Here is a 72,089-nt window from a genome sequence, read left to right as displayed (position 1 = left end):
AGGTGCATTACATGCAAGCTTCAGGATAGCGGTCTTCTGGTTCCTTATACTAGAAATTTGTCCAGATCATAACACTTTCCCTGGATCTCAAATAACCCCTCCTTCCTAACAGAAGTGAGCTACCAACTCTGACACACATGAAGGATCCAATTTTCTTTGAATTGAGAAGAGGAAAAATACCGTTAGTGAGTTTTCATCATTAATTTGGCTTTTATAAAATATAAAACACTTGGTTATTGCAGTGCAAACACACATCAACCTTGCTGTGAGGGACTTAGGCTGTGGAATACAAATCATTCTGACCAAGTGTACAGAATAAAATTGCCCTATGTTCACATTTTGTGAATTTAGACTCCAATAAAAGAGAAGGAACTATTTATAATCATGGGATAGCAGAGCCCTGAGAAATAATCCTGCTTTCTCCCTCTTTTAAAGGTAAAGTTGCTGAGGCTCAGAGTGGGTAGTGACTCACCCAAGGTCACACATATCACCAAGGGCTGAGTCCTCAGAGTCTCAGCCCAGAGCGCTGCTCCACAAGTTCATGACGTGTGCTGAGATTCAGAGCCACTTCCTGCTTCGCCCAGCATAGGTCTCAGAGTTGAACCTCTCCTGGGGTCCAGGAGATCTGGCACCTTCCCTCACAACTCCTTCCAAAGCCCCACACATAGGACATAGGCCCCAGACTAGGCACTTTACGTGCAAAGACTCCTCTCACCTTGGCGATCACATTCATCTCAAGAAGCCAGGAAGTGGTGCAATGTCCCCAGAACCCCACGAGATAGATGCCATGATTATTTCACAGCTGAAGAACTGAGGCTCAGAGCAAAGAATTACTTGCAAAGGAGAGGGTGGTGGGGAGGTGGGGTCTGCATTCAATCTCAAGTTTGGGTCGAAGATCTTCTTTCTTTACCCAAAAGTTCATAGTCTCCACTCATAAATGCTAACAGCAATCGCCAGGCTTTGTGCTGAGGGCTATGCAGGTGTTCTATGATTTGATCCACGTAGCCACACCAGGAGGCGGGGATGGGTGCAGTGGTCAGTGGTAGGGGAGTGTGGGGCCAAGAGAGAGATACAAGCCTGATCTGGCCTTTTTGGCTGGGACCCACTCTGATGTTTGGTATCTTCATCCTGCTGGCCTCTGTGTGACTTTGGACAAAATACGGGGTTGATGATGCAGGCCGGGTAGCATGCTAGGGAGAGACTTCCTTTCTCTGCTCCCCTTCTCAGAATGACAAACAAAACCCAAACCCCTTGTATCAGTCAGCTCAGGCGGCCAGAACGAAATGCCTCAGACTGAGTGTCTTAAGTGGTAGACATTTATTTTCTCAGTTCTGGAGGCTAGCAGTCCATGATCAAGGTGCTGGTAAATGTGATTCTGGTGAGAGTCTCTTCCCAGCTTGTAGACAGCCGGCAACTCACTGTGTTGCCTCCCGGCCTTTCCTCTGGGCGTGGTCAAGGGACGGTGGGCAGGGTGAGCTCTTTGGTGTCTTTTCTTACAAGAACACTAATCCTATCTGATAAGGGCCCTACCATTAATTACCTCATTTAACCTTAAGTACTTTCTTAGAGGCCTCAGAGCCAAACACAGCTACCTACACTGGGGGTGTTAGGGCTTCAACATACGGTTTTTGGGGAGGACACAAACATTCTGTCCATAACAACCATCAAACTGTAAATGCCAACCTACAACATGCCCCACAGGGCTCCCTAAGGCCTCCTAATAGCCTGTTGGGCTTTGCCAAGTTAGAGAGCTTCCACATTGACCTAAATATATATATATAATAAAAGCCTGGCTTCTATTCCAAGTAACTTTCCAAACATGGTACATGGTTAGTCTTCCACCATAGTTGGTCTTCCACCAAGCCAGCCTGGCCCAGGTTGCTTGGCCTTGCTATGTGGTAGCAATGGTCAGGCTCAGGTCAAGAGTGCTTTTTCACAGCTGAGATCTGAGAGCATGCAATGCATTTGTCATCATCTTAATAATGAATATAGACAAACTTCCAGTGTCAGTAATGGTTTAGACTCCATCTAGCACTGGTGTCAGAGGTTACTGTTAGCATTAGCTCCTGAATATACCATAATATTACATAAAGCACTTAGAATAATGCCTTGAGGGGTACCTGGGTGGCTCAATCGGTTAAGCGCCTGCCTTCAGCTCAGGTCATGATCCCAGGGTCCTGGGATTGAGCCCCACATCCGGCTCCCAGTTCTGCTTCTCCCTCTCCCTCTGCCTGCCTCTCTGCCTACTCCAGACATTCTCTGAGGTAAGGCATGGAAGCCATTCCATGTCAATCAACTTCTCTGTCCCCAAATAATCTACTACATTTTTTGTTTATCAGCTTCTGTAGATCAAATTTAGATTCAGTTTGGGTCTGTATGTTGTGATATATAAATGAAACCAAGGATCAGTTTTCTGGACCGTTTAGTCATTAGTGAAGTCCAAATATCTAGATATTTCACTGACTTGAGAGTTTTTGCTCAGATATTTACCATCACGAAGACAGAACTGCCACTCATCATTTGGATGAACTGAGATCCTCTGCCTGCGCACATCATCATCTTTTTAGGGACCAGAGCAGATGATCCTTAAGAGATGGTTCATCACCCATATTGAACAGAAAACCTTTCTGTTTGGGTTTTGTACATCCTCACAGGCATTTAGGCTCTTTGGGAGTGAATAGGGGAGAGCTTTCTTCAAGAAAAGGAAGAGCCAAGAGGCACATCAAAAGAGCAATGGAAACATAAAGTTCTAAATGCCAGGCCTTAAATCATCCTGGCAAATTGTAAGTCTGCTTTTTTCCATTCTGGTCTCCAAAGCTTGATGATGGATTGCCATTAGCTGGAAATAGTTGGAGCTTATGATATTAACCTAGTTGTTAGAGTGATTAAGGGCATCTGTTCTCCACAAATAATGGGTCTCATTCTGAGAGTGTCGACTATAGCAAAGTCTTTCAAGTTTTGATGAAGGACTCCCGGGTTTAGAGGTCCTTCTATACACTCATGAATGGAATTGGCTGACTACTATAGAGAAGATGTTGCTTATTAATAATTGAGAAACCCACCCCAAAAATGGCATTTTTCACTTTGTGGTCAGGCATGTTCAACTGAGAAGCTTTCATAACCATCTTTGAAGTTTGTTGGATTTAGGCAAACCTATGACTTAATAATGTCGTTGATAAATTATACTCTGCATCACCATTCCTGAGATTAGTTTCCTTATGTTCTTAGTGGGTAGAAGAAATAGAGCACAGAGATATTTTCTACTTTTCCTAACTTTATTCAGTTATAAGTGGCAAGATGAGAATCTCAGTCTATCATGTCTGTCTCTTCTTTGAAGACATCCCAACAGATATGTAGGGTCCTAAGATGTCTTGTCTGTGGTCCTATCTGCAAAGCTTTGACATTTTGCCCCACTCCTAAAGAAGAAATATGTCACTTAACCTATTTTCAATTGATACAGAATGATACAAATTTTTCTCAGGATCCTTTTTTTTCCAAAGAAAAAATAAGAAAACATCCTGTAACTGCAGGAACTTGGAAAATTCCAGTAAAATGTTTTATAGCAGTGTTACCCAGAATCAGATTTTCATACGTTCTTCCTGTCATGCTACAGACTCCATATCTTTTAGAAAAATATAATTTTTCTCCCTCACTTCAATATTTTCTAGCTTTCCCTTTCCATTGGGGGTATTGGACCAATCTTATGGAAAAGGCCATTTCACTTAGAACTCCAAAAAGGGTGGCATTTTCCATAGAATTTTTACTTCCGCTCATTTCCCTGAGAATTCTACTTGTGGGGCCCCCCTTTCCACAGCGATTCTGCCGTCGCTGTCACCATGAATTTCATCTTAAATTGTCTGTCTAAGGAATTTATCATTTATTCATAAATGGCACCATTTTGTATATCAAATGAAGAAAACTAGGGGTATATTCTATTTTTTTTTTTTTAAAGATTTTATTTATTTATTTGAGAGCGAGAGAGCGAGAGAGTACCAGCAGGGGGAGTGACAGAGGGAGAGGGAGAAGCAGGCTTTCCGATGAGCAGGGAGCCCGATGCAGAACTCGATCCCAGGCCCCTGGGATCATGACCTGAGCTGAAGGCAGACGCTTAACCTACTGGGGGTTTTCAGCAATAAATCCTCGGTCTTGTGTTCTCTCAGGCACTTGAAGGTAGAATATAGAAGGGTCTATTTGTCTCAGAACAAATCAACCGGGGGTAAAGCCATTTGAAAAGCTATTGGAATGGTAACTTGAGCCTGGTGTTTGCTGTTTGGGACTTTCTGGATGCGACTCTGTGTTTCTTCAGCATACATCGAGCTCTATCTAGAATTGGCTATATTTGCTTTCGTTTTCTATTATTTTGGTCAATACATAGTGAATTAGAAATGAAATAATCTTTGTAGTGGAGGCTGAGCTTGAACTCATTTTTTTTTTTTAAGATTTATTTATTTATTCATTTATTTGACAGAGAGAGACACAGCGAGAGAGGGAACACAAGCAGGGGGAGTGGGAGAGGGAGAAGCAGGCTTCCCGCCAAGGAGGAAGCCGGATGCGGGACTCAATCCCAGGACCCTGGGACCATGACCTGAGCAGAAGGCAGACACTTAATGACTGAGCCACCCAGGTGCCTGAACTCAGTTTAAAACTGAGTTATACACTAGACCTTCAATCATAGGTCTCTAGATTAGGAATCACTCAGCTTATACATGGGGTTTTGGACCTTTTTGAACACTTGAGTGTCAGTCTACCCATCAAGAAAATGGGCTGCAAACACAGCAACCTCCTAGCATGCTAGATGCTTCCTCAGATCTAAGTCTTCCTCAGAAGGAGGCCAGTGAAAAACTGCATTGGTTTATTTACATTTCTGTTAAAAACAAATTTCCTTCGCTTCTTTTGCCATAGGGAAGGTTTCATCCATAGAGATGAACACCGAGAGATGATAAACCACATGCCGTGTGTAGCCTGAATGCACAGTCGTCACACCTGAGCCAGTGGAGACAAGGATTGCAAAGGACCTTGCTAATTGCAAGGACCTTGCTCACTGCACGCTAAGGTGGAGGTCTTCCTTCTGAGGATGGTTTTAGTGTAAGTCTGCAAGAAACAGCCCCTTTACCTCTTGTTAGGACTCAAGATGCACTCACACAAGGCAGTTTTCCTCTTAAAGATCCATAGAGTTCTCCTCTTACAGATCATAACACTGACTGCAGTTAGAAACACAGCTGGAAGCTTGGGAGGAAAAACAGGGAATTTAGAACATCTTCCTCTGTGTATAGATACACACAAAATACATTTGCACTCTTTAGAGCTACATGCGGCAGTGTGTTTATATTCATGGAGAAAAAAAACCCAGTGCATTTCTGAACGTCTGATTTTTTGTTGTTGTAGAAGCTGTTGTGATGTTTATAAATACCCACCCCCCCCCAAAAAGAATAGCTCAATGTGAAGTTTTCGTGAAGAGCAATTGTCCGAGAAAAAGCAAAAGGAAATATTCACAGCAGAGGCAGCTTTGCTTTCCTTGGAATGGGTGATTTGCTTAAAGAATGTATTTCAGGGGCGCCTGGGGGCTCAGTCGTGAAGCGTCTGCCTTCGGCTCAGGTCATAGTCCCAGGGTCCTGGGATCGAGCCCCGCATTGGGCTCCATACTCCATACTCCGCGGGGAGCCTGCTTCTCCCTCTCCCACTCCCCCTGCTTGTGTTCCCTCTCTCGCTGTGTCTCTCTCTGTCAAATAAATAAATAAAAAATCTTAAAAAGAAAAAAAAGAATGTATTTCAGAGATTGCAGAAACATGCTCACGCCTCTCAGCTTCGATCCCAAGGGCAGGTCAGGCTTCAGCTGTGTATTAATTTTTATGGGCGAGTTACAGACCTGGAGTTACAGACTTGGAGAGGCAGGGGGCTCTGGTAATGGAGGAGCAGAGTGACCCACACTCTGGAAGAGCAGAGAGAGGATTCTTTAACTACAAGCAATTGATTTTATTTTCAGCTTCAAGGCTTTCATCACTAACAAAAAGGGTATACAAATTAATGGAGCTTTCTCTGTCACTGGTGGATTAAGCCCCACAGACAACATCTGATGGCTACATAAAAACCCAGTTTGCTTATTATCAGCAGTAGAAGGATTTATAGTCCTGGGGTCGTTTGTTAATTCACATATGTCTCCCATATCACCCCGAGATCAAAGTGGAGAGAAATAGGATTAATAAACATTGGAAGAAGATGTGTATATTTTCTTTTTCTGGAGGACACCACTCATCACACTGTTCTCTCTTTATATAATATTTATATAATATCTAGCTCTGTTTCATGGTTAAGAACCAGTGCTTCTGTTGACAATGAACACTGCAATGGTGAAGTGTCATTTTAAGACAACTGAAGGGCGCCTGGGTGGCTCAGTCGGTGAAGCGTCTGCCTTTGGCTCAAGTCACGATCCCGGGGTGCTGGGATCGAGGCCCGCATCGGGCTCCCTGCTCAGTGGGGAGTCTGCTTCTCCCTCTGGCCCCTGCTATTGCTCTCTCTCTATCTCAAATAAATAAATAAAATTAAAAAAAAAAAAAAGACAACTGGAATCTTTGGAACACACGATTGCCCAAATCCTGGGCAAGAGGCAAGAAGGATACAGGAGTTGATGGTCAGACGGGGAGGAACATATGACAGGAATGCCTACCCATGGGTTGCAAAGTCAGTGCACCGTGTCTATGCTTGCTTTCTCTGCTCTGTCCATCTATGGCCCCCATCAGGGTGAAAGGCTCACATCTAGCCTGCTAAGGAACAGTGGGGATGTGGTAAACCGACTTGTACTATGTTTTACAGATGACACACTGCTTTCCTGGTTGCTGGCACATGTGATATTCACCAGGGAGTATTGGGTTCTGCATCTCACAGGAGAAGCAGAGCTCTGACAAACAAAATGATGTGCCTACAGTCATGCAAAGGGACTGTGGCAGTTCCCATGGAAGCCAAAGCTTTTGCTCCAATCCTGAATTCCTTCAAAGATACAAAGTTTCTCTGAACTATAGAAGAAAGGGGAAGGAGGGTTGGGTTTTCTGGCTTTTGTTGCATCTTCCATTATATTCAATTTCAGGAAATTAGGATTTATAAAATATTCCCAACTGACCCCCTGGGTCAAGTTATGCTGCCTCTCTGCAATATGCAAGTATGCTATGTCTGATAGGGTCAGGATTGAGTTCAATGCTTACAGCTCAGAGAATCAGACACATGATACCAAAATGTCTCTCAATCATGGGCTAAATACATCATGCACATTCTTAAAACGGTATCTTCACTGCTCATGGCCTTTTAGTAGTGAAAAGTTCCCATGATTAAAAACAAAAGATGCTTGAGTTTATGATCTACAGTGTGAACAGTGTCATACTTTCTTTTTTTTTTATTTCAATTACCTTCAATTTTTTTTTAATTTTTTATTGTTATGTTAATCCCCATACATTACATCATTAGTTTTAGATATAGTGTTCCATGATTCATTGTTTGTGCATAACACCCAGTGCTCCATGCAGAACGTGCCCTCCTCAATACGAATCACCAGGCTAACCCATCCTCCAACCTCCCTCCCCTCTAGAACCCTCAGTTTGTTTTTCAGAGTCCATCGTCTCTCATGGTTCTTCTCCCCCTCTGATTTCCCCCCCTTCATTCTTCCCCTCCTGCTACATTCTTCTTCTTCTTTTTTTCTTTCTTAACATATATTGCATTATTTGTTTCAGAGGTACAGATCTGAGATTCAACAGTCTTGCACAATTCACAGCGCTTACCAGAGCACATACCCTCCCCAGTGTCCATCACCCAGTCACCCCATCCCTCCCACCCCACCCCCCACTCCAGCAACACTCAGTTTCTTTCCTGAGATTAAGAATTCCTCATATCAGTGAGGTCATATGATACATGTCTTTCTCTGTTTGACTTATTTCGCTCAGCATAATACCCTCCAGTTCCATCCACGTCGTTGCAAATGGCAAGATCTCATTCCTTTTGATGGCTGCATAATATTCCATTGTATATATATACCACCTCTTCTTTATCCATTCATCTGTCAATGGACATCCTGGCTCTTTCCACAGTTTGGCTATTGTGGACATTGCTGCTATGAACCTCGGGGTGCACGTACCCTTTCGGATCCCTACTTTTGTATCTTTGGGGTAAATACCCAGTAGTGCAATTGCTGGATCATATGGTAGCTCTATTTTCAACTTTTTGAGGAACCTCCACACTGTTTTCCAGAGTGGCTGCACCAGCTTGCATTCCCACCAACAGTGTAGGAGGGTTCCCCTTTCTCTGCATCCCCGCCAACATCTGTCATTTCCTGACTTGTTAATTTTAGCCATTCTGACTGGTGTGAGGTGGTATCTCATTGAGGTTTTGATTTGGATTTCCCTGATGCCGAGCGATATTGAACACTTTTTCATGTGTCTGTTGGCCATTTGGATGTCTTCTTTGGAAAAATGTCTGTTCATGTCTTCTGCCCGTTTCTTGATTGGATTCTTTGTTCTTTTGGTGTTGAGTTTGATGAGTTCTTTATAGATTTTGGATACTAGCCCTTTATCTGATATGTCATTTGCAAATATCTTCTCCCATTCTGTCAGTTGTCTTTTGGTTCTGTTGACTGTTTCCTTTGCTTTGCAAAAGGTTTTTATCTTGATGAAGTCCCAATAGTTCATTTTTGCCCTTGCTTCCCTTGCCTTTGGCGATGTTTCTAGGAAGAAGTTGCTGCAGCTGAGGTCAAAGAGGTTGCTGCCTGTGTTCTCCTTTAGGATTTTGATGGACTCCTGTCTCACATTGAGGTCTTTCAACCATTTGGAGTCTATTTTTGTGTGTGGTGTAAGGAAATGGTCCAGTTTCATTCTTCTGCATGTGGCTGTCCAATTTTCCCAACACCATTTGTTGAAGAGACTGTCTTTTTTCCATTGGACATTCTTTCCTGCTTTGTCAAAGATTAGTTGACCATAGAGTTGAGGGTCCATTTCTGGGCTCTCTATTCTGTTCCATTGATCTATGTGCCTGTTTTTGTGCCAGTACCATACTGTCTTGATGATGACAGCTTTGTAGTAGAGCTGGAAGTCCGGGATTGTGATGCCGCCAGCTTTGCTTTTCTTTTTCAACATTCCTCTGGCTATGCGGGGTCTTTTCTGGTTCCATACAAATTTTAGGATTATTTGTTCCATTTCTTTGAAGAAAGTGGATGGTATTTTGATGGGGATTGCATTGAATGTGTAGATTGCTCTAGGTAGGATTGACATCTTCACAATATTTGTTCTTCCAATCCATGAGCATGGAACGTTTTTCCATTTCTTTGTGTCTTCCTCAATTTCTTTCATGAGTATTTTATAGTTTTCTGAGTACAGATCCTTTGCCTCTTTGGTTAGATTCCTAGGTTTATTCCTAGGTATCTTATGGTTTTGGGTGCAATTGTAAATGGGATCGACTCCTTAATTTCTCTTTCTTCTGACTTGTTGTTGGTGTATAGGAATGCCACTGACTTCTGTGCATTGATTTTATATCCTGCCACTTGACTGAATTCCTGTATGAGTTCTAGGAGTTTTGGGGTGGAGTCTTTGGGATTTTCCACATAAAGTATCATATCATCTGCAAAGAGTGAGAGTTTGACTTCTTCTTTGCCAATTTGGATGCCTTTGATTTCTTTTTGTTGTCTGATTGCTGTGGCTAGGACTTCCAATACTATGTTGAATAGCAGTGGCGATAGTGGACATCCCTGCCGCGTTCCTGACCTTAGGGGGAAAGCTCTCAGTTTTTCCCCATTGAGAATGATATTCGCTGTAGGTTTTTCATAGATGGCTTTTATGATATTGAGGTATGTACCCTCTATCCCTATACTCTGAAGAGTTTTGATCAAGAAACGATGCTGTACTTTGTCAAATGCTTTTTCTGCATCTATTGAGAGGATCATATGATTCTTGTTCTTTCTTTTGTTAATGTATTGTATCACGTTGATTGATTTGCGGATGTTGAACCAACCTTGCAGCCCAGGGATAAATCCCACTTGGTCGTGGTGAATAATCCTTTTAATGTACTGTTGGATCCTATTGGCTAGTATTTTGGTGAGAATTTTTGCATCCATGTTCATCAGGGATATTGGTCTGTAATTCTCCTTTTTGATGGGGTCTTTGTCTGGTTTGGGGATCAAGGTAATGGTGGCCTCATAAAACGAGTTTGGAAGTTTTCCTTCCATTTCTATTTTTTGGAACAGTTTCAGAAGGATAGGTATTAATTCTTCTTGAAATGTTTGGTAGAATTCCCCTGGGAAGCCATCTGGCCCTGGGCTTTTGTTTGTTGGGAGATTTTTGATGACTGCTTCAATTTCCTTAGTGTTTATAGGTCTGTTCAGGTTTTCTATTTCTTCCTGGTTCAGTTTTGGTAGTTGATACATCTCTAGGAATGCATCCATTTCTTCCAGGTTATCTAATTTGCTGGCATAGAGTTGCTCATAATATGTTCTTATAATTGTTTGTATTTCTTTGGTGTTGGTTGTGATTTCTCCTCTTTCATTCATGATTTTGTTGATTTGGGTCATTTCTCTTTTCTTTTTGATAAGTCTGGCCAGGGGCTTATCAATCTTGTTAATTCTTTCAAAGAACCAGCTCCTAGTTTCGTTGATCTGTTCTACTGTTCTTTTGGTTTCTATTTCATTGATTTCTGCTTTGATCTTTATTATTTCTCTTCTCCTGCTGGGTTTAGGCTTTATTTGCTGTTCTTTCTCCAGCTCCTTTAGGTGTAGGGTTAGGTTGTGTACTTGAGACCTTTCTTGTTTCTTGAGAAAGGCTTGTATTGCTATATACTTTCCTCTTAGGACTGCCTTTGCTGTATCCCAAAGATTTTGAATAGTTGTGTTTTCATTTTCATTGGTTTCCATGAATTTTTTTAATTCTTCTTTAATTTCCTGGTTGACCCATTCATTCTTCAGTAGGATGCTCTTTAGCCTCCATGTATTTGAGTTCTTTCCGACTTTCCTCTTGTGATTGAGTTCTAGTTTCAAAGCATTGTGGTCTGAAAATATGCAGGGGATGATCCCAATCTTTTGGTACCGGTTGAGACCTGATTTGTGACCTAGGATGTGATCAATTCTGGAGAATGTTCCGTGGGCACTAGAGAAGAATGTGTATTCCGTTGCTTTGGGATGGAATGTTCTGAATATGTCTGTGAAGTCCATTTGGTCCAGTGTGTCATTTAAAGTCTTTATTTCCTTGTTGATCTTTTGCTTAGACGATCTGTCCATTTCAGTGAGGGGGGTGTTAAAGTCCCCCACTATTATTGTATTGTTGTCGATGTGTTTCTTTGCTTTTGTTATTTTTATTTTTTTTATTTTTTTTATTTTTTATTTTTTAAAGATTTTATTTATTTATTTGAGAGAGAGAGAGCACACGAGAGGGGGGAGGGTCAGAGGGAGAAGCCGAGCAGGGAGCCCGATGCGGGACTCGATCCCGGGACTCCAGGATCATGACCTGAGCCGAAGGCAGTCGCTTAACCAACTGAGCCACCCAGGTGCCCTCTTTGCTTTTGTTATTAATTGCCTTATATAATTGGCTGCTCCCATGTTAGGGGCATAGATATTTACAATTGTTAGATCTTCTTGTTGGACAGACCCTTTAAGTAGGATATAGTGTCCTTCCTCATCTCTTATTACAGTCTTTGGTTTAAAATCTAATTTGTCTGATATAAGGATTGCCACCCCAGCTTTCTTTTGGTGTCCATTAGCATGGTAAATGGTTTTCCACCCCCTCACTTTCAATCTGGGGGTGTCTTTGGTTCTAAAATGAGTCTCTTGCAGACAGCATATCGATGGGTCTTGTTTTTTAATCCAATCTGATAGCCTGTGTCTTTTGATTGGGGCATTTAGCCCATTTACATTCAGGGTAACTATTGAAAGATAGGAATTTAGTGCCATTGTACTGCCTGTAAAGTGACTGTTACTGTATATTGTTTGTGTTCCTTTCTAGTCTGTGTTGCTTTTGGGCTTTCTCTTTGCTTAGAGGACCCCTTTCAAGATTTCTTGTAGGGCTGGTTTCGTGTTTGCAAATTCCTTTAGTTTTTGTTTGTCCTGGAAGCTTTTTATCTCTCCTTCAATTTTCAATGACAGCCTAGCTGGATATAGTATTCTTGGCTGCATATTTTTCTCATTTAGTGCTCTGAATATGTCCTGCCAGTCCTTTCTGGCCTGCCAGGTCTCTGTGGATAAGTCTGTTGCCAATCTAATGTTTCTACCATTGTAGGTTACATATCTCTTCTCCCGAGCTGCTTTCAGGATTTTCTCTTTGTCTCTGAGACTCGTAAGTTTTACTATTAGATGTCGGGGTGTTGACCTATTTTTATTGATTTTGAGAGGGGTTCTCTGTGCTTCCTGGATTTTGATGCCTGTTTCCTTCCCCAAATTAGGGAAGTTCTCTGCTATAATTTGCTCCATTATACCTTCTGCCCCTCTCTCTCTTTCTTCTTCTGGGATCCCAATTATTCTAATGTTGTTTCGTCTTATGGTATCACTTATCTCTCGAATTCTGCCCTCGTGATCCAGTAGTTGTTTATCTCTCTTTTTCTCAGCTTCTTTATTTTCCATCATTTGGTCTTCTATCTCACTGATTCTTTCTTCTGCCTCATTTATCCTAGCAGTTAGCGCCCCCATGTTTGATTGCACCTCATTAATAGCCTTTTTGATTTCTACTTGGTTAGATTTTAGTTCTTTTACTTCTCCAGAAAGGGTTTCTCTAATAACTTCCATGCTTTTTTCAAGCCCAGCTAGTATCTTTAAAGTGATGATTCTGAACTTTAGATCTGACATCATACTAATGTCCATATTGAGTAGGTCCCTGGCAGTCGGTACTACCTCTTGTTCTTTTTGTTGAGGTGATTTTTTCCATCTTGTCATTTTGTGCAGAGGAGAATAGATTAATGAGAGAACAAAATGCTAGCAGGGTAACAACGTCCCCAGAAAATATACTCTAAACAAATCAGAAAAGACCTGAAGCAGTGGGAAAAGAAAGGGAAAGAGAGAAAAAAGAAAAAGAAAGAAAAAAAGAAAAAAGAAAAAGATAAAGATAAAGATAAAAACAAACAAAAACAGAACAAAACAAAACAAAACAAAAACAGAATGTGATCAAATATGATCAGGCTGGTTTATAGATCAGTGCCACACACTAGATTTTGGGTGTATTTTGGTCTGTTAAAAGAAAGTCCCTCCCAAAATTTTAAAGAAAGAAAAACTTATATATGTACAAAAATAAGGGTTGATATGATGAAGGGATGGAATATGACTGTAAAGATGGAAATTATAAAAAATTTTATAAAAGGAATTGATAAGTTGTTTGAAAAAAGAAAGAAGAGGATTTAAAAAAAAAAAAAGAAAAAAGGGAGAGAATGTGATCAGGCAGGGGAGTAGAAAAAAAACATACACTAGAGATTTAGAGTATATTTTGATCTATTAGAAGAAACTATCTCAAAATTTTAAAGAGAGAACTTATATATATATGCCAAAAATACAGGTAACTACTATGAAGAGATAGAATATGACTCTAAAAATGAAAAATGAAAAATTTTTTTTTAAAAAAGGGATTGATAAGATGTTGGTTGAAAAAGGGAAAAAGAAAAATTCATAAAAAAAGAAAAAAGAAAAAAGACAGTTAAAAAAAATAATTAACTTTGAAAGACGAAAGAATCATGGTAAAAAAGCCATGAATTCTATGTGCAGTATTCCCCTAGCGCTGGAGTTCTGCCGTTCTCACTGATCGGTAAACCTGGTCTTGGCTGGCTGTTCTCGCTGATCTTCTGGGGGAGGGGCCTGTTGCCGTGGTTCCCAAATGTCTTTGCCGGAGGCGGAATTGCCCCGCCCTTGCCGGTCCGGGCTAAGTAATCTCCTCGGGTTTGCTCTCCGGAGCTTTTGTTCCCTGCAAGCTTTCCGTACAGCTTTGGAGGCGGAGAGTGAAAATGGCGGCCTCCCAGTCTCCGCCCCGGCGGAGCCGAGAACTCGGGGCCCCACTCCTCAGTGAGCCCCCAGAGAAAAGCAGTCAGTCACTCCCGTCTCCCCGTCTCCGGCCGCACTCTGTGCTCACCCGGCCTGTGACTGCGCGTTTCTATCTGGCACCCGACCCCGGGTGGAGTCTCCAAACCCAGCAGATCCCCGCGGTGCGCTCCCGCACCTCTCCTCCCGGGGGAAGAAGGTGAGTCTCCCCGGATCTGCCGCTTGTTGGGTCCCTGCTGGAGGAGCTGTGGCCCGACTGTGCTGCGGATCACGGTTTATAGCAACCCCGAGCTGAGAGCCCGCGCCTGGGCTCCGTCTCTGCAGCCGGCTTCCCTGTTCCGATACCTGGGAGCTCTGCCGCACTCAGGCACCCCCGGTCTTTCTGTGACCCCGAGGGTCCTGAGACCACACTGTCCCGCGAGGGTTCCACCCCCCGCTTAGCCACCGGAGCGACGTCCCTCAGCGGAGCCGACTTCTAAAAGTTCCGATTTTGTGCTCTGTGGCTCTATCACTTGCCAGAAGCGGCCGAGGGAGGCCCCTCCCCCGCCGTCTATCCTCCCGAATAACGCCTCGGATTCACTTCTCCGCACGTCCTACCTTCCAGAAAGTGGTCGCTTTTCTGTTCAGAGAGTCGTTGCTCTTCTTTTCTTCGATCTCCTGTTGAGTTTGTAGGTGTTCAGAATGGTTTGATCCCTATCCAGCTGAATTCCTGAGAGGAGACGAAATCCAGGTCTCCTACTCCTCCGCCATCTTTCTCCGCCCCCCCAGTGTCATACTTTCTTTTTATATATATTTTTTATGTTAGGAGAATAACAGATTTTTATTGTAGATGATTTGTATTTTCTAGACATAAAATCAAGCAAATAGTTCACCTGCAATCCCATGTAAATATTGTAGAGTATTTACATGTTTCTTTTTTAAAGATTTTTAAATTGATTGGAGAGAGAGAGAGAATGAGCATAGGGAGGAGGGGCAGAGGGAGAGGGAGAGAGAAACTCTAAGCGGACTCCATGCTGAGTGTGGAACACAATGCAGGGTGCAGAGCCCCATGTGAGGCTCAATCTCACAATCCTGAGACCATGACATGCGCAGAAGCCAAGAGTCAGATGTTTAGCTGACTGCCACCCAGGCGCCCTTATTTATTTCAAATCTTTATTTGATATTCATATCCTATCCATAATATTTTTTACATTATGTCATGTTAAAAAATACCATATAATAACAATAATGTCTAAAACGGGAGAATTTTTTAAATATATTGATTTCTAAATCTTGAGATATTTAAGCAGCTTTATTGAGGGATAATTGACATATAATAAATTGTGCCTGTTTAATGTGTATAATTTGTTCATTTTTGACCTACTTGTGAAACCATCAGCTCAATTGATGATGAACATGTCCATCACTCCCAAAAGAATGCTCATGCCCCTTCTTTGTAATCCCTCTCTTCTTGCCCCTCCCCACACCTGCGTTCCCTATGCAAACACTGATTTATTTTTCTGTTATGATAGGTTCATTCATATTTTCTAGAATTTTATATAAACGGAATCCAATAGTAGGCAGGCAGTCCTTATTTTTATCTCACTTCATTCACTCAGCATAATTATTTTTTGATTCATTAATGTTGTGTAGAGCAATTGTTCGTCTTTTTTTATAACTCAGTATTGTTCCATTTTATGGCTATGCCACATTTGTGTATCCATTCATGGGTTGGACATTTGAGTTGTTTCTAGCCTTGGGCTATTGCTACTAGCTTTTGTCTGGACACGTGCTTAATTTATCTTAGGAAAATATCAAAGAAATGGAACTGCTGAATCAGATGGTAAGTTGATGTTTAACATTTTAAGAAATTGCCAAACTGTTTTTCAGAGTGATCCTACCATTTTGCATTCTCTCCAGTGTTGTAGGCGAGTTCTAGTTCTCCACATCATTGCCAAACCTTGGAATGGCCAATAATCTTAATTTTGGCCCGTCTAATAGGTATGCAAGTGGTTTTTTTACTGTAGTTTTAATTTCCACACCCCTAATGACTACTGATGTTTCTTGTCTTGTCATCTGTATCTCTTCTTTGGTGAAGTCTCTTTTAAAAGTATTATGCCCATTTTGGGGGCACTTGGGTGGCTCAGTTGGTTAAGCGTCTGACTCCTGATTTTAGCTCAGGTCATGATCTCAAGGTCATGAGATTGAGCCCTGTGTCTGGCTCCTCGCTCATCAGGGAGTCTGCTTGAGATTCTCTCTCACCCTCTCCCTCTGCCCCTCCCCTTCATGTGCTCTCTCTCTCTCTCAAGTAAATAAATGAATCTTTAAAATATAAAATATTATGCCCATTTTTAAAAGGTGGTTGTTTCCTTATTGTCAAGTTTTGAAAGGTCTTTATATAATCTGGGTATAAGTCCTTTGTCAGTTTGTGATTTGCAAATATTTTCTTCCGATCTGTGACTTGTCTCTTCATTCTTCTAACTGTATCTTTGAAAGAGCATGAGTTATTAATTTTGATGAAGTAAAAATTATCAAATTTTTCTTTTATGGGTTATAAATTTATGGGTTATAAATTTTTCTTTTATAGATTCTTTCATGGGTCATTCTTTTGACATCAAATCAAATAAATCTTAGCTTAATCTAAAGTTACAAATAGTTTTCCTTTGTTCTTTTTTCCTAGAAATTTTATAGTTAAATTTAGTCCTATGATCCATTCTGAGTTAATTTTTGTGCATGGTGCAAGATATCAATCAAAATATTTATTTATTTGCACATTTAGTCATGTTTTGTAGCTTCCAGCATGTAAGTCAAACTTATTTGATTGAATTTATTCTTAACCATTTTATCATTTTTGATGATAATATAAGGAATTGTTTTCTTTATTTTTAATTGTTCATTGATTGCAAGTAGGAATACAATTGATTTTTTTGTATGTTGATCTTATGTCTTGCAGCTTTGCTGAACTTACTTATTAGTTCTGATAGTGTGTGTGTTTGTGTATTTGGATTCCTTAGAATTTTCTATATACAAGAATATGTCACCTAAGAATAGAGATATTTTTATATCTTCCTTTCTAATCTGGATGCTTTTTATTTCCTTTTCTTTCCTACTTGCTGTGGCTAGAACCTCCAGAGCAATGTTAACTGCCAAAGGAGAGCAGACATTCTTCTTTTTTTTTTTTTTAAGATTTTATTCATTTATTTGACAGAGAGAGAGAACAAGGAAGTGGAACAGCAGAGGGAGAAGGAGAAACAGGCTCCTCTCTGAGCAGGGAGCCAGACCTGGGGCTTAATCCCAGGGTCCTGGGATCATGACCTGAGGTGAAAGCAGATGCTTAACCAACTGAGCCACCCAGGTGCTCCGAGAGCAAACATTCTTATCTTGTTATTTCTCCCCTCAATCTTAGGGGGAAAGAATTCAGACAATACACCTGTGATGTTATCTGTAGGTTTTTGTATATGCTTTCTTTAAGGTTTAGAAGCTGTTCTTCTATTTCTAGTTTGCTATTTGTTTTTATCATAAACACATGTGGATTTTGTCAAATATTTTATTGAGATGATCGTGTGGTTTTGTCTTTATTTATTAATAGGTTGTATTACACCGATTTATTTTTTTAATGTTAAACCTATTTTGCTTTCCTTGGATAATCCCACTTGTGGTCATAGTCATTGCTGGGATTTGACTTGCTGGGATTTTTGTGAGGATTTTTGTGTCTACAACCATAAGGAATGTTGGTCCTGTGATGTCTTTGCCTGGTCTTGGAATCAAGGCAAGACTAACCTCACAGAATGAACTGGGAGGTAATCCTTCCTCTTCTATTTTCCGGAAGAGTTTGTGAAGGATTGGTATTAATTCTTTTTAAATATGTATGGCTAAAAAAAAAAAAAAAAAAAAAAAAAATATGTATGGCTGAGAGGCATCTGGGTAGCTCAGTCAGTTAAGCTTCCAACTCTTGATTTCAGCTCAGGTCATGATCTCAGGGTTGTAAGATAAGATGGAGCCTCAATGTCGGGCTCCACGCTGCTTAAGATTCTCTCTCTCCCTCTGCACCCCCCCAACTTGCACACACTCTCTCTAAATAAGTAAGTAAGTAAGTAAGTAAGTAAGTAAGTAAGTAAATAAATAAATATGTATGGCCTAAGCTTTTCCTTCTGGAAACTTGAGAAATTGCTAATTTAATCTTTAACTTGCTTTGGTCTATTTAGATGTTTTGCGGTTTTGTTGAGTCAGTTTTGGTAGTCTGTGTCTTTTTAGGAATTTGTCTACTTCATCTCAATTATCTAATGTGTTAGCATAATAATATAGTATAGTTATAGTTCATAGCATAGTTCATAGTATTTCATAGTTCATAATACAGCATAGTTCATAGTATTTCTTTCTAATCCCTTTTATTTCTGTAAGGTTGGTGGTTATCTCCCCTCTTTTATTCCTAATTTTAGTAATTTGAATCTTCTCCCTTTTTCTTGGCCAGTCTAGCTAAAGGTCTGTCAATACTGTTTATCTTTCCAAAGAACCAGCTTTTGATCATTGACTTTTCTCTACTGCTTTGCTACTCGCGACTTCATTTATATCCACTCTATCATAATATTTCCTTTCTCATGTTTGCTTTGGTTTAGTTTGCTCTTCTTTTTCTAGTTTCTTAAGGTGGAAAGTTAGGTTATTCATTTGCAGTCTTTCTTCTTTTTAAATATAAGTGTTTACAACTATAAATATCCTCGTAAGCACTGCTTTCACTGTGTCCTATATGTTTTTATACGTTGTGTTCACATTGTCATTTGTCTCCAATTATTTTTTAATTCACCTAGAGGTTTTCTCTTTGCTCTGTTGGTTATTTAATGATGAGATGCTTAATTCCTACATATTTAAGAATTTCTGAAATTTCCTTCTGGTATCGATTTCTAATTTCATCCACTGTGGTTGGAGAACATACTTTATACGATTTCAATTCCTTTACATTTATGGAGGCCTGTTTATGACATAACATATGGTCTATCCTGGAGAATGCACATCTTTTCACGTATTCTCTATCTACTTTTGTCAAGGTTTAGATGGTGTCTTTATAGTTCTGTTGTCCAGGGACTAGTTAAGAGAGTCTGTGCTTATTTATCTTGCTCTGATTACTGTTTTATAATTTATGTAGATCTAGATATAATGGTTGGCTTACAGTAATGGCAGCCTCTAACAATCCATTCATAGATATATGTCTATAACACATCTTTTGTTAAGGGCCTAGTATGTACCTGGTGTTGGGGGTACACAGTTGACAAAGAGACTCTAACCTCAGAAATTTTTTAATCTGGTTGAGAAGGAAAACTTATAAACAAAAAATATCATATAGAAGCTGAGTATAACAGAAGAGCAGAAAAAGGGATTTCCTTCTGAGATGTAGGGGCATCAGGGAAAGTCTCCTAGAGCATGTGATATCTGAACTGGACTTTGAAGAAGAAGAGATCACCGAGAAGACAGGAAGTAGGAGGACATTGCAAGCAGGGAGTTGCAAAAGACAAGTTAGATCCAAGTATTATTGTGTCTATGTCATAGTTATGACAGCTTTCTTAAATAAAATTAAAAATAGGTACACTTCAGTAAGTCTTTTGGATATAGCTTCCTATTTGTATTCGTTTTCTAGGGCTACCGTTAGAAAGTAACACAAACTGGGCACCTGGGTGGCTCAGTTGGTTGAGCGACTGCCTTCGGCTCAGGTCATGATCCTGGAGTCCCAGGATCGAGTCCCACATCGGGCTCCCTGCTCAGCAGGGAGTCTGCTTCTCCCTCTGACCCTCCCCCCTCTCATGTGCTCTCTCTCTCTCTCTCATTCTCTCTCAAATAAATCAATCTTTAAAAAAAAAAAAGAAAGTAACACAAACTGAGTGGCTTAAACAATGCAAATTTAGTGTCTCATGGCTCTGGAGGCTGGTAGTTCAAGATCAAAGTGTCACCCAGGTTTGGTTCCTTTTGAGAGGCGGTGAGGGGTCTGTTCCAGGTTGAGAGGTGGTGAGGGGTCTATTCTAGGTCTCTCTCCTTGGCTTGTAGAGGGTCATCTTCTCCCTAGGTATTTTCACTTTGTCTTCCCTCTATGCATTTCTCTGTGTCCAAATGTCTCCTTTTTATAAGGATACCAGCCTTATTGGATTAGGGCCAGTCCTCGTGATCTCATTTTTATTTGATCGCCTCTGTAAAGACCCTATCAGTACAGGGTCTGACACATTCTAGAGACCCACGTCTGTTGCATGAACAAATAAATGAATAAATAGTAGCTATCACTGGCAGCCAAATAAGATCCCTCACTGACTTGGCCATCAAGTTCCTGGTTCTGAAACTGGCACCGAGGAGCAGGATGATCCTGGCTCATGAATTTATTTCCCACAGTGCTGTCTCAGCCAGGCATCCTGGGCCCCTTCCAGCAGTCTAGACTCTGCTTATGCAGCTGTATCCTGTGTTTACCGTACTTCCTGTCTTTTCTGTGCTCATCCAATTTCTGCTCACCCTTTTTTGGCTGTCACCTCTCTTCAAAATGTTCGCTGCCACTGTGAGTCTTTCTGGGGACTCCCTTTTATCCCTAATTATTTTGTGTGTGAGTCTTGTCTGCCTCCTTAGACATAAACTGTTGGAAAACAAATGCCTGTCATCATTTTTCTTGTATTTTCAAATCACCATTACTCTTCCTACCACTTCTGTTTCCACCCAGTACTCTCAGTGACAAAACAGTGTGACAAATACTTGTTGAGTACTTTCAGGACACTAGGCACCATGCCGCGTTACCTTTAACCTTGACAGTAGCTCTTTATGGCTGACAAAAGGCTATTAGTAAAATGGGAATATTTACATATACCTGACAGGTAAGAATTGAGCTCAGGTCTGTCTGACTCTGAAGTCCATGTGTTGAACCACCATATGCTTGCTACGATGGGTCCATTGTAGACATTCAATAAGAGCTGCCGCTGTCATCATTCCTACCACTCCTTTGACCTCTCTGCAGGTCCCAGAGTTACACAGATAGATTTTTTCTGACCCATTACTATGAGTTCACCCTGATTATTAGCTGATGACTCCCAGATCCAGAGAAAGTCAGGTCTTATTAGGGACTGAAAACTAAATGATATGCCTTCTGTGGCTCCCTTGGAGGAATCATGGCCAATGATGAAAAAGAATGTGTCCATCAACAATCCAGATGGTTTAACTTTGGAATATATCAGCTGGGACATTGAGAAATCATTGAATGACAGATGGCATTTTCATCTTGAAAAGCGGTAAAATAACTGTAAATATTTTAGTGTGTGTTATAGGGGACTTTGGGGGCAAGACCCATCACAGGGTAAGTGCAGGTTGGCCCCCCGTTGAGACAGGGATTCAACTTCACACTTGTGGGGCCATTTCCAAGTACTTACAGCCACAGATATATTGAGAAGGTTCAGAGACAAAAGCATTCATCGTTTTACTTAATTTTAAGATGTTCACAATTAAGATTTGTCACGATTTTTGTAACCCTATGTTGGCATTTCTCAAATTTAAAAAATTGTCTGGCAAGCAAAAAAAAAAAAAAAAGAGAGAGAGAGAGAGAGAAAAGGGAAAAAAAAAAAAAAAAGAAAAAATGTTTATCTTGACTTCTGAGAAATCCTGAGGAAAGGATCTAAAAAGATCTTTCTGTTTGTGGCCCTTCTCCTACCAGATAGATCAGAAGACTTACATGTTGGCTCTTGGTTTTGATTATTTCCATTGATATGGAAGTGAATCTTTCTAGTGCTCTGAGGAGGGGAAGAGACTTCGATAGCACAGAGCCTGACTGCTTCCTTCTTGGGTAAGGAACCTGAGTCCCCCACAGCATCTGGGCCTTGGCCACCGCCACACACCCTTTGGTTAGTAGGTGAGTGGGATAGAGTTTGTCCTTGGCCACTGCTCCACTTCTGTTCTGCCTCCCTAAAAGGTCAGGGACCACAGCTCAAGGCAGATTCTGTACCCCAGTTTGCTGTGCTCTGTGACATCTTATGGACCCCCTTGTGGGATGGGGAGGGGAAGGGTGTAGCAAATTCATGGATTGGGTGATCTGGACAGTTCTTCCAGATAGTAACACGTCTGAGGCTCAGTCTCCCTGAACAATGACTACTGAAAGTTGGGCAGGTGGAGCCCTTCCCACTGGTGCATGGGAACACGGACCACATTGCTCAGGTTGCAGTGGTCTGTTCTTGTGGATGAAAATGACATTGGCAAGATTGGTGGACAGAGCCCTGAAAGGGTCACACTTGGCCTTAAATCTGGGCTTCACCTCTTACCAGCTGGGTAAGTTTCTCTGAACCTCCGTTTCTGCATCTATAAATTAGGAATCACAGCTAACTCAATGGGTGGTTGGGGGGATAATTTGATGTAAAGCCTACACAGTGTGGGGCCAAAGACCATTTGGTTCCTTTCCTCTCAAATTCCTGGGTATAGATTAACGTGGGAACCCTCCCTGAATTAAAATGCAATTTATTCTGCAAACAAATGGTTATATTAATAGGGAAGAAATTGGTATGACCAATCTGACATTTATGCAGCCATTTTTCCCTCTGGACGTCATGCGCAGTCATAAGGCAGCTTTAGTTTTATCTTCCATTTACCTTTAAATCCACTCTGGTTAGGGTCCACCTGTGATTTTTCTCATCACTGTTAGATTCTCCTCACCAGAGCCACAAAACACTGCCTCAGTTTAATTATTTCAACGTTTAGGCTTATTCATAAGAAGAAAATATTTGAGAGCGCCTGGGTGGCTCAGTTGGTTAAGCGTCTGCCTTCGGCTCAGGTCATGATCACGGGGTCCTGGGATCGAGTCCCGCATCGGCCTCCCTGCTCAGCAGGGAGTTTGCTTCTCTCTCTGTCTCTGCCTGCCACTCCCCCTGCTTGTGCTTGTTTTCACTCTTTCTCTCTGTCAGATAAATAAATACATTTTTTTTTTTTAAAGAAGAAAATATTTTGTTCTTCGAGTTGCTCTCCTCTTCTTCCTCTGTCTCACTTCAGACTGGCCGCTGGTCAGAGGAACAGGAGGGCTGGCCGCCATCCGCTCTTTCTGATGCTTCTATACTTCCTCCCCATGCGCAGAATGGTTTATGAAGCCCCAGCAAGGAAAAGATTTAAGGGGAACAGCAGAGCAGGGAACTTATTACTTGACTGGAGTTGTCCTGGAGATCAAGCTCTGTACTCTCCATCTTCGTATTTATTTAAAACTAACTTTTTCTTTTTATTTATTTATTTTTTATTTTCTTTAAAGATTTTATTTAGTTATTTGACAGAGAGAGAGAGAGAGAGAGTGTGAGTGAGCATGCAGCAGAGGGAGAGAGAGAAGTAGACTCCCCGCCGAGCAGGGAGCCTGATGCTGGGCTCGATCCCAGGACCCCGGGATCATGACCCAAGCCGAAGGCAGACGCTCAACCAACTGAGCCAACCAGGCGCCCCTAAAACTCACTTTTTCTACTCTGATACTGCTCTCCCCACTGTTCTCCCCTCTCCTTCTCTCTCTTGTGCCCGTGCGTGTGCTCTTACACACAAGGATCTCTGAGCATCCGTCACCCTGAACTTCTGTTGAAGGGGCAAATGCTTCCCTGTTCCAGCTGGTCTTTTGTGACCCCTTCGTAGCCTCCAGCTACCTTCCGCCGAAGTTCCCTTTCCACAGACCGTCGTCTGGAATGTAGCTAGCTCTTTCTCCTGTGTGGTTCACGTCGGAACCACAGGAAACCCTCAAGCATTCATTCTCCAGACAAACTCTGGGGGTGCTAGCTTGTGTCAATGTGGTATCACGTACTCTGTTCTGTCAGCAGAAAAGCAGCCTATATACCCTGGCCCTATGACAACAGGGCACGTGCATTTAAGCTGAGTTGGGCTGTTGAAACCCCTGTGGACAAAGGGTTGCCAAATTTAGGGGAGGGGGAGAAAGAAAAACAATGAAGATGCCCATGGATGCTGAATTTCAGATTAACAAGGAAAATATTGCGTGTAAGTATGTCCCATGTACTTATACTAAAAAATTTTCTTTATCTGAAATTCAAAGTTAATTGGACATCCCGTGTTGTATCCACCACCCCCATGCTGGTCAGATTCAGAAACACCCCAGGTCCTTTTATACACACCCTGTAGGCAAGGTATTAAATAGTCTTGTAACCAGTTTTTAGCTATTTTTTGAAAATGTACTCAAGTCTGAGACATCACTTTGGAAATTGGTACCTATTATCTCAGTGCTTTAGCTGAAATTTCGTTTAAATATCCTGCTACATTTAAAAAAAAACAAAAACAAACTCTTTGCTTGCTCTTCTTAGTCCCACACCCTCCTCAGGCCTCAGGAAATCTATACATTTAAGACATGTTTGGTTATGTTTGACTTCGTTCTTACATCAAAGACTTCTTTACCTTCGTAATTTGGAGAGAGATTTCACAGGGATTGCTTAGGCTAACACAGTGACTCATTTGGAGGTGTTGGGATTCCTAACGTCTTAAGAAAGCTCTGTACTTGGTTCAACTTTTGGAGCTTTGCGGGCTCCCGCTCAGCGCTGACGAACCGCGCGTCCAACTCACAGTGAGCCGAGGCCCGGGTCTCTACATAGGTTTGCCTTCTGGGGCCAGATCTTGTTTTTTCCTTTTAAGTGGATGATATATGATACAAATATTGTTCTTAATCAAAAGTATATTAGCAAGCCACCATAAATGCCGAGTTACAGGGAAACATGATAGCATATTTGGAGAGGTTTAGTTTCATAAGAAATGTATTCATTTCTCCGTCTGCCTTTTATCAACATATATTTATCAAAATGTGGAAGCTTGTCCATGGGCCACATTTTAATGACTCATAGGTTGCTTGAAGACAGCTGTAGTCTAGGAAGGAAGAGGGATTGAAAAGCATAGGGTGCTCTTAAAATTTGGCCATCACTTTAACTGGAGGATTCTGTTGGCTTTCTTCCAAAAATCTTAAGAGAAGTTTCCACCCAGCTTTTTGTGATCACTGACATTTCCCCATGTAGCACTTACACTGGCTCCAATTAACTTCTTAGCCTTTATCATGCATATATATTTGTAATATTTTTCAGATTAAAAATGATATAAATTCACCAAAGATCTGGAACATATACAAAAAAAGGAGAAACAGCCCCTTGGAACCTACCATGGTTATAAAAATATTATACATATTATTTTTCAATGAAAAATCATGTGCAATATACTAGTTTGTAATTTCTCTCTCTCTTAACGATATACCATAGAGTTGTCTTATTTTAAAAGTATTATTTATTGTTATTTTCATATTTTTTATGTTATTTTTTGCTTGTGGAGAATTATATGTTATGTTATTTGTTATTTTTGTTATTATGTTATTTTTGCCTGTGGTGAATTTCATTAGGATGTCCTACAAATACCCCCCTGTTGGATATGTATGTGGTATCTCCCATTTTTAAAATTATTGTAACTAATTCCATAGTGAAGATCTTTGAATACAAAGTGTTGTGTACATTTGATTATCTTTTAGTATAAATTCACAGTCACGAAATTATAGGATTCCAGGCGAAGCACACTTTAGAGAACTTTGAAGTATATTGCCAAACTGCTTTTAGGAAAAGCTGTGGTATAACCTTTCCATTAGCATCCTATGAGTCTGAATGTTTTTCTAGAAAATGTCCTGACACTTCATTAACATTGAGTTTAATTGTTTTTTTGAGAAGAAAAATAGCAAACTTTCTTTAGCATGTGAGATTTTTCAAACATTCAACAGATTAGCAAAATGGATGGATTTTTAGATCTTTGGGTTTCATTTATTCGTTACTGAAAATCAGGGCCCTGAACAAGATGGTCTCCATCTTTCTTTATTACTGACCTCTGACTTAGCAGCTGCGTCTTGGTGAATGAGTAGCAAGCCATCCCCAAGTTTTCTCCTCTGTAAAACGAGAGATCAGGCCTTACACACAGTCTCAGACCAGTTATGAAAATAATGGACACCACACAGCACCAGCTTTAAAATATCTACCTTCAATTCCAAATAGCTTGATCTTATCTTTGCTAATCTCTACCTAAGTAACATCTCTACACACTTTGTGGCATTTAAATTTTGCCCCTCTTGCCAGTTCCCTGGACTCAAGTACATCAAGCTTCACACTGACCTAACAAATAAGGACATCAAGGGGCACCTGGGTGGCTCAGTCTTTAAGCGTCCGCCTTCGGCTCAGGTCATGGTCTCAGGGTCCTGGGATCGAGCTCCGCATCGGGCTCCCTGCTCAGCCGGAAGCCTGCTTCTCCCTCTCCCACTCCCCCTGCTTGTGTTCCCTCTCTCGCTGTGTCTCTCTCTGTCAAATAAATAAATAAAATCTTAAAAAACAAACAAATAAGGACATCAAGTCAGTGACAGGATTCAAAACTAAGGCGTTGACTTTAACACATCGTAATGGTTAATATTGTTTGTGCACTTACAACGTGCCAGGCTTTGTGTTGAGTGTTTCACACACACAATTTTGTTTAATTTTTGCCGTTTTAGCACAGATGTCACAAGTGAAGCTTAGAGAGGTGACGCAAGGATGCACAGACACTGTGAAAAGGGAGAACTTGACCACAAGTTTTAATGGGTCCCACCTATGCTCCTAGACCCACCACCGGCGCATTGCCTTGTTCCCGCTCTGTGTGATTCCTTTCTCTTGTGCCTGGGACTGAAGGCATCTGGTATGAACAGCAAGATCTATGTCAGGGAGATTCTATTTTGGAAAGTTCCCAATTTTAGATTGTTTTTCTGAAATTTATTATTTATTTTAATATATTGGGCCCTCGATAGATCATCTCTCATCCTACATATGAAGTATGATACTTGCCTATGTCAACTAAAGAGACTGGCTTTTGAGAAAGAAAAGTAAGGGAGGAAAATCATCCATGAGAGGACAATCATGTGCCGATCACCGGACTGGACACTTTCAGAAGGAAAATAATCCCATTACAATTCAACTCTTCCTTTTTTTCGAATATATCCCTCAAATTGTGGTTTCCACATTAAAGCCACAATTTTGGCTGAGTCAGTCTGTATATAGATGTGTGTGCCTGTGTCTGGGTGTGCGGATTCTTGTGGTTTTTTTGGCTTATTAGTTCTCTTTGCGCTCGCTAAAATCAAACAAAACAAATCTGATTTTTAAATAGACATTGTGTCTGGTGTATGTGTATATATTTGGGATCCAGGGTGTGGCTGGCCGTGTGCGTAGGACGTAGGTATGTGCAACTGTGTTTTGTGCATCACATGTAACACGTCCTGCAGGAAGATTCGGGAGACCCGATGGGTGGACAGCACACTTATCCCTTTCCTGAGTCCTTCGCCTTTGATTGTGCAAGAGAAAGTCTGCTACCAAGAAGAAGGCAAGAAGAGCAAGCTGGTGGCTCCTACGTATAAGAGAATCACCCACAGTTTTTAGAGTTCATTGGAATCTCCTTTTAATTTCAAGCCATGCTGTTAAAAATTATTTTCTGTGCCACTGGAATTCCTATGGACTCAAGTTAATGTTTTTCACACTTTAAATATGGTGTCATAGCAATCTTTTTTTTTTTCCTCCTACAAATTAAGCTATAGAAAGATGAACTTTAAAGCCAGAAGAAGTCAGCAATCTCAGCTACAATTGATGTAATTAATGTAGACAAAATGGCATTTTCTTACTTTTTTCCCCCAGAATCAGTGTGGTGATCCTGATGGCTGATTGTATGGAAAGGGTTAGTTTAGTAAATATTTCAGGAAAAAATTAGTTCTTTATTAGACGTCCGCACGAGGCAGTGACAACATCTATGCTTTCATCCTGCCACTTCTTTGGGGGAAAAAAAAAAGTGGAAAAGAAATACAAGGAAACTTCCGGTTGTTGCAAATGATATCCACAGATAAAGCAAAGAGCACTCTGGACAAAGGCCCTGCTCTCACTAAGCTTATGTTTTTTGTTTTTTGTTTTTTAATTTTAATTTTTTAAAGATTTTATTTATTCATTTGAGACACAGAGATATATATATAGAGACAGAGCATGAGCAGTGGGAGAAGCAGAGGGAGAGGGAGAAGCAGACTCCCCGCTGAGCCAGGAGCCCGATGCGGGGCTCGATCCCAGGACCCTGGGATCATGACCCGAGCCGAAGGCAGACGTTTAACCATCTGAGCCACCCAGGCGCCCCACTAAGCTTATGTTTTAAGGAAGAGGGGAGATTGAAACAATACATAGTTCAATAGATAATGTCTTCTTTTTTGTAAAGATTTTATTTATTTATTTGAGAGAGAGAGAGTACACGCGCATGAGCAGGGAGAGGAGCAAGCAGAGGGAGAAGCAGGCTCCCCATTGAGCAGGGAGCCCCACAGGGGGCTCGATCCCAGGACCCTGGGATCATGACCTGAGCCAAAGGCAGCCGCTTAACTGACTGAGCCAGCCAGGTGTCCCTAAAAAACGAAACTTCAGTGAAAGAATTTCAGAGAGACAGAGACGGAGGCTGGAGACAGGATGAAGCTCTACTTTGAGAAGCTTCGACAAGGTGGACGGGAGAAGTAGCAGTGCGGTCAAAGGGGAACAAACAATAATGATTACGTTTAAATGCGTTTGTGTGAGTGGTGGGAGACTGGATCAGGTAGGGCTGACAGCAGGACGCCGAGAACCCTCTATCTGCATGTCCATTCACACTTCGGCACTGCCGTGGGCAGGCTCCTCTGTGTCTGCAGGGATCATGCTTTCTGGATCGGTTGAAGTCAGAGGTTAGGCAGAGACTCCAAAGATTTAAAAACCTTCTAGAAATCAGGAGAGGGGGGATGGTTCTAAGAGAGTTCTGCTCTCTGGGGGCTCCCTGTATACCCCAAACCACAAATGCTCAAGGAAAGTCTTTGTATCATGTAGCTACCCATGGAGCTCATTTATGTTCTTCCCATATTTTCTAACTTTGCCATAAAAATTTGGTATTCTAGAACCTGACAGTTTTAGCAAGAAGTTAAAAGTTTTATATAGTTCCTATGACATCTATTAGGAGAAAAGGTGTTGTTTTACTCCTGGGGTCATTTTTCAGGTTTTCACCTAACACTGGATCTTTAAAATGGAATCGTTTTCAATATTTAAAAAAAAAAAAACCTCTGTATTTTTTTTTTAATTGAAATTTTGATGAATGGTCTGATTTTTCTTTTTCCTAGTGGGAGAGACATGAATCTCCTCCTCATCTTTTAGAGATGCTGTGGATTAAGTGAGTGTTATCTATTTTAGTCCAATTTTCAGGAGTTAAAAAGTGGGTTATTAGACCCCAATACTATTAAAGCTCTATTAAAATGGAATAACCCTGGCCTAAATATATTAATTCTGGGTCGTTCCAAAGAGCAGAAAGCCAGGGATGAATTCTAGAACTGTGTCAGTCTATGCCAGTCCCAGAATGACCTGAAACCGGCACGGCTCAGGGACCTGCGTGTCATGCTCTGGTTACTCTTAGAGCAAGAATAGGATCCAAGGGGAGGCAGGTGGCTCCAGCAATTAACACAGAGCAAAAGGAGAAGCTAGATGCTGTTCCCCTTCTCGTCTGCTTTCATCTTTTCTTTGAGTGAGAACATTGTGTTCCCCTCAATAGGAAGATGTATTAGGAGAGAATCAGAAGCCAGGGTGTGTGCAAATGGGAAGGGCTCTGCAAGAATTCCCAATTGTCCCGAGGTGCAGAGGCTCCTGGATATGAGGAATCATCCTCTATGAGCTGAGTATCCTGCTGGAGAAGATGATCGGGTCGTTTACCTATTTGTGAGGAACTTGTGAAGAGCAGAAAAGGAAAAAACAGGGGCTTCGAGATAGAAACTGTAATTGGTAGGGTGGCTTCCTTATTATAACAGATATTTGCATCATGGCAATTTATATCATAGATTACAGTTATATCATGCATCTGTACTAATTATTTTTATTAATAATAATTACAAGAATAGCTATCTCTTGTTGAGATTTTATGATCTGCTAGGCGATGTGCTCAGCACATAAATGTCATCCTTGAAACTCTTCCTTAAGGTCTGTGATCAAAGTGGAAGATGTCTACAGGGAGAGAGAAAAGTAGTTTAGAGAGGAACAGTAGGAAGTATGATAATTAAATAATAATAGTGCTAGATAACAAATACATGATCACTACAAAATTGGAAAAGATAAAATTAGGGTACAAATATGCTTTGGCAGGCTGGAATAATGGGCCATCTTTAAGTAGAATATATCTCAAAGGACTGAATATAAGAATATTTTCTTAGTTTCAAAAAGCTCCAAAGAACAAAAAAACCCCAGGAATCTTTATAAGTCTATTAGGAGGGCATAGCTTAGCAACAAACAGCACAGATAGAAAAGAACTGGGAGATTTCTTGAGTGCAAATCATATGCGGTGTTTGTGACTGCCAAAATACCTACCATGAGCTTTGGCGACATTGACAAAGGTAGAACATGCAGAGCAAGGGAGGTGAAAAACCTATTCTGCAAGGTGCTTTCTTTGAGATTCAACATTCACAGAGAAGAGTAATTGAAGGGAACTGTGTTCAGGGGACAGTCATCTGACTTGCAAGAGGCATTGAAATCATGGCAGATGTGAAGTCGACAAAAGGAAAGAAGACTGCTTAGTTTGGAAGAGAGACCAGGGGTGCATGTGTATGTTGGGTGGTGGGTGGTGAGGAATAGACAGCACTTGAATCCTGCCCTCAGAACTCTGAAGGGCTAGAGAGGGAATCGACATTCTCATGAGAGGCACAGAAGGCAAAGCCAAGCCCAGGAAGGGATAATTACCGGTACACAGAGTTTAGCTCAGAGTAGCGATGTCATTTCAGGCATCTGGAGTAACCTTCAAAGTAATGAGTCATTCCAGTAGAACTTTGAAAGTGTTTTGGTCCTCAAATTATTTCATTCTATAAATTTAAACCTTTAAATTTAAAGTATAATCAAATGTACCTTTAAATCATTACATTTGAACAACGGTCAGTAGATGGCAGTAGGATACCATAGATTTTGCCAGGAGCATCTGGAATTTCACCCTTAAATATTCTGGAAGTCGATTTTTTTTTTTTTTCTAATTATTATTTGAAGGTGTGTCCCAATCCATTGTTCGGAGAGAAATCGCTGATTTGAAAAACAGGAAATAATACTTTCTAATTAAATAGACAAGAATAATTAGCAAATACTTTTATTTTAGGCTAGCCATACCACAATGTTTATTTATTGGTCTCTCTAATAATTCATGGTAGGAAGTGCGTGTGTGTGTGTGTGTGTGTGTGTGTGTGTAAATAAAAGAATGAGAGGTCTGGTTTGTTTTTAAATAATTCCAAAATCTAATGATATCCTAAATTTATGTAAAACTTAAAAAATACCTTAGCTTACTGAATTGAATGGAAAATGTTTCAACAAAGCAAGTTATTGAAAAATCTTAATTTCTTCCTTAGACAAGCATGTTTTTTGTAGTTAGAGATCTCTGCATTTTGAAATAAAAGTATGTGTTCTTTATAAACGCCCTGCAACGAAGTTGTTTTCCCAGCACTTTGAAAAAATACATTTTGTCAGGGAATGCTCAGCTTGGGAGATTTCCATTTATAAGTGATTGCTCCCCCTCTGGATACCTTCAGGAGCTTTGTAAGAGAGAAGAGCCTGTGTATTTAGACATGCAAGGCTAGAGAAATACCCTTTGGAAATAGATATATGTCCAAAACATGTGGGAAATAAAGCATATTGGTCTTTAATTTGGAAACAGGAAAAAAAAAGTCATTTCAACCTTCTCCTCCTTTTTTCTTTTTTTTCTTTTTGGTTTTGGTTTTTCAAAAAGCATAGCATGACATTCATGCCTGTCGGGTTCCTAAGTATCTAACACAGCAACACCTTATAACACCTTATAACCATTTACCTCTGAGAAATGAATTTCCACTATGTGTCAGTTTTACATAGTCTAGGCTTGTTCCATATAAAAAAAAAAGTTGCAAGTGGAGAGCAGTTACTCACAAAAGCACACGTGGGCTCCCTTATCCCTCTTCAATTCGAAGCAGTGAGACATCCCGGGGCTTCCAGAGAGACAAATTGTTTTAATTTGCTAACATTTTGGGACTCCAGGACTGTGAGAGCGAATTCCAAAGTAGAGAGAGCCCCCTGATAGAGTCTTAGCCAGACATTTTTTAAGATTACTCTTCTAGACAAAAACCAAGCAAGAAATTAATTTTAGCCCAGGCTTCCCATCCGATCAGCTCATTTATGCTCTTTCTGATTCATTCTCTCTCCTGTCTCCTTCCTCTTTCTCTTTCTCATTTTTCTTTTAATTGATGGGAAACACGAGCAAAAAATGTATGTCTCTGTGAGGTAAATGGAAGCTGGGAGGTTGAGCACCCCATCACAGGAAGGCTGTGTGACCTTTGCCAGATCCCTTGCCTTTCCGAATGAGCCTTGCTATCATCGTGTTTGCTCTCCTGCTGATCGAAACTTGACAGAGACTTAAGAAATAAAGGTCTAAAAAGTTCTGTTAAAACTCTCTCAACAAAAGTCTCTGTGTAAAAAGAAAGTAACATGCACTTAGACACAGCATTGTCAAAATGTTTCTTTTTGGCCAATAAAATAATCATAATTAATGGTCACCTATGCATTCTCCCTATAAAGCCTTTATGTTGCCCTTTTAAAGGAGAAAATCAGAGGAGACTAAATGTTCTCTTTTATTTTAGCAAATAATGCTAATATTCTTTTCCAATGAAATGTATATTCCTCCTCTATGTATAGATACAATGTTCAAAGAATGCGTTGCATATTTTTCCTCCTTCCATGTTTCTGCATGCATTAAAAATTTAACTAAGTAAAACTGAAGCTCTTTCTTCCAAGCACTAGTTTTTTTAAATATAATTCTTCACCAAATAGGCTATTGCTTTAAGGTAGTGCATTTTTTTTTCTTTCTGTTTCTTGAATTGAGTATTAGTTAATGAGAGGCTGGAGTAATATATACTTTAAAGAAACATGTAATTTAAAAAATCTTAGAGACTTGTTTCTACCAAAGGATCTTGCTAAGATCTGTGTGCAGTTACACACAGGTCTCTAGGTTGTCCAGTTCAAATTCTTCAAGGTTCCATCCTAGCATTCTGTAAACATATCTTGATTTGAAAGAATTTGTCAGTGAGCAACTATTCCCATGCTCACACAAAAAATTTTTTAGAGAGAATCAGCATAGAAGCCTTTCACACCAAACAACTTGTTCGGTTTGAACTCATAAGAGATCATGTTATTTGTTTGTTTATTTGTTTGTCTTTTCCTATGAGAGATAGTTAATTATTGAAGCATTGAGAACATTTTGTATCCCGGTTAGTGTTTGTGCCTTGCAAACCTGAGTCCAATGAGACCAAGTTCTTGCCCCAACTGTGCACTTGCTGACTTATCTGATTTAAAATCGGAGCATCTGAACATTGGTGAGTTATTTTAAATAATAATTTCTTTTCGTTGTTGCTGCTGCCTCAGGAAGAGTGATTTTTTTTTTTTTTTCTTTTTAATACAACAAAGACAATGCCTTGGATCTGATGTAGGAAAAAAAAAGGCGTGATGGTCTGGCAGACATCTATAGCACGTATATTTATTTAACGGCTTGCTATAATGCATATTATTAATGATGACAATCATGAACTTGCATGCATTGTTTATTTTGTAAATACACATAATGGAGCTTTCAAAAGAGGAGATCAGCTGCCCCTTGCAAAGATGACTGTCTGCTGTGGAAGTAAGGACTAAGGGACCTCTTAGTATGTGGGTTCCTGACCTGGTCCATTTCACTATTTATGCTCTTGGAACATTTTAAGGCCATCTATAATTTTCCTGAGCGAGCATCTAAAATGAACCACAGGGCTCCTTTAAATCTATATGGCAGATGAAATTTGAATATCTATAAATGGATTTGAACATCAACAGTACCTGTAAAACTAAATATGCATTAAAAGCCATTAGTTTGTGGTCATAAAATGCAAAACAGATCCCAGGGTTCTTGGGTTATGGAGAACACTCGTTAGCCTGGAGATAGGTAATTTGATCAGTGTACCTCTGAGCAACTCTGTTTTGACTCGGGGAAGAAGAAATAGGATGGACAGAAACTCCTTCTACCTGATACCTGAGATATCTTGGTTCATCCGCACTTAACAATTTTTATTCTGTATTTTTCCACTAACCCAAAAAACTTTCTCTGGACATCTGGATTCCTTTTTGACCTTCTTTGCTCTATCCCAATATCTGAATTCTTTGGTTTCAGTGACAATAGATGGGATAGAATGAAAGAAGGCTGGATTTAGAGGGGCAAGTCTAATCATGCATTAGGTCTGAATTCATTTGCCTATTACCTGAACCCTGAGCCTTCATCAGGCCCGCATGATGTTAATTTCTCCATCCGATCAAGGAGTCGGAGAATTGCAAGGAAACATTCGAACGAAGGGAGAAAATGTTGGCTTTTGTAAGTTTAACCAACTTTGGCTGTAAGAGATCTTAAAAGTGCATCTTATGTGGTGCAGAGACTCTAAATATTACATGTGCTTTAAATATTGTGGGGGTGTCTGGGGCCTTTGTGGAGAGGGTTTCATGCAGTCTTTTGTTGTAGGACAACTAGTGTATTCTGTGATGCAGGAAGGTTGCCAGTTCAAAGGATACAGCCTTCCTTAGCGTTTCTTTTCTTTCTGTCTTTTCTTCTCCCCTCTCCCACCCCCACACTGTGGTTTTTGCTGGAGGGGGGGCGGTTCTTCAGTTTGAAACATTCACATGGAACTCTCAGTCTTTCCTCTTTCAAGAGAAGACAAACCCTTTCTGATAATAATTACAAAATCCGCAGTAGGATTTGTAAATTGAATATGCATAAAATATATATTGGCTGGTACCGTGCCCTTTGTCCTAAATTAGGTAAATAACTCTAAACTTTGTGTTGGTGGAATGGAAAGTATTTATAGATATTAATTACTGTCAAGCTAATTTAAAGGATCCCTTATTAATTCCCTTCCAGTTTTATAATTTTCAAGAGTAATTGCAGCCCCCTACACGCACAGTCCTTCCATAATGTTCTTAATTATATTCAAAATCAGCGCCCCCCCCCACCAAACCTGGTTGAAACAGCATCTTAATAGGTATCTTTTATTCAGATTTTTTTTAAAGGGCTTTGATTCATTCAAACGAAATCATAGTTTAGAAAGTGGAGGAATGAGAACCTGGCAAGCGAAGTAGTCCTGGGAGGTTTTGCAGACACTGACTTGGGCGAGGCGGCTGCATGTTTTGTGGAGAAAAGGACTGGATGGGGTATTGACAGTTTCCTATCAATAGCTAGACCCTGGAGGCCTGGCTGTTTGGGCCCACACTGATTGACTACTCCTTAATAGACATATAATTGTTGACAAATACCTTCCAATAGACTGTGGCAGCGCCCGGCAGACAAAGGAGATTTCAGGATGATAGAGACCAAAGCGGAACCATTTGGTAGAGGCAGAGCTTTACCGAGGAAGGGACTCTTGCTCATAGAGGATTCTTCTAAGAGAAACCAGGTCACGGCATCTTCCTCACCCACCCTAAGTAATGCTGCCTAAATCGAGAAATTAAAAAGACTTCATTGTCTCCGTGTATCATGGAATTTGCTGGGAGGAACGGACCCAGACTTCTCTCTGTGTGGCTTAGTGTCAAATCTACTGATTTGCTCACATTAAAAAATAATGACATGTGTGTGTATGTGTGCGCGGGGATGTGCATATTATATACCTATACATGCAGACATACAGGTAATTGGATATCTAGGCTATTTTTCAGCTTGTTTATGGCATTATAAAACCTACCAACCTGATGCTTGCAGGAAACAATAGGCTCTTCAGATGATTTCAAATAGCTTTGGGTAGTAATGAGAACATGGAAACAAATTTTGCATTTGGACATCAGCCCCGTTCACTACTAAGATTTCCAAGAAGCTTGGAGCTGTCCCTCTAAGGCAAGTGTATCTAAGCGCATTCGGGATTCTCCATCTCAGCCTTAGTGCTTGTCTGGCCAAAGCTGCCTTCCCAGATCAATGCCTGGCTGAGAAATAGCTCTTGAAAGTTGGCCTCCCAGGATGCATTCCCTCGGCCCGTTCAGTTTCAGTAACTCACCCTCCTTGGGGGGCTTACTCTCAACCACGAGAGGCAGCGCATGATGGGAGCCTGCTGACAATGGGACTAGGCTATCTTACTTAGATTTGCAAGCTGGTGTAAGCTAATGAAATGAAATGAAATAAAATGAAATGAAATGAAAACAAAGTTCAAACGCAACCTCGGCCTGGTTGGCATAAAACACTAGACAAAAGCAGCAGATTGAGCCAGGCCTAATGCGATCAGTGAGGCAGGTTCCCGAACGGGGTCCTGTGAACGCATCAAGGTGACATGGCAGGCCGCCTCCTGACATCCTGCATGAATCTGAACCGGCTTGTGCCCTAAAGACCTTGAGTCCTGCCTTTGATTCTTATTGATCAAATACGCAGATTAAATCCCACATCACACAGCAAGGCAAAACCTGAGCTTTCTATGTCAACTTCGAGGAATCCCGGTGAAGCTCCTTTTCCAGTCATCTTTTTATGCATGAAGGAGAATCGAAGTGCACACATATTTCAGGAAGATGTACAAAGCGGGCAAGTAGATATGTAGGTCTGATAGCACCCGGGCTCCGTGGCAGAAGGACGAGCCAGATAAGAGCGTTATACTTGTTACCTGTTGTCAAATTCAAACCGGTAGTTAGGATTCACTGGGGGTAGGGGGTGTTAAAATATTATTTTTAAAGTTGCTTCTTTGCAATCTGTAAGCATTCCTAAACAGGCAGGCTTCTGCAAACAGCTGTCTCAAAATGTTGTGTGTGTGTGTGTGTGTGCGTGTGTGTGTGTGTCCATTAATTCAGAATTACTCCAATTACAAGCTTTTGATGCTCTGAAACCCTCTCTCTAACCCAAAAGAGATGGAGAGCCCTCGGACCGTCCAATCAGATCATTTTCCCTGCCGCCTGCAGCAGATGTAAGCAATTTACTTTTTTATTTCTGCATATTCAGTGTGAGCGGAGCTGTTGGGGACCTTTCACCCCAGAGCCTGCAGGATTCTAACCCTATCAAATTAAAGCATTTTGCTCACTTATTCCCAAACGCTTTGCTGGTGCTAAGCAGACATCCCGCTGCATAGCAATGGCGGGTGTTCGTGTCCACTCATAGCCCCAGCCTAATCAGAGATTATTAAGGAAAATATACAGTGCTTTAATTTGATGAGATTGGTTATAGGTAGTGCAGTTAAAGGTCACACTCCTGCGTGTATCTCCCTCAGTCTCTGTAATATTTTCTTCTCGCTCGACAATCCTGAGCTGCAAACAATAGGCCAAGGCGACACATTTATTTGTGACACGCTGTGATGGGCTCAATAGAGATAAAGAGGAATTATTTAAAGATTGCATAAACAAACATCCTGGGCCAGGTTTTGGTGACATCTTTCCCTTTGTGCTCTGTGGATGCTGCGGCCTTAAAAGACCATGTTCAAGAAATGTGCCTCCTTTGGGCAGGGACAGATTTAGATGGAGGGCCCGGATAGACTGCCGCCAGATGGCTGGGTCGGCTGCCTCACTCCTGGTGCTGGCTGGGCCGGGAGGGCCCCAGCTCCCAGCTCCCCAGGCCAAAGTGTCTCTGAAGAACCGATGTGCTCCTCTGACCCTGGAAGCTTCTCCACCTGCTGTGAGCTAATTGAGCCAGCCTGGCCGCACCAATGGGAGTGGTGGGGCCTCTGAAGGCCATAGGGCCTGTTTGCTTGCATCTGGTGCATCTTCGGGAAGAAGTCAGGGTATGGAGGCGGCCTAGTCGTTCCCCAGCAGGGCAAGAGAATTACCTGACTCCTTCTGCTCATTTGAAGGTTGATTTTCATATCAAGTTTTCTTTCTTTCCCAGAGAGGCTCTTTCCGATCACATTGCCTCCAAGCCTCGGGGATGTACGGGGCAAAGATGAGCGCCCTGGTCTTGTGGGGCCCCTGTGCGCACAGCTGCGGCACGTTTCCCACTCCTGCTTTTCTGATTCAGACACCGTCAAAGGCGCTGGTTGGGGGGAGGCATCCCAAGAAACAAGGGCAACTTCTAATCTTCTGTCAAACTTAATGGTTTCTGTGTATGTGTCCATGTAATAGACCAACGGCAGGCTGATGTACCTAGAAATTTACATGAAAATTGCTTTATGCAGCTGTATGTAAAAATTCAAGGCGCACAGAGTGACTGTACCACGCAGGTCAAAGCGGAGCCCCATGGTATTGTAGCCGAAAATAATTTGTTTTCATTCATGGGACCAGGGGGAGGGCGGCAGCAAGGGACACCGAGAGGAGAGGGCTCTTCAGGACAGCGCCGTGTTTCAGGGAACGGAGCGGCAGGGGCGGAGGGATGCCAGCCTCCTCCTCCTTTCGCTGTGCGCTCCTGACTCACGTCTGTAGTGCTATTTTCTTCCCCCTTGAACCTTTCATATTTTAAAGGAAAATTGTGCCTGATCTGTTGTCCGGGTCCCCAGCCATACTACCTACTGCTCATACCAAATTATTTGAAAGACTTCAGTACGTCCACTGGAGGAGAGAAGAGATAAAGCTCCTTGAGAAATTGTTGCTATGTGCTCCTTCATCTATTTTTTTTATATGCTGTTTTACTTATAGTTTTCAGATTTCTGAAATGTGAGAATTTGGGGAGAACCAGTGATGATGATGATAGTGATGATGCAGAGCACTTTGGACCAATTTCTCAATGGGAGTTTAGGTGGGGCGGGTGTGGGCGGCCTCCTGGGTCTGGCTAAGTCCTTGAAGATGCTACCCCCCTGCCTTCCCAAGGAAAAAGCCAGAATACACCAGAGAGTTCTGCTTTCCTTCCTTTAATGCAGCCTTTAATGCATTTAAATTTGGGTGTATGGCATGCTTCCCACTGCCCACACTGGGCCTGGCGAAGCTGCTCTTGGTCCATGAACTAGACACCCTGCCACATCCCAGTGAGGTGGCCTGGGTGGGAAGAGGGCTTGCCTTCTCTCTAGTTCCCGGGCCCGCAGCCTGGAAGTGACCTCCTCCTCAGGTTTCTAAGGAGGAACACTATGAGCTAACAATGCCAGTGGCAGCTTCTTAGTTTTAGTTAATGCTTTATTAATTTGTATATGTGTGCGTATCTGCATCCATCAAAAATTTTATCACCCTTTGATGCTATGAAATGCTCCCATAAAACAGCTACTGTGATGGCTCTCATTTTCTGTAGTTATATGGCTAAGTGAATATCTTTATTTAGAACATTTTGTTATAGCTGGGATCTGGGTGGTTTTGAGAACAACTTGGAATTGGGTGGTTTTGAGAAAAACTTGGAAGCGGGTGGCTGGGCGAGGGTAGCCTCCCCCATGGGACCCACTCTATCCATGTCTCTCCTTGACGCACCATTTCAGGCCTTTCCCCCTTATTTCTGTTGCTCCCTGTTGCTTCCCATTGAAAACCTGATCCTTCGGGCATGCGTCTTGTCTCATTTTTGTCTTTGCTTAGCTCCACGCTAAATTTCCCCTACTACAGGAAAAAACAAAACAAAACAAAAAACCTAAAGAAAAGACAACAAAACCAAACAAGGACAACAAAGAATATTTAAAGCCCACTACCCTTTTTGGCATAACATTCAAAACAATGAAAAAAAATTGTGTTTCAATCTTTCCATTTCAAGACCATAATTCTGCCATGGGTGATACCTCAAATTCTTACCTTTATTCAGATAGTAAACATATAGTCGGGGCAGGTTATTCTGCTTCTTTTGAGGAAAATACTGAAGACAGGCCACAGGTCAGATGAGAATTTGCTCTTTTAGTGAATAAGTAAAGCTTTAATTTGGCAAGCCTCCCCTCCCCCCTTTCTTATATTGGAGGGCCTTGCAATGCAAGCCTGGTAATTTTGGAATCATAGGAGAGATTGAAATACTGGATGATTTTATTCCTATAAGCATTATGGCTGATGTTTTTAGTTGAAAAGTTAGCAGTTATTGGTAGTGAGACGTTAGGAGGCCAAGGGAAAGGATAAAACTGGATTTGTATGTTGTTGAGCTGATTATACAGATTAGGAATAAATGCTTGAGCTACTTCTTCAATTACGTCTCTGTTCTAATTGCATCCAAAGCCCTTCCTAAAAAGCAAAATATTTTTTTTTTTTCAAATTGTCCTTGGACTGATGTCATCATAGTATCACTATCAGTTTTGCACATGGGATTTTTAAATTATTTTTATTTTTTATTTTTTTTTAAAGATTTTATTTATTTATTTGAGAGAGAGAATGAGACAGAGAGAGAGAGCATGAGATGGGGGAGGATCAGAGGGAGAAGCAGACTCCCTGCTGAGCAGGGAGCCTGATGCGGGACTCGATCCCGGGACTCCAGGATCATGACCTGAGCCGAAGGCAGTCGCCTAACCAACTGAGCCACCCAGGCGCCCGGGATTTTTAAATTATTTTTGTCATCGCTCTTGCACAGTTATAAAGTCTGCCATTCCCCTTCATGATTTTCCATATGAGATCCACGTAATGAAGCCACGTCAGCTGTCATATGCATTGCTAAATGTGTCATGTTATCAAACATAACCTGGTGATCAGGAAACACTGGACAGAGAAGTTTGCTGAAAATTAGATGAATAATCTAAAAACAAAAACAAAAGAGGTTATTTTGAGAATTTCTAATGCACATATTTGCATTTCTCCTGGGTGTTTTATTGTCTATGTAAAATATATGGCACAGATTTTACCTCCCTCAGCCCCGTAGGGAAAAACAAACAAGCAAACAATAAAACAAATCATGTTCTGGAATTTAAATGTTAAGAGTGTACTTCAGTCTAATGTAATGTGACAGGCTTAAGTAACTACTGTCCTATCGTAGTGAGATATTTTCCTGATACGTTATTGTGATTCTTTCCATTTAGGAATCAGGTTACATTTGAAATGCCTGAAACCTACAAACGTTGATTTTCATGGAGCACTTCTGCTTGTAATTATGAGAATGGCCACTGGGTGGGAGTGGTGCTTATGAGGGTAGTTGAGGTCGTTTAGATATTTAAGGGACCTCTAGAGATTAGGGGACTTCCACGTGTGACTATGGCTTCCCACAAAATAGAGGTGTGTATGAATGCTACAACACAAATATCCTGCTAACCACTACTAACAGTATTTGTATCTGAAACTAAAGAGAAATACAATTTGAGAGGGAGAAAAAGAAATAAAGCCATCATGGTATGCCAAATGCCCCGCCAAACCACTTAGTTGCTAATCATTTAGCCCTGTTAGGCTTACTACAGTGCCATTAGGTATAACTGAAAAGCTACTCAATTCCAAATGCTATTACTCTGCTAATAAAAAAATACACTTCCTTTTCAGGCCTCTATTGAGAAATTAAAGAGGAGAAAAGGAATTATATTCTAAGCCATAAAAAAAAAGAACCCTATCCCCCAAATTAAAAAAAAAATTACATGGGTGAAAAAAAATTAAATCAACCTATTTAGAAAATTTACTTACTATTTTAAATATCTATCAGATCAAGAAAGAAATGATAAATACCATTATCTTAAAAACAAAAAAAATAGACTACTACTCATAACAGTCATTGGATGCTTCCAAAACTGTAGTAAAAAGCAAATTCGTAGCATTATTAAATAAGACAAAATGGAAAATGAGTTAATAATTTACCTCAAGTGAGTAAATAAAACTATAATTACAAATATGCAATATTTGTAAAGAGTAGAATCTATAAATAAATGGATGAGTAAATATGAGACTATTTTTATGAGGAAAACAATTTCAGACATACCTCTAGAATCCTCCCCAAGATAATAAAATAAATAGTACAAATAAAATTAGAGTTGAGTGATGGTTTAACAGTAAAAGTGGAGATGCGAATTATAAGGTCTCTCTGTATAAATGTATGCTAAACATATTGAAGAGCTCAGTACCACAAATGATTTCCTTTATCAGAAACTATAAAATGCTGGTAGTAACTCCACATGAATAAATAATATGAGCGTGCTAAATCATAAAAAAAGCAGTAATGAATACAGGCACATTAACTAAAAAAACTAGAAGATAAACAAATGGAATCAAATAATATTTAAAAGAATACAAGGTGGGGATTATCATAGGAGTGCAAAAGAAATAAAATAAATTCCAAATACAATTGTTTTATAAAACTGGAACTACACATTTTAAATGACTAAGATGTATATTCTTGTCAACAACACATCCCACACATTCACAGGACAGTCGTACATGGTTATTAATGATGTTCTATGTATGACACGGAATGCGTGAAAAGGGAAACACTCAAAAGAGAAAAGTAACTCACAAGAAATACAGTTTTAATTTTTGTAGATAATACTTTTTAGCCTACAGAACCTGAAGTAATTATTTAGAAAGAATACTAACATTATTTATTTATTTATTTTTTTAGATTTTATCTTTTGAGAGAGAGAGAACGAGTGGGGGGAGGGGCAGAGGGAGAAACAGACTCCTTGTGGAGCAGGGAGCCCGACCTGGGGCTCGATCCCAGAAGCCTGGGATCATGACCTGAGCTGAAGGCAGCCGCTTAACGGACTGAGCCACCCAGGCACCCAGAATACTAACATTAACAAGGGAGTTCTTTTAGGTAACTGAATACCAAAGAAATAATGTGAAACCCCCATACATTTCTTACATATAAGCAGTAAACATTTAGAAATGTAATGGAAACCTCTAATTCAGAAGAAAGAATTATCTGAGGGGCATACCAAGCCCTGAGTAAATGAGGAGCCATTTTCAAAAGGGAGACACGGCTATTGTGGTTCCATGCTGATTTATTTACAGTTTTAGCAAAGTCATCAAAATCCCAGTGGTATTGTTTTGGCACTTCTTTATGTGATTAGGAAGTTCATTGGATGAATGAAGAGCTAGAATAACCCAACACAGTGAGAAAAGGATAATTAAGAAGAACTTGCCATAGCAAATATTATTATGTCTTTTAAACTGGCAGTGATTTCGAAAGGCGCATTGATATGAGAATTAACAGACTAGATCTGTTAATGGCAAAGAAGTGTTAACATGGATTCAACACAGATATATTCATTTAGCAAATGTTTAAGGTGGCATCACAAATTAAGACAGAAAAGTTGCTTTACAAAAGCTGGAGTTGAGAGGATTGGCATTGAAAAAGATTACATCAACAGCATTATCAACAGCCCCAGGGGATGGAGGGGTCCTCCTGAAGAAGCATCGAGGCAAGGACACAGAAATTCATGGCCATTGATGTACTTCCCACTGGTAACTGCCTCAGATTTGCCAGAAGTCCAGGCTCCCTGGCCACTGTTACCCTCTGCATTCCCATCCCCCCACACGGTTTTTGTGTCTTCCCTAAATGGAGTCCACCATTCTTCTCCCTTTCTCCCTCCGAATTTTTTTCTCATCGTGTCCTTTTGAGTTCCATATCTGTGATTAGCAAGAACTCCCCAACACCTTCATCCTCTTGTGGAACATTCCCTAGGATGTGACTCTCCAAGAGGAAGCCTGGCTATTACCTGAGGACGCCTCTAACACAGCAGGTCTTCAATGAAGGCTATTTTTTGCTTATAATCTCATATTTCAGGGTCTGGAGATGGAGTATTTTCATTATGCATCACCTAGCTTTCCCTCTTGTTCTTGCTTAAAAATCATAGCCTTTAAAAGCGGTGACAACCTGCTTATTATTCTCATGTTTTAGAAACTCATTTGCTGCAGACTGTAGTTGGTTCATAGTTGTTTGTTTTGTTTTGTTGTTTTTATAGAAGTATAGTTGACTAGTTGACACACTATGTTATGTTAGTTTCAGGTCATAGTTTTACTTTCCATCTTTGATTCTGTTACCGTTTCTGGTGATGTCACCATCTTTATGGATGATTTGCCCAGCAAGTGGCCACTTGTTTTCTTGATGTCCTTATGGCAGGCAGGTGAATTTTACTTTTGCTCTGCTGCAGCCACCCACTCCTAGGTTAACCCCCTGGACCTGCACCACCTCTGAAATCTTAACGGTTTTTGTGCAGTACTCTGACCACACCTCATTTTCTCAGCTCCCTTAACTTGGAGCTGTGATTGCCATAATTCCTGATCATATTGAGAAGTATTTTCTTTCTCTCCTTCAGCCCCTCTTATAACTTCTCTTCATTCGCTTGCTTTGAAATAGGCCATTGTAATTGTGACACGGCAAACAGACCGCATTGCAAACACCCCTCTATTGTGCTCCTCTGGCAAAAATGCAGCCTTGTATGAACTATTACTCCATCTCATGATCCACAGCCAATGGTTGAAGATTGCCAGAGAGGGGCACCTGGCTGGCTCAGTGGGTTGAGTAGCTGACTCTTGATTTTGGCTCAGGTCATGATCTCAGGGTCCTGGGATCAAGGCCTGCGTTGGGCTCCGTGCTCAGGTGGGAATCTGCTTGAGGATTCTCTCTCTCCTTCTCCTCTCCCCCTCCCCCTGCACGTTCTTTCTTTCTCTCAAATAAAGAAATAAATCTTAAAAAAAAAAAGAAAAGAAAATTGCCAGGGAAAAATAGCACAGACTGAGCTGATTTCTTTTTAAATTGATTACCTCAAAAGAGCAGTCAGAACTTTCTGGAAATCCTCCTGGTAAGTTCATTTGTCCTCTATTAGAGAGGACTTTTCCATACCATTTCCCTCCTTTTGCTCAAACCTTCCTCTTGTACCTTCATTCTCATTTGATGGCCTTGCCTCATGATCCCTATCACATCTACAATTCTAGCTGCTTCTTCATCCCTCCTCTTTCTCCATTCCTTTGATTGGAAAGGAGAAAAACCAACCTCTTGTGCTTTGGATTCCATCTCCTCTTGCCTTCTCAAGGATCATATCTGTTAGCATGCAAACATGTTGAAATTGCTATCATTAAGGAAAAGTAAAACTTAAACCTCCCTAGCCTCAGATACCTTTCTAGATAGCATCTCATTCCTTCGCACCCACTTCCAGCCCAAATTCTCTACAGATTGCTTTATACTCACTGGCTCTGCTCTTCTCCCCAACCCACACTTCCGCCTTAAAAAGAAGGTGGGACCTGTCCCCACTGCCTCATTGAAGTGATTTTCAGAGACCCAAATGAGCCCCAAGCTGCCAAATTCTGCAGACTTCTCTGTCTTTACTTTAGAATGTAAACATCATTTGGAATGTTCTCTTCTCTTTTCGTCCTGATATTTCTTCTTTCTCATTGGCGATTCCTAATTAGCTTCTCCCCACAGCTTTCCCTCTCCTACACCAGGGCTCAATCTTTGACTTTGTTCTCTGCTCTATCTTTACTTTCTCCTTGTTTCATAGCCAGTTCCATGACTTTAAGTACTGATGGGGTTCAAGAAACACTACCCCCAAATATGGCACCTTAGAAAATTGAGTATTTTTAAGCTGGAGGACTTTGAGAAATGGCACATGTTGGAAGGAGTCCCTGAAGCAAGTCGTAAGGCCCTCAGGTGAGAGGTGGCCTTTCTGTACCCAGAGGAAAGGAACATCTGTATCGTCAAGAAAGGAGGGGCTTGGAGAGGAATGGGAAGGACCAGGCCTTGCTAAGTCTCCGCCAGTTTACTGCACTTAGCTCATATCCTTGTCTTGTCACATTTCCTACAATTTTCTACTCTTCATCAAACTGCACATAAAAATACTTAGGTTTAACCTCTTCTCCTGGTCTTCTTTCCTTTATGAAATTTCCTATGTCACACAAAACTTATATTAAATCACTTTGTATGCTTTTTCTCTTATTAATCAGTCTTTGGTTACAGAGAGCCAGCCAAGAACCTAGAAAGGTAAATGAAAAAAGATTTTTTTCCTCCCCTACAGCACTTGCTCTGGGCTGTTGACTCTCCAGTCCACACCTCCAGCCCTGACTACTCCCCTGAGCTCCAAACCAAGGTATTCAACTGCCTACTTGGCACCACTACGAGGATTCTGATAGAGTCTCTGCCACAACATGACCAGATGGATCTTGTAATCCTCCCTATACTTGATGCAGCCCTCCTCCCATGTTTCTTCTACATAATCCATCCCATCTCAGTAAGAAGCCGGCATCTACCCTTTACCCACATGGAAAGCCTAGCAGTTGTCCCGAGTTCTTCTTTTTCTGTCATCAGTCCACTTCTCCATTGACACTTTCACCCTTCCCCCAGGTGAGGCCAGCATCATTGTTGCCCAGATGAATTAACTTAACCAGGTTTTCATTTCCCCTCATCCTCCTACCAACCATGCCCACCCAGAGTGAGCAGTTCAAAATCATACACCATACCGGTCCATTATCCAAGTTAAAAACTTCTTCAGAGCTTTCTATAATTCTTGCAATAAAATCAAACCTCTTTATTATGATCCTCAAGCCCCATAATAGAGCTCTCCCCTTCTTCCCCTCAATGCTGAAAACCTTGGAAACATTTTCCTGCTCCAGGGCCTTTGCACATGGCATCTCTTCTGCCCAAAAAGAAGGCTGTTCTTTTGACCTTTTTCATGTCCTGCTCCTTCTCTTCATTTAAGTTTCCTGGTCCAGCTGCCTTTTTCAGAGGAGGCTTCCTTCTCTGACCTTTCTATCTAAAGTACACTGTCAAACCCTGTTCTCACCCCACCCCTATGCTCTATTATATTTCCCCATACCATCTGACTCTGACCATAACACTCTTCTGAAATACTCTTCATTTCTTTTTCTGGGAATAAATACTATAGGAATAATCAGAGTGTGGGAAAAGATTTATGTGCAAGGTTGCTTACCTCAGTGTTATTTTAAAACAGCAAAAAATTAGAATGAACCAAACATTTGAAAATAAGAATAAAACTCAGTAAATTATAGTACATCCTGAGGACAAAGCATTTGTACAAAGACATTACAATTGTGTTGTTCAAGAATGCTTATTGACTTTTTCATTGTTTTCAGTTCTCTGCACCCACATGCAATACTACAACAAACATTCGTATCTATCTATTTATTTCTGTCTGTCTATCTATATATCTATCTACTGCTCTGACTACCTACCTAACTATAGATATATGAATATAATGACTGGTGTTTTTATTTTGTAGGATGGATTCACAAAAGTAGAATTATTGTACTACCAATAATAGGGCCTTTAAAATTTTGATGGTTATTATCAGAATAGTTTCTCAAAATATTTTAAATTAAAAATTAAAAAAGTATTTTAACATTTCCTACTGCCTATTTCTCCATAGTGTTGTCAGCACTGATTGCTTTCAGGTTTTTAATTTTTTTCCAATCTCTTATGCTGCAAATGGACTTTTGTTTTTTAATGTGTAGTACCATGACTATTAGTGAATGTCAATGACTTAAAAAAAAAAATCTCTAAAATCCCTTCTTGTTTTTTTTTTTTCCTGCATCCAATGGTAATGTTGGGAAGGAGGAGCAGAGAGGCTTTTAAATTGGACCAATGACAACCTCACTAACTGAAGTTATTTACTCATCATTATTTTCATAATAGCTAAAATCTGCATGACAATTTTCTGTATATAAAATACTTTCAAATACATCATCAAATTTAATATGACATACAAACCATGTGCAAAATGGTCTGTAAAGCACAGAAGTAGCTCATTATGCATAAATATAAAGTGCCATTTACTACAATGAAGATTGTTAAGAGAGAACGTGTTCTTATTTGCTTTCCTTCATACTGATTTGGGAGAAGCCCATGAGTTGTATACATCGATTTTTGTATTTGTGGTCCTGTTCCATCCTCAATCTTTCCAAACCTCAAAGAAAGGTGTCATTCTTGATGCAAGTGCGATTTGGGGATGCATTTAAATTCTCTATGTGTGCCCCAAAGTTTGCAAAAAGCATAATGTCGCAATGTGGCAATTTCATGCCCACTTCAAGGCTCTGCCTTAACATGTTGCCACCCTGAGGCTGTGGAGAGGGAAGGGCAGCAGCCCAAGCCAAGGATCAGGAGAGCTTTATGTAGCTGGGCTCTCGCTCACTATGGCATGGCCAATGATATCTCATGGAAAAATCGCCATGTGCCCATCATTCCCACCAAGTTACCAGGGCATAGTTTGGCATGGCAAGAGGCATACACAAGGTCAAATTAAGAGAGGATCACTTCTCAGGGGCTAGCATGAGGAGAAAAGAGCCTTCTGCAGACAAAAGGTGCCTCTGAAAAGCCTCAGCGGGACACCACATCTGAAGGTATTTGCTACCGTCTTGATATTGAAAATCAAATAGCTCTCATTCAGGAGCAGAGCTCATCTTCTCTTTTTAAGTCTTCAGTGCTTATTGACAAAAACAAAGTTGAGAATTGTAGAGAGGAATTGTATTGTTGTCGCTTTCATACAGAGGAGGGGCTGGCAGTGCAAACGGGGGTAACGCTCCTCCACTCTGGGGAGGGATTGTGGGCAGAGCAATAGAGCACAGACACTGAGAGGAGCAAGGAAAAAGTCTTTCTCACTCTCATGTCCTCTTTTCCTGTGGGCACTCAGAAGCTATTGAGTTATGGGGATGCTACCATGAGTGGAGCCAAGACAAAATATGGCAGCTTCTCTTTCCCCTGTCTGCCCTATCATCTCATATCTTAAGCAGGGGTAACTGTATAGAGGATAGGAAGGACAAGTGGTCTAGAGAGCCACCTGTTTACCAAGTCCAGGAGGTGCTATTTACACAGGATACAATGCCGGTGAACCCCTGGAATTGTGTAACACCCTATGGCCCTGAGTTCCCGACTAACCTTGCATCATATAATGTCAGTCAAAATCATATTGATTATCCTCTTCTACTCCAAAAGCATCCATCAACTCTGGTAAGGATATGCAGAACTCCCCCCATGGTAGGGATGGCACCTGTCTTCCAGATAAACCAACACATGATGAAAGAGAGACTCTTCATTTCAAACCATTCCACATTTAATTCAGGCTTTATCAGCAATGAGAATTTAATTAGGGAAATTAGATCTCCATAATCTCATCTTGGAATACAAAAAAGCATGAGGATGTTCATTGCACTTTGATGAATTTTAGAATATACAATGGCAGACTTTGGTGTGTCACATGGAAATATTTTACATTTGCATGCCTGCACATTTTATCCTGTGAACTTTATCTTGTCTGCTAAATAAGTTGTTCACTTACTTTAAATAAGTACTGAATTAAAAAAATCTATAAGGTCACCCTGGGTTCAGGCAGTCATTTGCATTGAGGCCACAGAGAGGGGTCATGCTAGGATGAACTAGTTATGAACTAAACTCACAGAGGCTCCCCTAGTAAGAGGATGAGTCAGCCTTATTGTCCTTTGTCCTTGCAAAGTGGAGGTGATTCTGGCTGGTCTGATCTTTTTAAAGATGCTTTTAATGCCTTCATTTCAATTATCCAAATGGATTAAAAAATTATAGTCATTTTAACTAGGTGGATCTTTCTCATTTATTATTCTTGTTTCAAGATCCATTTCTGATTCTTAAAACTAATAAAATCCCATTCAGATTGTGTTGGGGTCAGGCCAACCTGATTCAGGATGCTAAGTCTGATGTATAACGAGAGTGTGGAACTGTAGACAACTTACTTAATGTCTTTGAGCCACATCTGCCACCCCACTAATGTGGGATTGAGGAGACTTAACTGAAGGGGTTGCGTTTTTGCGATTAAATGTACCATTCCATAGGAGAATACCTACACACCCCCTGGTTCACTGTAGGAGCTCCCTGGGGAGTAATTAAACTTGAGTCCAGCTAATGACTAAAGAAGCAGGAGGAAGCCAATATCTGGTGAGTGCAAAAGGCCTGGAGTCAGGTCCAATGAATTATTCCATCTTTCGGTTGTCTTCAGTGCCCTGCAACCAATGCACCCAACCTCACTCTTCTGGTTAAAATGAGGTCAACCCATTTTAGCTATTAATCTTTTTTCTTCAAGGCTTTCTTTCCATAAATATTTATTAAATACCTACCATGTTCTAGGTGCTCTCACAAGGCAGTTGAAGATGATAGAGAAAATTTAGAGGTGGATTAGAAATGGACTATGTCCTGAAGAACTCGTATGAAATGGGCTATGTCTGAATAAAAATGTCGTACGTGGTTAATAGCGCTTATGTCACTGATGGGGATGACAGAGAAGAGGGAGAAGTGAGTCTCACTTTCCTCAGGCCACACCCTTCCAGGGAGGAAGCCAAGATTTTCTTACTCATTTTGTCATTGCTAGCCCCTGGTAGAGAGGTCTACAAATGTGAGCTGAATGCATGCAGTGAATGAATAAAACTCCACCAGGAAATGCCGGATTTTCCCACAGTGTCGCATTAGCACACTCAAAAATATCTCATTTGAATCAGTTTGAAGAGCTATTTGTTTCCATTCTGTGCTGTAAAGAGGTTCTTTTACAAATGAAAAGCACTACAAAGCAAAAATCGCAATGCAACATATGCTAAAGTGTGACTCATGGCAAAGATCTCAAATCCAACAACTGTGAGAGGAAAGCAAGAGAGGCGATTGAGAAAAGTAGTCAGGAGGCACAGAGAGGCTCCAGGATGGAGCTTTGACACAGCTTTCTGGGCCATGGGACCCCTTCCAAGAAGCAACAGTCGGACCTACTTCACCTACTGAAGGAAGCATTCTGAGCTCCACCCAACTCTGAGCATGAGATGGATGTTTTAACAACATGGTGAAAAATTCTTTCTCACTGCTTCAGTCTCTGATGGCATGGGGGAAGGTTGCTCACTGTCCCTGTCATCCAGCGCCACTGCCAAGAAACACAGTTGAATTTGAATTCCTATCCTGGGAGCATGGCACCCCAATGTGTTTTGGGTGAGCATCGCGAGAAAGGTGTAACCCCTGGAAGTCATCAGCGTTGTCACCGTGGCCTTTGAACTCCTTACTCCTGAGGACTGTTGCCTCTCTGAGATAGGAAAGAAGACATTCCTGATCAACGACTTCAATTTCACCCAACATACCTCAAATACTGAGTTGTCCATCTCTCACTTAGCAAGCCCTATCTAATTTAGGATCTGCTCCCCACTGCCCTGGGCCTCAGGATGGTCATTGGAGCCCTCCTAAATTTGGAATGCCCCATGTTTTTGATCATCTGAGACCGGTGAATGATGCTAGCCCCCCGCACCACCGACTTCCTTTTCAAGTGTTTTGCTGTTTACGTTGTGCTTTCATAGGCATGATTTTACTTGAGTTTCAGTGACATTTTGAGGCAGGGAGGGAGGGAAGATTATGTGTATTTTATTGCTGAAGAAACAGTGGCTCAGAGAGGTCATTCAATTCATGCAACCAGAATCCCATGTCTAACAGGAATGGAGTTGGGGCAAATCTGACAATGATTTCCATTTGAGCAGTCTCCATTACATGCCAAGTCAGTCCTTGTCCTCCAGGGACTCTGAGCTGGAAGAATTAACCAACATGGAAAATATGAATCTTGAATAGAACATTTTGCAATTATCAACACCAGTGACTGAATATTGATTGGTTTTCCAGCACCTCTCTGTAAAAGTTACCCAGGTATTTACTGACCCTATTTCCAAAAATACCCCACAGCAAACAGATTAGCCAACCATCATGTTGTTCCATACTGTTAATTATGTTCTCCTGGGGAACATTAAGAAACTAAGCTAGGACGAAGCATTGAGAAGTGGGGGGCTGACCCCCTGCTCTCCTTGGGGCTGTGGGCAGGTTAACGCTCGCCGCTGGCAGATGAAACAGGGCTCTTGGGGCCCCACAGAGCCTTCTAGCCACATTGGCCTTTGCTCTGTGAACTCAGCCCTCTTATTTACAATAGGACATTTCTAAAACAAAACCAACATTTGTGAAAGGTCAGCCGCCAAGACGAGCAGAGAGTATCAGTGAAAATGACGGGAAGAAGATAAACAAACTGGAAAACATCTTTCTCAAATATTTACCCAGGCTGGCCATTTTGGGATAATGGCCTATGGGGTGAATAGCTAAGATGCTGGAGGGCAAAGCCCCTGCTCTTTCCTCCCTACCCTTAGACATGAAGGGGACTCGTAGAGGCTGACTCGCTTACTGACTGTTCTCTTTGTGGTTCTGATTATTTATATATATGCTGCTGTCTAGTTTCAACACTTACAAAGGACCATGCTTGGGAAACATATTGAGCAGCTTGTGAATTCTAGTAATAATTCAAGGTGTCACACTGGGGGCAGTGTGAGGGGTCGGGCGGGCAGGGAGAAGAGGGTAGAAAGGAAGCATTGCTTTTCTGAACTGATGGTGTTAGGTTAGTTAGGTTTTTCATTGTTATTTTATTTTTATTTTATTTTATTTTATTTTATTTTATTTTATTTTATTTTATTTTATTTTATTTTTAGGGCTGGTCATTCTTGTACAAACAGACACAGTGTATCTGGAAAGAACGGCAGCCAGACTGTTTTGAGCTGCCAAAGCCCACTTGTCCCATGACCCTGCATGGGTGTCTTCCAATGCAGTTTTGTCTTATTGCAAACATCCTGGCCTTGAGGCGGAGCCCTTCTGAAAGCCATCAAAATGGCCCTGACAGCACAAATCTCACAAGCCAGAGTTAGATTATCACTCAATCCATCAGTGACAGTTCCAGAGAGCACAGGAACTAGTAGCGTTTTAGGTGGGCTGTTTAGAGGAAATGTGTCCAGGATGCATGAATGCCCAGAGATCCCTGCAGAGGATGTATGTACTTACTGAGCCCATCTTGAGCTCCAGTGGAGATGATGATTTACTCGGATATATTAGGTGAATCTTATGGCAGCATCTATCATGAGAGACAAACTTCCTCTAGATTTACCATAAGGTTCTGGACTTTGTCTTTGAAATCAATATCATAAGATATTAATGTTTCTATATAGGTCAATGCCAAAGATTTGTGGTGTAGCACTACTAAAATTTATTAATTTATAATAGCAGTAAGGATAATTCCTGGAAATTTTCGCTCTTGCAAGAATAGCTGAAGGCCCTCCCCTTGTTAAAAAACGTGGCTTATTATAATAGTGATCTGCATATCCTGGGGGCTAAATCATTTTCCTTGAAATGAAGCAACTCTAACAATTAAATCCTGATGAAAAGTTGCCTATAACACTGGTAAGGATTCTGTCTCCTGCACCAACTTAGACAATAAATTGTACTTAATAAGTGAATTTCTTAGGGTTTTGTGAAAGACCTTAATAATATCATCTGTGTTATTTCCCTGTTTTATATTTTTAACATCTTCTTTCTATGTATTTACATACTTACCCATAAATGAAAATGTAGGTATAAACATGTATCATTTATACACGCACACACACACATACACACACCCCTCTCTTTCACACCCACACACACAGAGCCTTTCCTCATACAGACTTTTCTTTTTTCTGCAAATTTTTCTCCTACACTAACTGAACCTTGAGGGGGATCTTAGCATTGATTTCTATCTGTACTTCTGTTACCAATACAGTAGGATATGGTAGAACATGTGTGTTATTATGAAAGATGTAGAGTTAATAGTTAAGAACATTTGGTTTGGGGTCAGACTAAGCTGGTTCAAAACCTGGTTTTGCCACCTATAGGGGCCATGACTTTAAGTACATCATTGAACTTCCCTGAGCCTCTGTTTGCTCATCACTAAATTTGGTGCCATAATACCTACTCTATAGATGTTTGCGCCTGTGTGTATGTGCAAGACTCAGGTGCTCAGAGCCACACCTGGGTCAAAGTGCTCAGGAATAATGGCTATTGTTATTAGCGTTATAATTATAACCATAATGGATAAATCATGTTAATGTTTTCTACTTATAATAACTTACCACTAATAATAATTGCTACCAGGAAGGCGAGATAGCATGATGGAGAGGACATGGATCTATGGTTTGAAAATCCGGAATTTCTTTTTTCTCAAGGAAATGTTATCTTCCAAACAATGGAAAGGGGATTATAGTACTATAATATCTCAAGTTCTCATTCTTGTCCTGAATCTTCACAAAGCTGGGGTGAAGATAATTAGTCAAAGAAATAATATAGGTAAAGGTTCTTTGTGAATTGTAAAATGATCTCCAAATGTTGGTTATTAATCTTGGCTGCATGTCATTATCACTGACATATAAGATATGGTAGATTTACTTTGGATCCTACCCAACGAGTTATCAAATGGGTATATATATATATATATATATATATATATGTATATATATATATATATCTCCAATGGATACATACATTTAGATGGAGTATTTAAAGATCCTCACTATATGCTACAAGATAATTTTATGGTAATAGTGCCTTAGAGCAATGTTATGATAAAATTTCAGGGTGAACACTTTTGTATTCCACAGCAATGAATGTTTTCTGCTGACTGGATGAATTAAGAAAAGTCACGTACATCAGTATCTACCACAGGTAATATCTTTAAAAGGTTCTTTTTGGGGGAGACGTGAAATTCTCATCAGATGGCTTACATAGTTTGGGCTCTACTTCTTGCTAGCTGATGATCCAAAGCAAACTACCTTACTTTCGAAGTCTTCTGTTCTTCCGCTTAAGGGAGTGGGGATGGTGGAGAACACATTAAGTGACCCTTTTTCTAACATCTCTTGCAGCTCTAAAGCCAAATCATTTCATGAAGACAGAGGTGAGCATGCTTACATACAAGGAAGGTGTGAAGGTGAACATTTTTACCTACTCATTCATATACATACCCAGCAGCTAGAAGGAAGCCTCTCATTTTGAAAGTGGAATTGGAAAAAAAAACTATGTGAAATACTTTTGAAAAATTAAAATTAAGGTTAGATTATGCCAATTTTCTAGGAAAAAAAAAATAACCCTTTGGCTAACATCACCATATCCAGATCTGATTCTTAAAATGCAAAGAGTCGGCTTTAAATCATGGTTCTCTTAATTAGGGTCATTGCTACAAATGAAAGCTGATTTGGGTGCTCGTCTAATAAGAAAATGCTAGTTACGGTGTATTATCAACCCCGACTTGCCAGGCATTGAATTTCCTGATATGGTCTGCTGGGAACCTTAAATGAACAAGAGCAATTATAAACCTAAAGTCTGCAGCCATTTGTTGGCATTATCTCAGGATAATTTCCCTGAAACATTCATGATGAAATGCAAAGGTAGATAATTTAAAAATCCATTTAAAATAGCTGTGGTATAATTTAAGCTAAGATCTTTCTCTATAGTGGACATTACAGCAAGGCCATGCATTTTGAAATGAATCCCTTACAAATGATCTTTTGTTAGATATCATTGCCCTGGGAAGCACTTTAAACAAGTTGAAACAATTTTCTTTGGTAGTATGAGTAAAACAAAAACATCAGTACTGTTTGGTTTTTGTTTAAACGAAGAGAAGCATAAAAGTTCATCTGAACAGGAGTCTGCCAAAGGCTCATTGTCACCCTGAGGAGAGAAAACAATCGTGAAAAATTTCACAAGAACATTACTACCTTTTTTCTTTCACAGCTTTCATATGATGCTAAATCTCATGTTCCTTTTAAATTTATGTATCTTTTTATTGGACTCTCATTGACATGAAACCCCATATTCTTTAGTTGACTTGAGGGGCAAATTAAAAGGGGGAAGACATGGTTATTTTGTGGACATGTAGGTATGGCATCTAGGTAGAGGGAAAACTGATCTGACTTTACCATTAATTCCCCTCTCTCAAGTAATAATGCCGCTACCAAATAAGCCCCATGATAAATGGAAGCATAATGAAACAAGTGCGCCTTATAATCAAAACATGGCTGAAATAAATTCATAAATGCAGGAATTATGGTGTCTGCCCATGGGCTTGCTTTCCATTTCTCTCTGTCTTTCTCCTTCTCTCTTTAATGTCTCCTCTTATGTTCTTGGGCAGGGACTGCATATCAAGATTAAGGTTCCATACTAGCCCAATTTTATTGTTGATCTCTCAACCCAGAAAATATGGCTTTATAATGGAAGCCCTGACATAGGCTGTGCTCTAATAAACTACAAGATGGACCAATAAACTACAGCAAGAACCTATTATGAAGAACCATTACTACTCAGGGAACAGAGCAAAATTTATTGTGTTCTGAATCTTGAAGTGATCTCTAGCCTAACACAGGCGACTTTGGGCTTGGCTCCATGTTGAAGAGAAGCCAGCCCATGCTTAGCCCAGAGGGAAGCCCTGGGCTCCTGAAGGAAGGGACCCTTCCCGTAATATCCCACATGTGTCACATCAAAGTGGGAAGTGACTCATCTATGAAGGACACTGACCTTGGGATACTACAGAAAAGGCCTATGGGTCATACCTACTATTGGTTCCAAAGAGGACCCCTTGAGAGATGGCTAACATATTGTTTTGCAGCTTTGGTGGTGTCGTGGTGTTCTGTGACCTTTTCTTCATCCTGGAGGCTACTTGGATGGATTCCTTTAGAAGTGGTGCACTGGTCACTCCTTTTTTGTCCCTTTTTGTTTCTTCAAGTTCCACAGTACATCTCATCCATAGTATTCCAATCACTTAGCAATGGCAGCTTGTTGAGGATGATCATTTGATGTTACCCACAGTAGAACGATGAATCAGACTTGAACCTGCTGACCCCCAGACCCACGTTGTGACACTTGAACTTGTTCTTCTTCCAAATATCAGGTATTGGTTGAACATAGAGCCATTGTTATTTCCAGTATAAGGCTCATCCTTTCTGGTGCTGAACTCCGGCTCTTGCATTTCTAAGATGTGCTTTCAGCAAGATTAGAGGAAACAATTTCAGGTTTAAGGACACGCTGCCTGGGTGACTACTTCCATCACTGTGAATCGCCTGCCTTCATCAGACAGTAGTGGCTTTGACTCTGATTCATCCTAGGGATTTTGCCTCTTGGTTTTGCCCCAATGAGGATTTAATTTTTCATTTGCTTTCCCAGAATCAGATATTGATCATTTTGTCTGAATCATTCCCTGCCATACAGTTTAGTCTTGGCATCCAAATGCCTACCTTCTCTTGGTTTTACATTTACCTTTTTATTTCCGAATAGCCCTGCCCCTGCCCCCAACAAACGCAAGTCACACCAGGTCCACCTTGGCAAATGGTGGCATTTGGGATGGAGTGGAACTCTGTTTACCAAACTATGTATCTATATTAAAAGCAAACTCACAGACCAAAAGTCTAACATCATCATAAAATAAAACTCAGGCGACTGTTTTATGTGTGCTTGCAAATTATACACCAGAAAAGAACAACAACAACAAAAAAAATCAAGAAGGCAACAGTGGTGAGTCAATACATGCTGTACAAAGATCTTTCTTTACGACTTTGTCATCTTTCAGCTTGTTGGTTGTTACAGTAAATAATTAGAGGCAGAGTAATTCTGAGCCATTTTATGTGAACATTGTTAAAGGAAATAAAGGTGAAGGCAGACAAACATAAAAACTACTAAGAAACCGTGAACAGAAATGGCTAATTATAGAGCTTCTATTAAAATGCATTTTCCCCTTTCTTGAAACAGAAGTTTTGTTTGATAATTAACAGACCTACAGGGCCCATTACATTCTCAGACTCTGAAGGTATTGATCCCTCTGTCTCTTGCTGCCACATTTGTTCTTTCTGGGTCTTCTTCCCTCGAGAGTGTTGCTGATTTTATAATTGAGGGGTGGAATGAAGACTGGGTTAGTCACCAAAGATGACCCGCTGGGGCTGTGAGAGGGGGGCTCCTCGGTTGCCCATGCAATTTCCCTGCTATTTTATTTTATTTTAGTGATTTTCATAACACTAAGATTCCATATCAGGGTATGGCTTAAAAAAACAAAAGCACTCAGATGCAAAACATGCATAGTTAACCCAAACACGTACTCTATCGCTAGAGATATATTTGTCTTTTAAAACAAATGGTTCCATTTAACCCAGGCCCTTCTTCTGTCTTGTCAATTGAAAGACATGGAGAACAAACAATTTCTATAACCATGAGTCCAATTCATCGCTCAGGAATTCTCGGGTTGTGGTGAATTGGACAATGAGACATCTCACTCCATTTCCTAAGGAGGTTTGGCTTTGAGGAGGCTTCGCTACAAAGACATCTTCTTGCCTTAACCTTAGGGACCCAGGAAAGAGCCGAGTGGACTCGGAGGACTTTTATCTAAGCTGTGAATGGTGGGGTAGTGGAGAGGCAGGCTTAGCTTTGAAGGCATCTTAGAAGAAAGCTATGTGTCAATCCATCTCAAAGGAGAAGGGGTCTTGTCTAAATGACATTCTGACTGGCAGCAGACTGTTTATTTAGCTCCTGACAACACCCAGTGTTGTTCCCTGGCAAACAGCTCCCCTGAATACTCTGACCAGTGTGCAAACCATGTCATCTCAGATAACCTGCACTTACGCAAACCCAAAATCAAGGAAGAGATGTGGCGGGAAAAATATAGAACTTGTCTTATTTATTCTAAGAACATCAGAGTTTTTTTTTTTTAAGGTCTTATTTTAATATTAGGAGACTCATTTTAGTAACGAAGGACAGTTCCAGACTGAATATAGAGTGAAATGATTTTTCCTTTCAACTTCTGAAGTGTAGATTTCCTTAATATGGATCTTGTTCATAGTAGGGCTTCAGCAGATTCTTGCTTCAGGATTTTTTTTTTTAAACACACTCTGGGAGTGAAAATAAGAAAAGAAAAAAGAGAAAGGATTCAGTGTTAAATTCCCCTGCCTCATTCCACTGTCCCAAACCTGCTGGAGTTGAGACTATGGGTTGGAAAATTAAGGAGGAAGACAGACCCTCATTCCTTCATGTGGTGGGATTAACAAAACAAAACAGGTGGTTGAGGAAGGAGGAAACAAGTGTCTCTTATGGGCGAACAAGGTCCAATCTGTCCTGACAGACTAGCAATGAATAGCATGTTAATCCAGGCAGAGCCATGGAAACGCCATAATCTAATTGAAGGTAGTCCTTGAATGCCAAGACTTCAAACTGGACCTAAGTTCCTGTGTGGGGCTCTCCCTTCGGAGATGTCCCTGACCATACTGGTCCATGGAGGGCAGTGTGGACTTCCATGTGGCCTTCTCATGTGCTGCCTGCCTGTGTCACAACTGGAACCTTACCACTAGGGCGGGAGATTTATTCCTGACATCTGGCACAAGTCATCCCAACAGTCTCGCCCAAGGCTAGAAGGCAACAAGTGTGCCCAAAGCTGTTGCTCAGGAGCTGTCTGTGGGCTGGTTCCTTGCACCATTGACTAGCCAGCCTTCTTAGAATATAATCTCAATGTCCTTATCTATTTGGCCCTGTCTGTGGCTTCTTTCTTTCTTCCTCTCTCCCTCCCTTCCTTTCTTTTTTTCCTTTTCCCTTTCTTTTTTCCCCTTCCTTCCTTCCTTCCTTTTCTTTCTTTCTTCCCCCCAAATCCTGAACAATAATTTGATTCTTTATGTCAGGCAGTGTTGTTTTAATTCCTGAGGTTTAGCTGATTCATAACCTCTGTAATCACAAGGCTTGGCATTTTTCTTCCCGAAGAATCTAAGTGAACAGGCATGAATCCATCTGCATTATGGGCTCCAGTCGCCCCTCCTTTCATCCCGCTCTGTCCCACACATACCCTCATTGCTCTGCTACTCACCCACCAAGGCAGGCAGCAAGAGGTCGACATCAAAGCATGCTCGCAGCCCGTGGCTTGCCTCTAATGCTGGCATTATAGAGGGAAAGGGAGTGTGTGAGAGAGGGGCCAAGAGAGAAAGAGAGTGAGGGAGAAGTACCCGATTGCTTGAATGGCCTCTCACACAGAAAGAGCCTGAAGAATAGAACAAAACCTTCAATTCTCCCGCTCTTTGTAATAAGCCTGGGCAGAATGGGCATGTGTGGTGCATAGCTGAGTTTGAACTGCATTAGCACTCTTTCAGTTTACAAACAAGAGGCCTAATTTAGAAGAAAAATCTCCTATCTGATTATTTCTTTGTGTTCATCCATGCAGAAAAAATGTCTGTTCAGGGAAGGGGGTGGGGTATTGAAGGTGGCTTATTAACTCTTCAAGCTGAATCATGATTGTGAAGGGCAATTGGGAGATCGTTATTCATCCTTAATTTCCAGACTAAAAAATAAATTAATTAAGGATTGCTAGTTTTGAGCACTATATAAAAATATTAAGCAGATCTTATTGTCACTCTGCCTAACCAGCTTCTTCACAAGCAATGCAGCAAATACATGTAGTATTTGATTAAATGCCTCCTTTCTCTTAATTATGTTTTATGGCAATACAAGAGGATGCAATTAGGGTCATTGATAGAAAGCTCCAGAGAATTTCTTGAAACCTCTCTGGGTTAACAAAACCATCACAGGTGCTGATTCCCTGGTCCTAACTGGCTGCAGGTTTTCCAGAGGTCATTAGCTCAAATGGGTTGGGAGAACACAGTTGGGAGCTCCATGAAAAGGACAGATGATGGTTAAGTTTTAGTGTCCACTAATGCCAAAAATCTCTACTGGGAAGAACGATTTCTCAATAATGAAGGAGGAGAAGAAGTGTTAAGACAAAAAAGATTGATTGCATGGTAGACAAAGAGTTCTTTTTTCTTAAGATAATATCTGAGTCTGAGCTGTGGTCCGGGGTCATGTTCCTTGCTGGAGTGCACGGGAGTTTTGTGACATAAATATATGAAAGAGTCACTTTTAAACATTAGCCAAAAACACAAGATCACTCACTCTGAGGGAGGTCAGCTGTCACATTGTGAGGAGTGGCCCATGTGGTGAGGAATTGAAGCCCCCTGCCAACAGCCATGTGAGTGGGTTTAGAAGTGCATCCTCCAGCCCCCAGTCAAGTCTTCAGATGACTGCAGCACAGCTCAAAGGCCCAAAACCAACAGCTAAGCTGCTCTCAGGTTCCTGATCTGCAGAAACTGTGTGAGGAGATCAAAGAAAAGAATAGCAGCAACTCTCTGAACAGAAAAGTGACTACTTTCTGGAAGGTAGGACGTGGGGAGAAGGGAATCTGAGGTGATATTTGGGAGGATAGACGGCGGGGGAAGGGGCCTCCGTCGGCCGCTTCTGGAAAGTGATAGAGCCGTGGAGCACAAAATCAGAACTTTTAGAAGTCAGCTCCGCTGAGGGGCGTCGCTCCAGTGGCTAAGCAGAAGGTAGAACCCTCGCTGGGACAGTGTGGTCTCAGGACCCTCGGGGCACAGAAAGACCGGGGGTGCCTGAGTGTGGCAGAGCTCCCAGGTATTGGAGCGGGGAAGCTGGCTGCAGAGACGGAGCCGAGGCGTGGGCTCTCAGCTCGGGGTTGCCATAAACCGAGATCCGCGGCACAGTCGGGCCACTGCTCCTCCAGCAGGGACCCAACAAGCGGTAGATCCGGGAGACTCCCCTTCCTCCCCTGGGAGGAGCAGTGCGGGAGGGAGCCCATTGCAGGATCTGCTGGGTTTGGAGACTCCACATGGGGTTGTGTGCCAGAGATAGAAATGCTCGGTCGCAGGCCGGGTGAGCATGGAGTGCAGCCTGAGACCGGGGAGACGGGAGTGACTGACTGCTTTTCTCTGGGGGCGCACTGAGGAGTGGGCTCGAGTTCTCGGCTCCCCCGGGGCAGAGATTGGGAGGCTGCCATTTTCACGTTCGTCCTCCAAAGCTGTACCGAAAGTTTGCAGGGAACAAAAGCTCCTGAGAGCAAACCCAAGCAGATTACTTAGCCCAGACCTGGCAAGGGAAGGGCAATTCTGCCTCCGGCAAAGACATTTGGGAACCATGGCAACAGGCCCCTCCCCCAGAAGATCAGGAAGAACAGCCAGCCAAGACCAAGTTTACCGATCAATGAGAATGGCAGAACTCTAGCACTAGGGGAATACTGAACATAGAATTTATGGCTTTTTTACCATGATTCTTTAGTCTTTAAAGTTATTTTTTTTAATTTTCTTTTTCTTTTTCTATTTTTTAAAATTTTTCTTTTTCCCTTTTTCAACCAACATCTTATCAATCCCTTTGTAAAAAATCTTTTTTATTTTTCATTTTTAGAGTCATAGTCTATCCCTTCACTGTACTTAACCTTATTTTTGGTATATATATAAGTTGTTCTCTCATTAAAATTTTGGGATACAGTTTCTTCTAACAGACCAAAATATATGCTAAATCTCTAGTGTATGGTTTTGTTCTAGTCTCCTGCCTGATCACATCCCTCCTTTTTTTTTTTTTTTTAAATTTCTCTTTCTTTTTTCAACCAACTTATATTATCAATTCCTTTTATAAAATATTTTATAATTTTCATCTTTACAGTCATATTCCATCCCTTCATCGTATTTACCCTTATTTTGGTACATATATAAGTTTTTTTAAAATTTTGGGAGGCACTTTCTTCTAACAGACCAAAATACTCCCCAAATCTAGTGTGTGGCACTGAACAATGCACCAGCCTGATCGTATTTGATCATATTCTCTTTTTTTTTCTTTCTTTCCCCCCAGTTTGGGGTCTCTTCTGATTTCTTTAGTGTATATTTTTCTGGGGTTGTTGTTACCCTGTTAGCATTTTGTTCTCTCATTCATCTATTCTCCTCTGGACAAAATGACAGGGTTGAAAAACTCACCTCAAAAAAAAAAAAAAAAAAAAAAGAACAAGAGGCAGTACTGACTGCCAGGGACCTAATCAATATGGACATTAGTAAAATGTCGGAACTAGAGTTCAGAATGATGATTATAAAGATACTATCTGGGCTTGAAAAAAGCATGGAAGATACTAGAGAAACTCTTTCTGGAGAAATAAAAGAACTAAAATCTAACCACATCGAAATCAAAAAGGTTATTAATGAGGTGCAATAAAAAATGGAGGCTCTAACTGCTAGGATAAGTAAGGCAGAAGAAAGAATTAGCGATATAGAAGACCAAATAATGGAGAATAAAGAAGCTGAGAATAAGAGAGATAAACAACTACTGGATCATGGGGGGCAGAATTTGAGAGATAAGTGATACCATAAGACGAAACAAACTTAGAATAATTGGGATCCCTGAAGAAGAAGAAAGAGAGAGAGGGGCAGAAGGTATATTGGAGCAAATTATAGCAGAGAACTTCTCTAATCTGGGGAAGGAAACAGGCATCAAAATCCAGGAGGCAGAGAGAACCCCCCTCAAAATCAATAAAAATAGGTCGACACCCCGACATCTAATAGTAAAACTGACGAGTCTCAGAGACACAGAGAAAATCCTGAAAGCAGCTCAGATCAAGAGGTCTGTAAACTACAATTGTAGAAACATTAGATTGGCAACAGACCTATCCACAGAGACCTGGCAGGCCAGAAAGGACTGGCATGATATATTCAGAGCACTAAATGAGAAAAATATGCAGCCAAGAATACTATATCCAGCTAAGCTATCATTGAAAATAGAAGGAGAGATAAAAAGCTTCCAGGACAAACAAAAATTAAAAGAATTTGCAAACACGAAACCAGCCCTACAAGAAATATTGAAAGGGGTCCTCTAAGCAAAGAGAGAGCCTAAAAGCAACAAACACCAGAAAGGAACACAGACAATATGCAGTAACAGTCACCTTACAGGCAATACAATGGCACTAAATTCATATCTTTCAATAGTTACCCTGAATGTAAATGGGCTAAATGCCCCAATGAAAAGACACAGGCTATCAGATTGGATAAAAAAAAAAGACCCATTGATATGCTGTCTGCAAGAGACTAATTTTAGACCCAAAGTGAGGGGGTGAAAAACCATTTACCATGCTAATGGACATCAAAAGAAAGCTGGGGTGGCAATCCTTATATCAGACAAATTAGATTTTAAACCAAAGTCTATAATAAGAGATGAGGAAGGACACTATATCACACTTGAAGGGTCTATCCAACAAGGAGATCTAACAATATCTATATCTATATAGATATATAAATATCTATACACCTAACATGGGAGCAACCAATTATGTAAGCCAATTCATAACAAAATCAAAGAAACACATTGACAACAATACAATAATAGTAGGGGACTTCAACACCCCCCTTACAGAAATGGACAGATCATCCAAGCAAAAGATCAACAAGGAAATAAAGACTTTAAATGACACACTGGACCAAATGGACGTCACAGATATATTCAGAACATTCCATCCCAAAGCAATAGAATACACATTCTTCTCTAGTGCCCATGGAACATTCTCCAGAATAGATCACATCCTAGGTCACAAATCAGGTCTCCACCGGTACCAAAATATTGGGATCATTCCCTGCATATTTTTGGACCACAATGCTTTGTAACTAGAGCTCAATCACAAGAGCAAAGTCAGAAAGAACTCAAACACATGGGGGCTAAAGAGCATTCTACTAAAGAATGAATGGGTCAACCAGGAAATTAAAGAAGAATTAAAAAAATCACATGGAAACAAATGAAAATGAAAACACAACTGTTCAAAATCTTTAGGATGCAGAAAGGTGGTCCTAAGAGGAAAGTATATAGCAATACAAGCCTTTCTCAAGAAATAAGAAAGGTCTCAAATACACAACCTAACCCTACACCTAAAGGAGCTGGAGAAAGAACAGCAAATAAAGCCTAAACCCAGCAGAAGAAGTGAAATAATAAAGATCAGAGCAGAATAACAGTAGAACAGATCAACAAAACCAGGAGCTGTTACTTTGAAAGAATCAATAAGATTGATAAACCCCAGGCCAGACATATCAAAAAGAAAGGAGAAATGACCCAAATAAATAAAATCATGAATGAAAGAGGAGGGGTCAAAACCAACACCAATGAAATAAAAACAATTATAAGAACATATTATGAGCAACTCTATGCCAGCAAATTAGATAACCTGGAAGAAATGGATGCATTCCTAGAGATGTATAAACTACCAACACTGAACCAGGAAGAAATAGAAAACCTGAACAGACCCATAACCACTAAGGAAATTGAAGCAGTCATCAAAAATCTCCGAACAAACAAGAGCCCAGGGCCAGATGGCTTCCCAGGGGAGTTCTACCAAACATTTAAAGAAGAAGTAATACCTATTCTTCTGAAACTATTCCAAAAAATAGAAATGGAAGGAGAACTTCCAAACTCATTTTATGAGGCCAGCATTACCTTGATCCCAAAACCAGACAAAGACCTCATCAAGAAAGAGAATTACAGACCAATATCCTTGATGAACATGGAAGCAAAAATTCTCACCAAAATACTAACCAATAGGATCCAACAGTACGTTAAAAGGATTATTCACCACGACAAAGTGGGATTTATTTCTGGGCTGTAAGGTTGGTTCAACATCTGCAAATCAATCAATGTGATACAATACATTAATAAAAGAAAGAATAAGAACCATATGATCCTCTCAATAGATGCAGAAAAAGCATTTGACAAAGTACAGCATCCTTTCTTGTTTAAAATATTTCAGAATGTAGGGATAGAGGGTACATACCTCAATATCATAAAAGCCATCTATGAAAAACCTACAGCGAATATCATTCTCAATGGGGAAAAACTGAGAGCTTTCCCCCTAAGGTCAGGAACGTGGCAGGGATGTCCACTATCACCACTGCTATTCAACATAGTACTGGAAGTCCTAGCCACAGCAATCAGACAACAAAAAGAAATCAAAGGCATCCGAATCAGCAAAGAAGAAGTCAAACTCTCACTCTTTGCAGATGATATGATACTTTATGTGGAAAACCCAAAAGACTCCACCCCAAAACTGCTAGAACTCATACAGGAATTCAGTAAAGTGGTAGGATATAAAATCAATGCACAGAAATCAGTGGCATTCCTATACACCAACAACAACACAGAAGAAATAGAAATTAAGGAGTCGATCCCATTTACAATTGCACCCTAAACTATTAGATACCTAGGAATAAACCTAACCAAAAAGGCAAAGAATCTGTATTCAGAAACTATAAAATACTCATGAAAGAAATTGAGGAAGACACAAAGAAATGGAAAAACGTTCCCTGCTCATGGATTGGAAGAACAAATATTGTGAATCTGTCAATGCTACTTAGAGCAATCTACACATTTAATGCAATCTCTATCAAAATACCATCCATTTTTTTCAAAGAAATGGAACAAGTAATCCAAAAATTTGTATGGAACCAGAAAAGACCCCGAATAGCCAGAGGAATGTTGAAAAAGAAAAGCAAAGCTGGTGGCCACACAATTCCAGACTTTAAGCTCTATTAGAAAGCTGTCATCATCAAGAAAGTATGGTACTGGCAAAAAACAGACACATAGATCAATGGAACAGAATAGAGAGCCCAGAAATGGACCATCAACTCTATGGTCAACTCATCTTCGACAAAGCAGGAAAGAATGTCCAATAGAAAAAAGACAGTCTCTTCAACAAATAGTGCTGGGAAAATTGGACAGCCACATGAAGAAGAATGAAAGTGGACCATTTCCTTCCACCACACACAAAAATAGACTCAAAATGGATGAAAGACCTAAATGTGAGACAGGAGTCCATCAATATCCTAGAGGAGAACACAGGCAACAACCTCTTCGACCTCAGCCACAGCAACTTCTTCCTAGAAATATCGCCAAAAGCAAGGGAATGAAGGGCAAAAATGAACTATTGGGACTTCATCAAGATAAAAAGCTTTTGCAAAGCAAAGGAAACAGTCAACAAAATCAAAAGACAACCGACAGAATGGGAGAAGATATTTGCAAATGACATATCAGATAAAGGGCTAGTATCCAAAATCTATAAAGAACTTATCAAACTCAACACCCAAAGAACAAATGATCCAATCAAGAAATGGGCAGAAGACATGAACAGACATTTTTCCAATGAAGACATCCAAATGGCCAACAGACACATGAAAAAGTGCTCAACATTGCTCGGCATCAGGGAAATCCAAATCAAAACCTCAATGAGATACCACCTCACACCAGTCAGAATGGCTAAAATTAACAAGTCAGGTCACGACAGATGTTGGCGAGGATTCGGAGAAAGGGGAACCCTCCTACACTGTGAGAATGCAAGCTGGTGCAGCCACTCTGGAAAACAGTATTGAGGTTCCTCAAAAAGTTGAAAATAGAGCTACCATACAATCCAGCAATTGCACTACTGGGTATTTACCCCAAAGATAGAAATGTAGTGATCCGAAGGGGTACGTGCATCCAAACGTTTATAGCAGCAATGTGCACAATAGCCAAACTGTGGAAAGAGCCAAGATGTCCATCGACAGATGAATGGATAAAGAAGAAGTGGTATATATATACAATGGAATATTATGCAGTCATCAAAAAACCCCCGAAATCTTGCCATTTGCAACGACGTGGATGGAACTAGAGGGTATTATGCTGAGCGAAATAAGTCAATCAGAGAAAGACATGTATCATATGATCTCACTGATTTGAGGAATTCTTAATTTCAGGAAACAAACTGAGGTTTGCTGGAGTGATGGGGAGGTGGGAGGGATGGGGTGACTGGGTGATAGCCATTGGGGAGGGTATCTGCTATGGTGAGCACTGTGAATTGTGTAAGACTGATGAATCACAGACCTGTACCTCTGAAACAAATAATACATTATATGTTAAAAAAAAAAAAGAAGAAGAAGAAGAAGAAGACAGTAGGAAGGGAAGAATGAAGGTGGGTAAATCGGAGGGGGAGACGAACCATGAGAGACTATGGACTTTGAGAAACAAATTGAGGGTTCTAGAGGGGAGGGGGCTGGGAGGATGGGTTAGCCTGGTGATGGGTATTAAAGAGGGCACATACTGAATTGAGCACTAGGTGTTATACGCAAACAATGAATCATGGAACACTACATGAAAAAGTAATGATGTAATGTATGGTGATTAACATAACATAATAAAATGAAATTAAAAAAAATATGAGTCTTTTCCAAGTTAAGTGAGGTAGAACTATATTATGGCAGAACATCCCTTCTTGCATTTTGAACATAAAATATGTTTTAGGAAATGATAAAATGAACCCAGATACTCATTTTAGAGTGTGCCTGGTCTTTCCCTTTAGGCACTTGTTTGGATCATTTTCATACTGTCATCTTTTCCCTAAATTCTTAGAAGCTTTTCTGAAGTTGAGTACCCTGGGGTTTTATGAATATGGTTGAAACACTGCACAAAGCCACCGCCTTAGGAAGACCACAGGAGGGTTTAGCCATTTATAACTGGAGGCAGCCTCTTGTCTATAGGTAAGAATGAAAACTTGAATAGGGATGACAAGTTTGGAGAGTATCTTCACTGAAGATCTAAATCTAGGGGCAGTATCGTTGGTCCTCAACAGTTCAGATGTGTTCTTTCTCCAAGGCAGTAGGAATGCAAAGGTATTTCACTTCACATGTGACCACTGTTTGATTGATATTCATTATTTTTTTCTTGTCTTATTCAAATGGCTAGATCACCCATATAATTTCGAATACAGATTTTGAGAGTAGACATTCTTGTTTTATTCCTGCTCTTAGGAGAATAACATTTAGTCCTTCATACTTACGTTTTTGTAGATGTCCATTACATCTACATCTGCTTGAGAAAGTTTGTTTCTACTCCTAGTTTGCTGAAAATTTTTAATCAGAAATGCATTCTGCTAAATGCTTATTTTTACACGTATTGCAATGATCCTATAGTTAATCATTTTTGGTTAGTTAATATAGTGGATTGCACCGATCGATCTTACGTTGTAAAACTGGCCTTGTATTCCTTTAATAAACCCCACTTGCTCATGATGTATTATCATTTGTATAAATTCCTGGGTTTAATCTACTAAAATGTCTAGAATTTTTGTTTCTTTATCCAAGAAGTCTATTTTTATTTATTTTCCTTTCTTGTAATTTATTTGTCACAATCTGATCTGTAGGTAATGCTGACCTCATAAAATACATTGGGAAATATTATTTCCTCTTCAGTGTTCTACAACAGCTTGTGAATAATTGGTATTATCTCTTCCTTAAGTGTTTGGTAATATTTACTCATGCAGTCATCTAGGTCTTTGCAGAAAAGTTTTAAGCCTAATTTTAATTTTTTCAACAAATACAGGGGCATTCTGATTACCCATGTCTCCTTAAATGAACTTAAATATTTTGTTTCTTTTCTTTTCCTTCCCTTTTCTTCCTTTTCTTTTCTCCCTTTTCTTTTCTTTTCTTTTTTTTCCTTTTTTAAAAAAAATATAATTGCAGGGATGCTGGTGTGGCTCAGTTGGTTAGGTATCCAACTCTTGATGTTGGCTCAGGTCGTGATCTTAGGGCTGTGAGATGAAGCCCTGCATCAGGCTCTGTACTGGGCGTGGAGGCTGCTTGAGATTCTCTCTCTCCCTTCCCCTCCCTCTGCCCCTCCCTCTCCCTGCTTATCTCTCAAAAAATTAATTCCAGTGTAGTTAACATACAGTGTTATATTAGTTTCAGTTGTACAATATAGCGATTCAACAAGTCCATATGTTATTAAAGTGCTCATCAAGGTAAGTGTACTCTTAATCCCCTTCAACTATTTCACCCATGCACCTCCCCTCTGGTAACCATCTGTTCTCTACAGTTAAGTCTATTTTTTGGTTTCTTTCTCTCTCTGACTCTCTTTCTCTCTCTTTCCTCCTTTGTTGGTTTGTTTTGTTTCTTAAACTCCACATAAGTGAAATCATGGTATTTGTCTTTCTCTGACTTACTTATTTTGCTTAGCATTATACTTTCTAGCACCATCTGTGTTGTCGTAAATGGCAAGATTTTATTCTCTTTTATGACTGAATAATATTTCATTGCATATATATACCACTTCGTTTTCCATTCATCGATTGATGGACACTTGGGCTGCTTCCATAATCTGACTATTGTAAATAATGCTGCACTAAACATAAGAGTGCATGCATCCCTTTGAGTTAGTGTTTTCATATCCTTTGGGTAAATACCCAGTAGTGTGATTACAGGATCTTAAGGTAGTTCTATTTTCAATTTTTTGAGGAACATCCGTACTGTCTTCCACAGTGGTTGCACCAGTTTGCATTCCCACCAACAGTGCACAAGGGTGCCTTTTTTCCACATCCTTGTCAACACTTGTTTCTTGAGTTTTTGATTTTAGCCATTCTAACAGGTGTGAAGTGATATCTCATTGTGGTTTTGATTTGCATTTCCCTGATGATAATTATGTTGAGCATCTTTTCATGTGTCTTATCTTTCAAGGAATTGACCAATTCCATTTATGGTGTTGAATTTATTGGCATAATGTTGTTCATAATATTTCCATATTATCCCTGCAAAATCTGTAGAATCTGAAATGATGTCACCCCTCACATTGCTGATATTTATAATTTGTGTCTTCTCTCTTTTTCTTTACTGATAAGGCTAGATAGAAGTTTTTTGATTTTATCGATCTTTTCAAATAACCAGTTTGGTTTCATTGATTTTCTCCCATTTTATATTATCCATTTTATTGATTTCCATTCTGATTTTTATTATTTTCTTTCTTCTTCCTACAATTGTTGTAATTTGCTCTTATTTTCCTACTTTTTTAAAAGGTGGAAACTGATATCATTAATTTGATACATTTCTTCTTATTGTAATGTAAGATGTTAATTACTATAAATTTCTCTGTAATTATTGCTTTAGAAGCATCAAACAGATTTTGATATATTGTGTTTTTGTTTTAACCCAATTCAAAATACTTCCTATTTTTCCTTTTGATGGGTTATTATTATGTATGTTATTCTGTTAATAAATCTTTAGGGATTATGCAAATATCTTTTTGTTAGTGATTTTTTTTTTTAAATTTCCTTTGTGGTCAGAGAATTTATATGATTTGGTCTTTAAAATTTCATCCACACTTTTATCCATACATTTTCTTTTTTCATGGCCCAGAATATAGTATATCTTGCTAAACATTATGTGTGTACTTGAAATAAATGTTGTTGGGTAGAGTTTTTGTAAGTGTCAATTGGATCAAGTGTTTTGACAGTGTTATTCATCTTCTATATTCTTATTGATTTTCTAATTGTTTTATCACTTGTTAAGGAAGGTTGAATAAATCTCCAGCTATCACTGGAGTTTTGAATATTTCTCCTTGCAGTTCTGTCAGTTTTTGATATTTGTATTTTGAAACTCTGTTATTGGATATGTAAACTTTTAGGATTTTTATGTTCTGTTTAGGAATTAACCATTTATAATCAGGAAATGTCTCCCTCTATCTGTAGTAATATTTTTTAATGAAGTCTACTTTATCTAAAGAGAAATTAGCCACTCCAGCTTCCTTTTGACTACTTTTAGCAGAGTGTATCTTTCCCAATTCTTTTTCTTTTAGTCTATTTTGTGTCTTTATATTTTATTTCCTGTTGGATCTTGCTATTTTATCCAAAATTATAATTTCTGGTTTTTCATTGGTTCTTAGACTATTTATACTGAACAATTATCAATCTGATTGGATTTACATATACCAGATTTTTATATTTCTTTATATGTTGCATTTCTTTCTTTTTTTTTTTTTTTTTTGTTCTTCCCTGTTTTCTGCATTCTTTGGGATTAATTTTTTTACTTTTTAAATTTTAAATTTTTGTTTTTTGGGGGGATTTTTAAAATGATTTTCTCCATCATCAGTTTATTAGCTATTACTTTTTGAATTGTTTGTTAGTAGTTGCTTTAGGGTTTATCATAGTCTACCTTTAAATAATGTCATACCAGTTAATATGCATCACAGTAACCTTACTATGTTGTACTCCCACTTCCTCTTTGCCTTTCTGTTATTGTATATTTTGCTTCTATGTATGTTACACCCTCCTACAGTATTATTTTTTAAACCATTATCTTATTTCTATGTATAAGATTTGATAGTACAATCAAGCTTTTTATTTAATAGAAGAGAAAAAATTATTTTACATTTCCCCATGTAGTTGTTATTTCTGGTACTTTTCATTAGTTTGTGTAGGTTCATATTTTGCTATGATATTATTTTTCTTCTTCCTGAATAACTTTTAACATTTATTGTAGCACAAATCTGCTATTGCTGGTTTTGCAGCTTTTGTGTGTCTGAAAACATCATTTATTTTGCTTTCATTTGTGCAAAATATTTTTGCTGGATATATAATTCTAGTTTGAATTTATTTGCCCTTCAACACTGAAAGATATTTCTTCACTGTGCTCTGGCTTGCATTGTTTTTGACAAATCTTTGTTTCTCTGTAAGTAACATGTCTTTTAGCCTCTAGCTTCTCTTAAGAATTTTTTTTATTGATTCATAAAGAAATTTCACCATAATGTATTATGGTATGATTTTTTTTTATTTCTTGTGCCTGGATTTCTTTGAACTTGGATCTGTGGGTTTATCATTTTTATCAAATCTGGAAAATTTTCAGCCATCATTGCTTTAAGTAACTTTTCTGTCCCATCTTTCTTCCATTCTCTCAAGGATTGCAATTACATG

Source organism: Halichoerus grypus, chromosome 8 (assembly GCF_964656455.1).
Source record: "Halichoerus grypus chromosome 8, mHalGry1.hap1.1, whole genome shotgun sequence".
Taxonomy (NCBI): domain Eukaryota; kingdom Metazoa; phylum Chordata; class Mammalia; order Carnivora; family Phocidae; genus Halichoerus; species Halichoerus grypus.
Note: the sequence above shows the minus strand (reverse complement) of the source record.